The sequence below is a fragment of the Natator depressus genome, chromosome 1 (assembly GCF_965152275.1).
Source record: "Natator depressus isolate rNatDep1 chromosome 1, rNatDep2.hap1, whole genome shotgun sequence".
Taxonomy (NCBI): Eukaryota; Metazoa; Chordata; order Testudines; family Cheloniidae; genus Natator; species Natator depressus.
In genome coordinates, this window is record NC_134234.1 from 183,986,696 (window position 1) to 184,040,445 (window position 53,750).

The following is a 53,750-nucleotide window of genomic DNA, read 5'->3' on the forward strand; positions in this document are numbered from 1 at the left end:
AGTGTAGCCCCAGTAGCACTGGCAGGGGCAGCAGTGGCACTGGCTAGCCGTCCTGGGCCCTGTTGGTATGTACATGGGGTGGCTAGCCCATGCTGCCACTCGCAGCTGCTCGTGCTACTGCAGATACACTACTGCTTTTAGCACTAGTTTGAGAGCTAGTGAGAGTATGTCTGGGCAAACTTGGAATAACATTTCTAGCTCCAAGTGTAGGTGTAGCCAATGAGTACTAAGTAAGATAGTGAGTTTACAGGTGTAATATACCACCATTAAGAAGTGAATGGTGTCTTTTTCTCCTCCCCCTCCCAAAATACTATTACTTTTTTAAAAAGTGCTGTATATTGGGGGCATAATGCACTTTTCAGGGTTCTGTGTTTCATAACCAAAAAGCCCCCGAGAGTATGAGTAGTTAGGAGCTTAACTTATGTCAGGAGTAGGATGTTTAGTCACAGTGCAGCTGGGGAGGAAGCTACGGATTTGAATTGAAGGTATTTCTGGCTGGTTGAGCTTTGACTTGCTTGAAACAAATCAGTTGAGAAAATATATACTGCCTCTCTCTAAAAACAAGTAATTCCACAATCTTAGTTCTATAAATAAACTTATTGTGAGGAATAATAAACCTAGATTATCTGAGCCTGCAGTGTGCTATCACTTGGTTTATTTCCTAGTGTAAAACTGAGATTACAGTGTCACTGAATGTAAACAGACACAGTCCTAGATTTAGTCCTGTTACAGTTGCTCATGATTCAGGCTATGATTTTGGCACAGGTATTGTATTTTTATTAAAAGTCCTGGAGAGGACGTGGGCAATAAACAGTAAATCATGGAAGCCCAGAGTCCCGCCACCCAGGGCTGGAGCCCAAAGCCCTGCTGCCCAGGGCTAGAGCTGAAGCGCTGCACAGTCCCTGACCGAGATCAAGTTGCGGAGGTCTCATAAAATCATGGAATCCGTGACCTCCATGACTGACTCGTAGCCTTACTCGTGATTCATTTTTTGCTTAGTCATCTGGCAACTAATATGGAATTTATTTTCAGCATCTTGAACAAGTATTGCTGCTTCTGTGAGATCTTGCTTAAAAATATGATCTCAGAACTGTGACCTTAGTTTCTTGTGTGGCTGGTTTCTGCTCACTTCAGGCAAAGCATTGTTAGTGCGGAGCAGAAGCTAAGAGCAAGAACATGGGAAAAGAAATATAGTAAAGTTAAACTATTTTAAAGGCTAAAACTACCTTGTGTCCAAGCAGCCACAAATATACTGCTGGCAACTGTCTTGCTCTTCTGTTGAGTTCTCCAGTTCAGAACCTGCATGAGTGAGTCCACACTAGAGCCGAAGGGCCCTCTTCAGCACAGGGAGAGCAATGGACCTATGTGATAGGTTGGCTGGCCTTTAAGGGGAGTCAGGCTCAGCCTTGCTTGTGATAATCAGCTACCGTACCTGCTGATCCTCCTCAGCTGGGGATCAGATGGACTTTCATAATCATTGGACCCAACCGAGAGAGCGAGGGGTTTGCACAAACAGCTGAGAGAGCATTCGGTGAAAAAAGTTTTGGAAGGGAGTTTACATCCTGGGATGGTTCCTGATGGTAGAGGACAGCAGGGCTGAAGGAGACTCCTAAAAGTGGGACTGAGACAATGCCAACTCCCAGGCAGATTGCCTTGGAGTTGAGGATCCAGACTAGGGGTAAGACTCCAGGGAGACACCCTCTGAGTCAGTGTTCTGCAAAAGAACAGAGAAGTGGGGAAGACCCAGGATGGATTAAAAGTTCAAGCTTGGGGGGGTTGAGGGGAGAAGTTGTTTTTGTTGTGTTTGTGATTTGTTTCATGTTTGAGTTGGTTAACATGTCTACACAGCAACTAGACGCCCGCAGCTGGTCTGTGCTGGCTGACTCGGGTTCGTGGGGCTCCGGCTGTGGGGCTGTTTCATTGCTGTGTAGACTTCTGGGCTTGGGCTGGTACTTGCGCTCCAGGACCCTGTGGAGTGGGAGAGTCCCAGAGCTTGGGCTCCAGCCTGAGCCTGGAACTCTACTCAGCAATGAAACAGCCCCGCAGCCTGAGCCCAAGTTGGCTGGCATAGGCCAGCTGTGGGTTTTGCTTTGCTGTGTAGACATACCCTAAGAGACTCCAGGGAGAAGCTGTAGGGCCAGTGCTCTGACAAGAGAGTGGAGAGGAAGAGGATCCTTGAAGGGGCAGAAGACGTCATATGGCTGTCTAGTGTCACCTGGGACACTGTCCATTTGGGACATTGATACCCCAGAAGGTGGGGAACATGTAAGTGACTTTGGTAGAGGGCCAAGTTATAAGAAGAAGCGGACCATCAATCGGCATGAACGGCTGTTGGCAGGGGGCACTAGACACGGAGAGTCTGTGATGCCCTGCCCAGCCAGGAAGGGGCGCACCAACGGTGAGGGCGCTTTTCTACAGTCTGTCTGAGGGAAATGGAGTGGTGACGAGGTCTGGAGCAGCAATGGGATAGATCGCTTTTCTTCCTCAGGAGGCAATGCCAAAGTACACAGGTAGCTTGTTATATAATTTGCAGTATTCTTTATTGTTGAAAAGGCAGTTGTAAACAGTTATTGCCCATGAACAGAAACATTACAATGGCAAATTCACTTAAAGGAAAACTGCAGTTCAATATAACAGTTCAAACCATTACAGCCAGTCCGTCAGCCTCACAGCTTTGCCTTCAACTCCTTTTTCTCCCTTTGCTTGTGCCTTGCTCCATCCAGACTCACTAGATCCTGTTGCTACTCCCCTCCGCCCAATATCCCTAAAATGTGGCCTCCAGATTCTGCCCTCTACTGCTAAATCATTGCTGCGAGCTTTGGTCATTGTTTGACTACTGTAACTGTATGCAAAATGCTACTGCTGTAGTTTTGCTTCTTTAGTTCCTTCATTGGCTTCCTGTCTCACTGCATCAAATTCAGATACTTTCTCTTGACCTTGTAGGTTCTTTGTAACTCTGCCTCACCTATAGTTCTGCTCCTCTTTCTTCTTAAGCCCCCTCTTCTTTCTACGTGCCTCTGTATCCTAAAACACTTTTGGCATCTCTTCTCAGCTTCATGCCTTTTTATGCACCTTGTGCTTGGAATGGTTTCCCAGTTCCTGTGTGCAACACCCTTTCTGCAATTCTCTCCTTTAAAACCCACTTTTAAGTGAAGCCTTCCTATATTATGCCCATGTCTGATGTCTCTGGCTGTCATGCATCTGTACTGAACATTTCTGAGTTAGACTTTTACTTCTTCAGTGCAAGGAGGTGATTTTGTACATATTTTGAAAACAGCTGTAGTAGGTACACTTACGATCCAATAATTGCAAAGAGTAAATTGTAAATTTCTGCTGAGTATCAGATATAAAATAAATGTCAAAAGAAAGGCCGTATTCTGATTTACATGATTTAGGACCCAGATGCTGTACAATATTCAAATGTTAGAAAAAATTGGGAGACTTTCAGTGTTGTTCTGATGTGCCTTCTCTTATTTTTTAGATGATTGTTCTTTTACCAGTGGCTACGTTTCCTTGAGCAGCTGTTGTGAGTTCTGCAAAGTCACTGAAGGCAGAGGAACAATACAATATTAAAGGGATAACACTGTGTCAATAAAAAAAACATTTGTATCAGATTTTTTTAAAAACAGAATTTAACTAGCTCAATACAAAAATTAATATTGTAAAAGCCTTTTGGAAAATACGAGACTGTCACTTGTGTCATAAGCAGGAGACAGGAGAACAGTGATGGGGAAACGAAGAGCTATCTTTTTGGGACTTGCAAATGCCAGTTTGAGGGTAGTCCCTAACCTGCTGGTGGGAGAGGGAATGTGTGACAGTTTTGAGTATAGTATGGGACACTGATACTCTGTGCTGAGTGCATTGATCTGTACTTTACTTCCTTCAAGCAGCACTAGAATAAAAATTAGAATATTTTTCTTCTAGCCTTCTCTGTGAAAAGATACAACTGCCATGTTAACAACGAGGAGTCCGGTGGCACCTTAAAGACTAACCGATTTATTTGGGCATAAGCTTTCGTGGGTAAAAAACCCATATGCATCTGAAGAAGTGGGTTTTTTACCCACGAAAGCTTATGCCCAAATAAATCTGTTAGCCTTTAAGGTGCCACCGGGCTCCTCGTTGGTTTTGTGGATGCAGACTAACACGGCTACCCCTCTGATACTAACTGCCATGTTTTCTCCCTTCCCCTGACGACTACATGTGTGAAGGGAAGACGGTCCACTGTCTGCCCCTTCTGTTGCTGGGGTGGGGGAGTAAATAGAGGATAGAGGACTCTGGGATGGGACATGTAAATGCACAGTTAGAATCCCTTTGGAAGGGAACAGGTCTGTTCTGTGCAGAGGCAAATGGAGTGAGGTGGTGAAGGATTGGCTGTTAGACCTCCCAGCTGCCAATTATGGATTAGAGTCCAGCTGCTGCAGACAATGCCTATACAGTACCAAAAAGCTTTGCAAGTACAAAAAGTAAGATCAAGTGGTCAGTTCTGCTGTTTTTAGACATCCCATTAGTACCAATGCAATAGCTGTTCCCAGCGGAGGCTCCTGGCGATCAGCTGCAATCATGTTCTATATTTTTGTTACATATTTTTGATTATATACAAAAGCCCCGTTTAGTGAAAGCTTAAGAAGAAACCTGACATTTTCTAAACTAGCCTGCTTCTCAAAATCAAATTAAAGTTAAAACAATCCGATACTGGGTAATGCCACTGTGCTTGTGCCCGGTGGCCTAATACAGTGCATGCTATTGGCTGAAACCTGTGGCATTTACCAGAGTACCCAAGTTAACCAGTCTGCCCTTTCCCAGTGAGCCCCAATTAATGAAGCTGAAATCTTCCATGGATCTAATGATACAGAGTAATTTGCATTGAGGGGATTTACCCCTTGCTCCCCAAATAAACCTGACACGGCCCCTTCTGCAAAAAGGTGGGTTACGGTGGGTGAAGCAGGGGTTCTAGTGCTGGGAAATAAGTTTTGGTTCCACATAGTGTCTTATTTACTTATTTATTTAGAGTGGTGCCTACTGTGCATTAGGCACTTCCCAGGAGGATTTAGAGAAATGGACTCCAGACCCTGGAAGCTCGCAGTCTAAGCTACACCAGAGATCAGAGCAGTCGGGAGTAAACAGTGTTTCTTAAATCAGTCCCCTCTTCCTTGCCTTTCCTATTCTGGGAGTGACTATGCCTCAAATATCTAGCCGGGGTGTGTTGGTGGGTGGCATCTGTGGCCTGCCTCTTATCCGATATTCCTCCTCCTCCTCCTCCTCCACCTCTTCTTCAGCTGGTCCCCGAATCCTGACGGGCTCCTTCTCACTCTCTTCTGGCTCACTAAAACATTATCCAGAGATAGATAGAGATGTTAGCTGGTTTTAATTAACTTACATTCTGAATATTTTTCACCGCTGGGACAGAGGTGGCTCCACAGGTCACCTGGGAATGTTCTCTGGACTTCAGTTTGAGAACCACTGGCCCACACTCCTTCTTGCTGGGGCTGGAGTAGCTGTGAACAGCCTTCTCCCATTTCCTACAGCACTTGTTTAGAGAGGCAAAGACTGGAGTATCTGTGAGCTCTCCACAGCACTCCCTACAGGAGCAGTGACCCTTTCCTCATTTTTGGATTGAAGAGTATGAGCGGCTAGGGTGACTCAGACCCCCAAGAACAGAAATTGCAGAGGCTGGGGAGAAATGAGGTAACGGATCTGAACTTCAGATACCCACAGGTGGTTCCTGATTGGTTCCTTGGGCTTGTTAGCTCAGTCCTGCACCCTGTATGGTGCTTAAGGGACATCATGCACCAACGATCACAAAGGAGCCCATAAGAGCAGACCCAGTATGGTAAAGGAGAACTAAGAGGCAAACTGCAGTGGCAAAGATGGGACTGCACAATGCCTTCTCCTCTCCTGGGTTAAGTCGTTCACCTTTGCAATCAATAAAACCTATGCATCATAAGCTAATTTTCCACCTCATTGTCCCTCTCCACCAGCCGTCGTGCATTGATGCTGCAGAGAGAAGATGAGAGCACATTCTACCTCTCACAGAGTCCCTCACATAGCCCACCTACTCTTCTGGGGAAAGGCACTCACGTCATCTCGTAGTCCTTGTCCTTGCTGCCCCGGCAGCAGCAGCAGTAGGCCAAAATCCCAATGACAATGATTGCAGCAACTATACCACCAATGACTCCAGCATAGAGGGCAATGTTCATGGATGCTATGGAGGGAAAGACCAAACACAGTCTCAGCAGGGTTGACAAAACAAACCTGCATGCATTAAGAATGACTTCAAATCAGGTCAGATTCACACCCATCAGAGACCAAACCCCACCACCCTTCTGGGGGTCCCAGACACTTAATGGTGGATCTGGACATCCTTTTACTTGTAGCAGCTGTTCTTGACTCTGCACTGAACCAATGGGTAGCAGGGACAGGTCCACGGGAGTGATTGATTCAACAGAGATGGAGACAGACCACACCCCCATACTCTGATCAAGTTCAGATCTTAACTTTGTGTCTCAGGCCCATATCTAATTAGATACAGCCTTAGTATTATTCGCTATTACAGACAAGTCTAAATGTGAGCACTTCAAGCAGGGCAGTGGAATTTGTTTTGGAGATATGAAACAGGGCTGTTCTTGGAGGGGTAGGGGTACACTCATCTTCAGTCCCTTGCCTACATTTAGTCTGTGAATACATTTCCCCCCTCCCCATTGCCCCACCCAGCCAAGCAGCCAGCAGCATCTTACGAGGTACAATGGAGACTGTCATGTTGCAGAACTCCTGTCCAACGCTGTTAGTGGCAGTGCAAATGTAAAAGCCAGAGGTGTCTGCAGAGATGTTCTTCAGAGTTACCTGTTGTCCTGGTGCAAAATACAAACCCAAAATATAAAAGAATTTGTAGAGGATTAGGTCAAGGAAGGGACTGGGGAAAGGAGCCCTTCACATCTAAATTGCCCCTTCAAATCCAGCCCAAGTTGGGAATGACCAAAAGTTGTTACAGTTTTTGACTGGTTTTGTGACTTGTGTGAAATTAGTTTGGCCTCCACATGGTTCTTAGTGGGAGACGTAAGGAAGGCTAAATAGAAACGTGCCTTTGGCTACTGGCAATACATTTAATGTTCAGCTGTTTTCAGCCCTGCAATTGTGGGTGGGGCTGTGGGCAAGTGAATGTTCAGCAAAGGTTTGTCTTGCTCTTTTATACATGGCCAGCAGCCTTGTATGCTTTGTCACAAAAGTTATCACTGTCAGGAGGAGTATGGCAGCTGAGAGCAGCTGGCTCAGAGAAATGGCCGTTTGAAGAGCTAACACACTAGTCTTGTAACAGTTTTTCAACCCACCAGCTTTCAGGATGTCACAATGCCATAATTATTTGCCAGTAAAGGGAGCTAGTGGGGAACAATGGCCTGGTAGAGTAAGGCAAAGGTAGATCAGGCTGTATAAACAATCCATGGGGAGAAATCATGTATTTGGCAGGGTGTGCTATGAGGCTGCACATCTCCTCCCTTGAGCTAGTGGAGCTCATTACTATGAATTAGAGCTTATCATTTCCTCTGTATAAACTTAGTTTTATTCAGGTTGTTTCCCTTTTTACACCTAAATGGCAACTCCGTTTTTTTCTCTGATGGCCCCTGTCAACCATCTGTTTTTAAAGTGGGCTTGGTAACTATATTTAAGCACATCATCTGGCACCACAGCTCTCTCACATACATGTTCTTTTCACAGAGCCATAGATTCTAGGGCCAGAAAGGACCATTTACTCTGACCTCCTGTGTAACACAGGCCAGAGAACTTCCCCAACATAATTCCTAGAGCAGATCTTACAGAAAAACATCCAGTCTTAATTTAAAAATTGTCAGTGATGAAGAATCCACCATGACCCTTGGTAAATTATTCCAGTGGTTAATTATTCTAAGCGTTATGTTCAGACTGGAAATAAGATGTATTTTTGATTAGCTTCAACTTCCAGCTTTTGGATCATGTTATATCTTTCTTTGCTAGACTGAAGAGCCCATTATTAAATATTTTTTCCCCATGTAGGTACTTACAGACTGTAATCAAGTCACCCCTTAACCTTCTCTTTGTTAAGCTAAATAGATAGACTCAAAGAGCTCAGGTTTCAGAGTAGCAGCCGTGTTAGTCTGTATTCACAAAAAGAAAAGGAGTACTTGTGGCCCCTTAGAGACTAACCAATTTATTTGAGCATAAGCTTTCGTGAGCTACAGCTCACTTCATCGGATGCATTCAGTGGAATTCAAAGAGTTCAATCGCTATAAGGCATGTTTTCTAATCCTTTAATCATTCTCATGACTTGTCTCTGAACCCTTTCCAGTTTATCAACATTCCTCTTGAATTGAGGGCACCAGAATTGGACTCAGTATTCCAGCAGCAGTCACACCAGTGGGAAATAGAGCAAAATAACCTCTCCACTCCTACCTGAGATTTTCTGTTTATGCATTTAAGGATCGCGTTAGCCCTTTTGGCCCTAGCAGCATACTGGGAGCTCATGTTTAGCTGATTATCCACCACAAACCCCAAAGTTTTTTGAGTTCCTGCTTCCCAGGATAGAGTCCCTCATCCTGAAAGTCTGACTCACACTCTTTGTTCCTAAATGTATCTGTTTACAGTTAGCCATATTAAAATTCATATTGTTTGCTTGCACCCAGTTTACCAAATGATCCAGATCACTCTGAATTAGTGACCTGTCTTCTTCATTATTTACCTCTCCTGTCCAACTTTAGTGTCATCTCCAAACTTTATCAGTGATGACTTAGTTTTCTCCCGGGCCCTTTTCTCAGTGTCCCTGTCTAGGCTGTCATTTTTTTGGCATCACAATGTTTACAGCTTTCAACGCTATAGTGCAGTGCTGCGTTGTAACCCCCAAAATGAATAGAGTAGAGAATAAATGTCCTATGAGTAAGGCCCTTCATTTCCAGTTTTTACCAATCTTTTTTAACCTAAATATTTGTGGGTTTTACAAAATCCATTATTTGTTTTTTACCAAAACAATTTCACACAATTTTAAAAGTGCCAGAACTCCCTGGACTCAGCTTTCTGCTCTAAAAGGAGAGATCACTGCTTGCTTACCTGCCATTTCTCCTTCCAGAGAAGAGCCATAACCCAAGCACTAGTGTCAGAGCAGATAAAAATCTATTTTTTTAAACTTTTTTAAAAATGTATTTTTTTAATTTGGATTTTGTTTAAAAAGTTTTTTTTTAAAGGCTACTTTTCTATTTAAAGAAAGAATAGTAGGAAAACATCTTAGCTTTTGAGGTCAAGTTTTATAAATGTGGCACAGTAGATCATGTACTTTATTAAGAGCTTGTTTTGTTCAATAAAAATACATTTTATATGCAGTTGTGCATTTAAATAAATTCCAGTTACAATCCTAATGCAGCTTGACACAAATCATGAACAAAAAGTTAATTAATAAATTACAGTGGAATATATCATTCACCATTTTCTAACATACTAAAATGTACAATTAATAAGAATCTGAGTTTTAGAATATTTAGAATATTTTAGAATAATTGTTTCTTGAAAGGTTCAGACAAACAAACCAGGAACAGAGAGTCATGTTTACCCCAATATTTACCCGGAAAACTGAACTTAATTTTACTGCACTGATTTTACCTGTTTTTAATTTTTTGTAATAAACACTGATAAATTCCTGGGAAAATTTAAACATCTATAAATAAATAGCCTGCCCTATGAGCCAAGTTGGAAAGATGTAGGGCAGATAAGAAAAACAGGAAGTGTCCCACCATTGTGAGAATGGATGGATTCCAAAGAAATTCCACATACCCTGCAGCATTACCCCAACACACACATTCCAGCAGCTCAGGGCTGCGGCTATCCTGACAGCCCTACTCCTTTTATAGCCTCCCAGCGTCAGCCCTAAATCCCAGAGGGAGAAATTCCATCTGCACCCTTAATGGACAGCATTTCCCTGAAAATTAGTACCAAATGCAAGGAGACTAGAACAAACTCCTGCCCCTGGGGAGGAGAATAATGCAGGCAGAAAAGTTCAGAGTGGTCTGATCTCTTTAAGAAAATACATTGTGGTAGCGAAGACAAAAGCTGCCATGTCTGAGGCAGGGGCACCACCCAGTGGCCAGTCAAGTGAACAAGAGATTTCATAAAAAGAAAAGGAGTACTTGTGGCACCTTAGAGACTAACCAATTTATTTGAGCATAAGCTTTCGTGAGCTACAGCTCAGAAGTGAGCTTAAATTGGTTAGTCTCTAAGGTGCCACAATTACTCCTTTTCTTTTTGCGAATGCAGACTAACACGGCTGTTACTCTGAAATCAAGAGATTTCATGTGGCGTTTCTCCTTGGTATTAGCTCAAGTAATTTTCAGAGAGTAAAATGTGAGTGCCCTACCTAGCTAGGATCATATTCAGCTCATCTGTGCACCCACACCACGGCACTGGATCTGAAACCACGACTGGCAGCTTGAAACACAGAACCACTCTACATGGTGGAGCTGGTCAAGAAACACACGGCAGTTTCTGGCAATAACGCCTAAGGGCCTGTTATACACTGCTATCTCTTGCTGACTGACTGCATGTGAGAGACTACTGCACCCCCATCTCCTTTAGAGACATCCCTCCCTGCTCCCACTTCTCAGGAGCTTAATCAGTCCTTTTGTTCTGACGCTATTTTAAAATAAAGTGACTATCGTGCTAGTGACAGTTACTGTCCTGACAGCCTCCATCCCACCCGCTCTCAGCCCTGAGCTGGGCGGTTACCTCTCGGAGTGGAAAAGTTCGGCCTCTCTGGATGCATCCGATGAAGTGAGCTGTAGCTCACGAAAGCTTATGCTCAAATAAATTTGTTAGTCTCTAAGATGCCACAAGTACTCCTTTTCTTTTTGTGAATACAGACTAACACGGCTGCTACTCTGAAACATGGCCAGTTTGTTCCTTAGCCTCACTCCTGTAAGCATCAATAAGGGGGCTGATTAGTGTCAATTGTGGCAGGGTATAGACGGGTCCACTAAGAGAAATTGCCATGGGCGGGGGGGACTGTGTGAAATGCTTTGCTGGTTACAAATGGTCATTAGGAAATAATTACTTTGGCTGGCTCTCGGCTGGGCTTGAATCGGTGCCCTAGAGGTGAAAGCATCACTGCCCGTCGCTGCTCCAGACAGCCACCCAGATACTCACAGGTGTGTCTCACCCTTGGAGGATAACCTTTTAAAGTCCTGTTTTGTTAAAGGACCTTCTCAGAAGGCCTAAAAGCACTGTGAATCCTCAATCCAAAATGTTTCAACTCCCAAACTGCAGCAAGTACCATGGCCTGGCCTCCTTGCATCTCACGTACCTGATGCTGGCACCAGTGGTCGGGGCTGGTTCAGTACACTGAAGCTTTGCCAGGTATACTCAGGTTTTGGAGACCCCTGTTGAGAGTTGCAGGTCAGGTTGATGGTCTGTCCGTATTCTGGTGTCCCTATGACTTTACACTCCGGCTTGGATGGAGCCACTAGAGGCAAAGAAGGGAGAATGGCCTAAGCAGATGCAGTGTGGCACAGTTATACGGAGAGGTCTGCTGAGATTTCTTTCGATACATCCCTGCAATCCATCTTCTGCAGCTGTGTTTTTTCCTCCCAGGCTGGAACTGGTCTCTCTCATACCATTTTCTTACAAGAATTAGAACAAATTCTGGCCTCTCCCACTGCTTTGTTACTCTTTGTCCTTCCCTCCCACATCCACCCAAGTTCAGGAGTTAATCATAAGATGTTTGGACATATACGTTACTTCCCCTCCACCATCATCAAAGGATAACCTATCCTTGGTGTACAGCATTGTATAGTGATGTGCATGATGGGGATGGCGTATGCTTTCTTCTGAAATATCTGGCATTGGCTCCCTCTCTTATTGCTGTGGAGCATTGGATCAGTGCTAACTGAGGGGGTAGAGTACTCCCACCAACATCACTTCCTGCTTGTTGCATAGTGCTGTCTGTCACTGAGCTGCGGCATTGGATCTGTACAATCTCAGGGTGTAGAGTGGCTTACCAAGGACCAAAAGATCTATCTCTGCAGAGACACTGGGGAGATCTGTGCGCACTTGGACAGCGCATCTGTAAGTTCCATTGTCTGCCATGGTCACCCCCTGGAGGGTGATGCTGACATCCGTGACTGCAGTGCCATGGAATTGCAGACGGCCTTCGTAACCCTGGCCATAGTGCGCAAAGCCATCAAAATACCTTGTGGCAACATTTTCCTGTAATAGAGAAGGAGACACCAAACAGCAAACTTATTTTCTGCTATGTGTGTCCTCAAGCTAACACTACAGACTGGTACATTCTAAGAGGAGCAGGAACTGGAAAAAAGCAGATGGCCTACCCTTCCCTAGTTTCCTAAAGATACCCTCATATCCTGTGCCCCAGAGGCCAAGGAGAATGCCTGGAGACTTTCATCCCCATATCCTGCAGGGGCCTCTTCACCCCTCCTCCCCACCCCCAACATACTGAGGCAAAAAAGAGTCCCATAGTTCCCTGAAGGCCACTTAAATCCATCCCTCCCCCCCAACCCGAGGCTACAAAGATCCCTTCCTGCTCCTTCCCCACAATCCTTCAGCAGTCTGGGAGAACCATGGAGGCCCATTTGCTTGTCTGTGGTCACACAATGAGTGTCTGTGGCAGAGTCAGGATGACAACCAAGACCTCAACTCCTGGTCTCTTGACAAAAAGAGCCCAGAAGGCCTCTTCACCCTCCACCACAGATCAAAAAGAGGCCTGAGGCCCTTTGATATCCGCATTTTCGTCATCCCCAATATGCTCGCATGCATCTTGTGATTTACCAACGGAGATATTTTGCTCCAGGCAGCAAAGTCTGCATCGCTGGTGGCCTCAGAGGTCTGGAATTCACATGGGAGGGTGGCGTTAGTTCCTTGTGCTACCTTTACTTCCTTGACACGTGTGTTCACTGTGAGTGCCTGGGCAGTCACCAGAACTAGAGAGAGAGACACAAAAACCAAACAAATATGGTCAATCTCCCTCATCAGAGAAATGCTTCTCTTGGTACTAAGGAGGGACCTGCACTCAACCAGGGTAGATTGGGCCCTACCATGACTGGGTATCATATAAGTCTGCACTGTACCGTCTCTGTCTGCTTGAGAATGGGTAGAGTGTGTGTCTTCCTCTCTGTCCGCACAGCACGGAGCACACAGGCAACTGTCAATCAATATAATGAATCGTGCTCCAGAGGCTGGGTATTATTTCTATACCTTCTCTTCTGAAGAGTCCTTCTGTGGACTAGGTCTTCTCCCAAGCAGCAGTCCTCAATGACCTGACCCACGTCCAAGTCTCCAAAGCTAGTACTACTGCAAAAACAAATCCCAGACCCACAAGTGGCTGTGCCATGGGGAAACTATCAGACAAAGGGAAAGTGGCTGGCTGATGTTCTGGAGGGGCTGGTCCAGAGTTGCTGTTGTTTGGCTGCCTTACCTTTGCATTTCCGGACCTTGTCGTGTTTGCATTCCTTGTAAACTGAACCTTAGCAGTGAATTTGGGGGGTCTGTATGTTTGGGGGGTCTGTATGTCCCCAGTTTTGGGGACAAAGACCATGTTCTTGTGATATTTCCCCCTCTGAAGTTACTGATAGCAACCTTAACTCCCCTTAAACCCAGCTTTGTGTCTGGGTTAATTCCCAGAGTGGGTTCCACATCATCAGTTTATCAGACCTCAGGCTCTCATTCCCCAGTGGTTGGTTTAGATAATCCCACAGGATTTCCTTGGAAATCCCAGGGGGTGGATCCCTAGGCATACTATTTCCCCAGGGGTTAGTTCAATTAGCTGAAGTATGGATATCCCATGGTATAAGCAACTGGTTGTGCATTCCTGGGAGTTACCCAGTATGGAGAATCTGTGATAGGTAAGGTGAGCAGTTTGAGGCTAGAGAATCTGCTCCAGGATATCAGAGCAGGAGCTTGATTTGCAGTCAGAGCTGTTTCCCCATGTCCTCCCTTCCCCTCAGTCCCCCACCAGACTCGACTTTCCCTGTTAGTGCAATGCTTAAACAAGCAGCAGTAATGTTCAATTGTGCTTATTGTAGGGAGGGGAGAGCAGGTTTGGGTAAATGAGAACCAGTCCAAGCCCTGACATGAAAACCCCTTTTCCAGGTGCAAAAAATAAAAAAAGTCCTTATCCACATCCACCCACCACCACCTCCCCAGTCACTACAATCATGAACCTTAGCTCCCTTACAGAAGCACCAGCAGATCCCTACATGGGATATGGTGGTGGGGCTCAGCATCATCTTGGCTGGGTCACACAGCTACTCCCTTTTACCCAGGGGCTGCTCTGGAGTGACTTCATGCTATGCTTACAGGGGAAGCCTCAGTGCATATCAGATCATTCCTTCTTCTGCAAAAACCACAGGGAAAGATCTCATGTCTCCTGGGGTTACCAGACTCGTAACATGCACTATGATGCCCCGCACAGGGGAAACCCTTGAGTAATAGTGGGGCTCAGACACGAGAGAGGGAGTGCAGACTCAGCAGCAGGCCAGCTGCCTGAGGAGATGGGTGGGGGAACAGTGGCCATCCTCCTGTACTGAAGTACTTACTTCAGACTTTAATGGGGGTCGGGGGGAGGGTAGCTGCAGGTTGCAGAAGGGAGGGGCCTTTCCTGTGGTTTGGTGAAGCAGCCACATGATGGGTTTTTTGTAATGCTGTGTCTGCTGAGCTCAAAACCATGCCACTCTGGTCAAAACTGAGCTCTCTCCAGAGCACAATGCAGGGGTCTTGGATATGGAGGCCTCGTTCTGTTTTACACTCAATTCTCCATGACCTTTGTGTCCCCAGGAAGCTGTGTTTTAAAACACCTGCTTTGTTCTGCATAGTTCTGGGTTGTTTTTTTTTTTTTATGGCACCGCTGAGTCATTAGAGGAGAGAAGGAATGAGATCGAAACCAGAATCTGACTACCTCACCTTAGCCTGCAGGAGGGGCAGAGGCACTCCCAGTGTAGAGGCAGGCTCCCTTCAGGAACAGGATGAAAAGGGACAGTGCCAGAGGCTAGTGAAGGGCTGTGCTGTTGCAGAGCATATGGGGAGGAGGGAGGATAGTGAAGAGCTGTGCCATCCCAAAGTGCCAGGGTGGTCACGTGGTGTGGGGGCAGGGGAGTTGGTGGTTGAGATGCAGTGCGGGAGAGCCAGCTCTGGGTCCTGTCTCAGACCATGACTACACTATGGGCTCTGCAACGGCACAGCTGCAATGCTACAGCTGTGCCACCTTAACACCACAGTGTAGATGCTTCCTACAGTGACAGAAGGGGTTTTTGCATCAATGTAGGTAATCCACGTCGCTGAGTGGTGATAAACTAGGTCTTCCATCAATTTAGCTCCATCCTCACTGGGGATTAGGTCAGATTAACTACAGCACTCAGGGGTGTGAATTTTTCACACCCCTCAGCAACATAGATAGGTTGATCTGTATTTTAAGTGCAGATTAGGGCTGAGTCACATCCCTGCTACTTATGTCAGACCTTCAGATTAGTCCCATGAGTGAATTTAATGCATGGGATAGAGAGACGGCAAGGCAAATTTCTCCTTGTGATGAGCTGTATAGACTCCATCCAGGGGTTGGTGAGTAGAGGGTTAACACGTGCTCCCAAAGGTGAAGAAAGGCCACACCTGCCTGCCCTAAGTGCAGGGATGTCACGAGGAAAGTAAGGCCGGGACCCGTTATGATAAGTTAGGTAAAGGCCTGCAGGATACATGGACATGGTGTGGATAGACAGGAATAGCTAGTTCTGGGAGACATTTCCTCTCTGAGAGGCAGCAGCAATGGCAAAGTCTGGGAAAGCCCTGTCTAATGGACTCCGCCTTTAACTGTACATAGCTCTCCTCTTTGGTTCAGCTCACACCCTCCTCTCTGTCACTCACTCCTGACAGACCTTCTTCTGAAGAAGCCATCCCTCTAGACTCGGACCTTCCCTATGAAATGGCCTGTGTGACTGGAGTCCCAGTGTGTCCTCTCTCCCTAAGGCTCACTGCAGTGGAGAGTTTGACACTGGGTCACCCCTGCTTTGTAAGCACCTTCTCCTGCTGCCTGGCAGGCACCCCCCTACTCAGCACCTTCCGAACCAGCCTGACATATATTTACAAGAAGTGTAAGGATCCCTCCTCTCTGCTCCTGCTCTTCTCACCCCTTTCATCACCTCCCTAATAAAAGCAGAATAAATAGTGAGGAAAGGAGGGCTGATGGCTAGAGTAGAGAACAATCAGGACTCCCAGGCTCTGTTCCCCTCTGTCACTGACTTCTTGTGCGAATTTGGGTAAGTCACTGAGCATTTCTATGCCTGTGTCGCCATCTGTAAAATGGGGGTGATGCTCCCTTCCCACACAGCGGGATTCATTTGTTCATAGCTTTGAAGTGCTCTGAGAGCCTCAGAAGGAAGGTGATCTAGTAGGGCAAAGTATTTTTATTATTACTTTATTGCAGCTACCACCCGCACGTTAGCTGCTATGGGGCACCTAGGATAACAGCACTGTGTACATGACGCCAGAGCTGGCTCTGCCCATCCTTTCCACCTTTCACCCCTCACACATACACACACAGAAAGCCATTGGCTTGCTTTGTGTGGGTAGGCAGAGTCCATCCCTCCTCTCCAGAAGCATGAGCAGTATCTTGACTCTCCCAGGAAGCACCTGCAGTGCCCCCAATGTTTTCTGGTAGAACAGGTTATTCTTACTCCATTGTCACTCCTCAGAAACTGGTTCCACCCGGCTAGGGCTCACCAATAGATCATTCACCCAACCCACAGAGAGAGAGAGAGAGTGACAGCCCAACCCCAGGCACTCACAGCTATTCCTCAGAGTCCAGCCAATGCCAAACCTCTCATTTACTGCAGGTTTTTATTCTTTTCAAAAACACTATCAGTTCAGAGTTGCAAAAGTGCCAAACCAAACCCCACACGTAGCAGAAGCAGCCAGTAATAGGAGAGCTGGATGTCACTGTGAAGGATTGTTCTAATTTGCCTGGCACTGCCATGCAAAGGGCTGATCTCTTTGGTGCCCTCTCGCTTATTTCCTACATCTTTAGTCTGATTGTTTGACTGGCTCGTAATCCAGTTTTTCACTGGAGAATAAAAGACTCCCCACTACATATCCTTCTGGTTCTCTGAATCTCTGTTTAGTTACATCCAGTGATACCACTAACGGTGTTTCCTTCCCCCTCGAGTCACCAGCGCTTTCAGTGGGGTAGTCTGTTCAGCAATGGTTCAGGGCTGGGAGATGCTTTTTGTCACCAAACAGCTTAGCTAGTTAAAAACTGGTGGCATGTCCAAAATCAATTTTTTTGGAGGGGGAACTGAACCCCTTTTAAATCCAGCTGAAGGGAGAAGGGCCTTAAAATCCAATCAAACTCAGGGGGGAAATAGCATATAATATTGATAAAGAGACATTGTCAACAGGCTTTAAACCCTAGATTTAGATTTTGTTCTGACATAGAAATGCTGTTTATCAATTTTTTAAAGAAATCACTGAAAAGACCTCTCCTCCCCTCCAAGATACCCCCTTCTTCCCCCCGCCTGGCAGCAGAAATACCAGAAAGTAAAAGTGACTTGTTTACTTCTACTGACAACATTGAATTAATGGTAAATGGCATAGAAACAGAACAAAGGGTGAAAAGCTAATTAAATTATAAAAGTTCTTTCTGTTTTAATCACTTCAGGTGTCATTAGTGACAGGGTTAAGAACATTTTTGCAAAGAAAATCTGAGTAGAAGGGTGTCAATGTTCCTTTGTTTCCTTACTGAGCACTTGTCTAGCACTCCAGCCCCTGTACATTTTTTTTTTACTAACAACCCTTGGAAACATTCATGTAGACCCATCTACAAAAGTAACTCCCAGCCCAGCAGAAACAAAATTCCCTCCCTCCCCCCAACCATCCATACCCTGTGTGATGATCTCTTTCAAACATCTCACATCAAATGGAACTAACAAATAGGACAAAATGTGAAGCTACTCTAGCTGCATAAATCCAACCAAAGTTTACATAATTGCAAAGAAAACACTGCTCATATCACCTTGAAATAGAATGAGCTGGCAGACTCTTCTAAGAAATACACCTGTACCTCAGAACTCTATTCAGTGTAAATACACTATTTCATACATGACAATTTCCTTGGGCTACCCCTCACCCCTGTCTGTCTGCAGTATCCACCCATTATCTTTACTTAGATTGTCTATTATCTTTATTCAGATTGCAAACTCCCTGGGGCAGGAATTGTCTCTTTGTTATTTGTTTGTATAGTGGAGAGAGATGGAGGCGCAGTGGAGCCTTGGCCTCTAAGTGCTACTGCAGTACAAATAAATAATAAAAAATAAAATGCCAGAGATGAGCCCATCTTGCAAAATCTGAATCTGAACGCTCCCAAAGTTTGGACCTAGCGTTTTCTTTAGAGACTGTCTATACTACTGTGCATGGGCCTGAGTCCTCTCTTGGTTATGCTGCACCATTCTTGGCTTCAACAACCTCTTCCAAAATCTCTCCCACTCCACTGTTTTAATAATGGTGTTAAAAGGTATGGCCTATACTCAGCCCAAACGGCCCTGTTTATTATTAGAGAGACAGATGGGTGAAGCAATATCTTTATTGGACCAACTTCTCTTGGTGAAAGAAACTGCTTACACAGAGCTCTTCTTCGGGTCTGGCCTGAAGAAGACCCGAAGAAGAGTTCCGTGTAAGTTCAAAAACCTGTCTCTTTCACCAACAGAAGTTGGCCCAGTAAAAGATATTCCTATCCACATTGTCTCTCTAATTTCCCGGGACCAACAGGTCTACAACTACACTGCGAACAACCAGCTTATCATTTCACCCCTGGCAAAGGGTGCAAGGTGTGTCACTAAAGAGAGAGACAAAGTTCCTGCTCCAAACAGCTTTAGGTCTCTAGAATCACCCATGACATAAGAGGTGAGGGGGAGACAAATAGAAGGGGAATAGTCTGGGATGGGGTAAAACAGGTTATATCAATAAGATCAGCCAGTGATTCAGTCTGTACCCACTTCTTGAGGAATACAGTTTTTGTAATTCCACTGTACAGTATTAAATACAAATTCCCATCTCTCAGACTTCCCGGAAGAAGTGAGATTTTTCAGAGGGGTTTAAGTAAGGCAGGGGTGGCATCTAGGTGAGTGGTAGAGAGTGTTCTATGCCTAGGCTGGCATGGAAAAAAGGCACAGAGATATTTGTGTGAGGAAACAAAGGCAGGTCAAGACTGGTGTCACTGGCAGAATGGGCTATACAGGGGGAAATGAGAAGGCAGAGGATCAGAGAGTTGGGCCAAGGCTCTTGGAGTTAAAAGCAAGGACGAGCAGTTTAATTTATAGATATTGGCAGATCTGTACCTTGGGTTCGAAACATACAGTGTAGAGAGTAGAAGCTAAGGACTTGCCCCCTTTGAATTCTAGGGACAAAGGATATACAATATCTATGGAAACCATTTTAAATTGGTTTTAAAAATCTTTGCCATCATGATACAAAACTCCATTCTCTTTCTGTCCCTGAAATTGTAGAGAGACTTCTGGAGTTGCCTGTGAGTCTCAACACTGTAGTATGGAGGCATTATCACTGTACCTGCCAGATCATAAACAGGCTAAGATTTGTACTAAACAAAGGACATTGACACACAGAAATGGCTGGGATATTTGCCTGTGTAACATTCACCTCTCTCCAGTCTCCACCCATCCCCTGTAGACACAACCAAAACAGTACTCACCCACACTCAAAATGAACAGTTGAGATCCCTTCGTAGCTCTCATGGTCTCTCCTTATCCTCCGTACAGAATATTTCCCTGTAGGATTGCTCGGTAGCTGAATTATTTTAATTAATGGGGTAAGGCAAACAGGGCAGCCTCAGGGTTGTAGTTTGGACTCACTTCCCCAATCCTTTTTCACTTGCTCTTTCTCACTCTGCCCATCTTCCCCACCCCCTTCAGCTAGATTGACAAACTAATTCACTACTAGAGATAGGAATCTCTTGCTGTTCTCTGCCTGAGGGAAGCTGCTGTATGTTATGAACTTGTCCCACCCTCTCAGGTAAATAAACCACCTTTCCTGGTCTCTGCTAATTGATAGGTACACAAAGGAAATGACGAGTTAATCTAATGGGCCAGGTAAAAGTGCACACAAGAGAGCAGTAAGAGCTATCTGTACAGTGACAAATAACCATGGCAGATAAAAATGGATTAATTTTTAAAAAACCCTTTTTATTGTATTAATTTTTAATTTACATTAGACTTTTATTTAAATCAAATACTTTTCATTTAAATTAAATACATATTTATTTTCAAAAATAAATTATTTAAATTTAAAATTATGGCAGATATGTTCAGGCCTAAATTTACTATAATCTATTAATTTCAATTATGTAAAAATAATATTCAAGTAGGACATACTTGCTGCTGAAATTTTAAAGAAAGTCAAACCATTGAACAGGTGGAAATCACTGGCTAAGCACCTGGAACTATACTTTGTTGAAGTGCTAAGCCAGCTTTTGACAGCAGTAGCCTCTTCTGCAGTTGCAGAGAGAATGTTTTTTTTCTTCGTTTCAGTTTACTCAGCTAGTTCAGTTCAGTTATTAGTCTATTCAAAGTTAAGCTACCAGTTGGAAGCTGAACAAGCTGGGAAGTTTTTTTACTCTTCTAGTTGATTCATAAAATTAAGGTATGAGAGGATGAGGTCTACTGCCTCCAAAATCTGGAAGGACATCATGATCAGAAACAATCAGTTCAATTGACTAACTACAAATAATACTTCCCTTGTTTAATAAATCAGTTAGTTTTAAATGCAAAACTGGTTTTGATTAACTTACTTTTTTCTTATATATTCTAGTTTTATTTAACTAATAAAAAGTTTAAGATGCTGTTTCTGTGCATTTTTCATTGAATTCCAATTTCCAGCCAAATGCAGCTTGACACAAAGCACAAGCAAAAAATGAATCATCATTCAGTAAATAAGAAACATATTCATCATTTTCTAACATCATAAAAAGGTAAAAATTAAGAATCTGAATAAACATATGTTGAGCTCTATAATTGCTTAAATACATGTGTATAAATAGAGTGTCATCCTGGTTAGCCAGAAAAAAGTACCAAATTTAGTGTAAAGGCTGTATTTAGTTGCAAATCAACCTACTACCTGGGGATGTAGAGGTTCCATTGGGGTCAGAGCTGGTTTATGTGCTTCTAGGCAGTGTTTCTCAAATGTGGCCACATGCGGCCACCAGGGGCTTTTCTTGCAGCCACAGCCTCCTGGGCTGTGATTGAGGGGGGATGGGGGCAGCAAAGCAGCGGCTCGTCCCCTGGGGCTGCCTGTCGGGGTTGGTCCCTACCCTATTCTGGAGCGAACACTGTAGGAGCAGGCAACCAGTGTGAGTTCCCCACCTTCCCAGGTGCGGTGAGGCTCAGGCTTCAGGCTTCTGCCCTGGGGTGGTGGGCGGCAGGCTCTGGCCATGTGGCCGTGGGCTCTGTCCTCCAGCTGCAGGGTTTTGGGCTCCATCCCCGGGCTCACCCCGCACCATCACCTCAACCCCCACTGCCTGCTCCAGCCCCCCATTACCCCTGGCCCCCCTGCCTCCTTACCCACCTCCTCATCCAGGGCTTAATTTGTCCCCCAGCTTGCCAGGGCTGAGTAAGTCTGCTGTGAAAAGTGATATTAACAAATATACAAATAACATTTTTCACAGGAGCAGACCTAATAACTAACAATCTAAAAAAAAAATCAAAACACGCAAAGCACCTTATTTTTGTTTCTATTCTGCTTAGGTCCAGACACAGCTGTACATTATTTTTATTATTGAGTCTGCAAAAAAACCCTACATACATAAATTACAATGATCCGGACTTATATATGTGCATATTTATTTGTTTTTCCTAAGGTTAATTAAGTATTTTAGGAAAAATTCTCAGAGCGACCACCAGCAAGAGTTGGTGGCCACACTCTGAGGCCACCAAAAATATGTTGTGAGAACTCATGAAGGGATTGGATATGGAGGTTTTCTTGTTAAGCAAAAAGAGAAGGGAAGCTTCCATTTACCCCCATCTGAGCCCTAATGGAGAGGGGGCCATGCTGATACCACAGAGTTCCCAGTCAGCATGAACAGCTGATCATACACTGCACTGCAGCAAGGCACTAGGGAGTGCACCAGCATTTCAGACTGCCCCTGGTGGGGCCCCAGTTGTCTGGGGGCTCCCTGCCGGTGGAGTTTTGGCTGTTCTCTGGGCCTCTTCTGTGAGAGGAAAATACAAGCAAAAAAATATCAGGAGTTTCAGGCCCCAGCATGGGAAGAGTTAAAAGTTTGATGAACTGCTGTCTATGAGGCACTGAATTCCTTTCCCATGTGACCCAGCAGCCAGTGTGGGGCAGACCCTATATTTAGAAAGCTGCTAAAGGTTTGGTGCTGACAGTTGTCCTGCCCCTTAGAGAAGAAGTCGCAGAGAGAGAGGCAGGGTGGCTGATCTCTTGCTCTAGCTGTGTCCCCTGCCAACTTTCCTGCCCCATCCACTGGGCGCCCTTGCTAAGCCTAAGACAGGGAGTGACCATTCTGCTGTTAGGAGAGCTCCAGACACGGACGGTAAGTGCCATTTCCTCATGTCTTTGCTTCCCATCTCACCGACTCCATGAGCGGCAGCAACGTCAGCCCTTGTTTATGGGACATGGCTGCACTGGTATCTGAGACCAGCTGCCAAGGGATATCTGAGCCCTTGGGAATGGGATGGGACAGACACTCCCTGAGCGAGAGCCAGAAGTCACTCTGTGAGGCTTGAGGAACTGGCTGCTGCTTCTCCAGGTTCCCAACCAAATAATATCACCCCCCTCCCCCCCCACCCCGACACACACACTCCACTGCACGCTGGCAGAGGTTGGTGTCGTGGGTTCATGGCAAAGGCCTCCTGAGGATGAGTCCTGGGGTTTAAAGTTGGTCAGAATCAAGGGTTTGGCCTTGATCCTTTGCAGTGTTTGGTTATGAGGAGGGTAGGCCTCATATTCCCCACCCTAATTTTCTTCAGTCTCCATGTCCAGCCCCCCATAGTTAGCTGGATGAGGTTCCTTCTAGTGCAGTAGCCTTCAAACTTTTTACCTCACCCCCCACCCCCCCAGAGCCAGGGCCATGGCTCCGGGGGGGTAGAGGGGGGAGGGAAGACGTGGTGAGGGATAAGGAGGCTGAGCCTGGGGCCACAGCTGGGGGCAGGAGCAGAGCCTCAGCGGGGGGCCAAGGCCAGCAGTCAGAGCACTGGGCGTGGGGCCGGCAGCCAGGAGAGGAGCTGGATGGTGCTCCCTCCCTGCCCCTCTGTGGGGCATGGACCAGGCCCCAGCCGTGCCCCACCCCCGAACATTCCTCCGCACCCCCCTGGGGGGGCACGCCCCACAGTTCAGGTACCTCTGTTCTAGTGTCTATTAACAGGGCTGAGCTGTGTGGAAGGAGATAGAGTTTCTGCACAGCCACCCAAGGCCCTTCCTCCTTCCTGGCTCCCATACCTCTTTGCTCCTTCTCTGCACAGTTCCCAGCCCCTGCCAGCCAGGAAGGTGTTCATGCCACTTCTGTAATAATGGTCTGCAATGCAAAATCATTGTGTTACCACCACAGTGCAGGGCATGGGGAATGCCCTGCCTCCGGCCTGCCCAGCCTAGTGTTGCCACCTCTGAGGTACAAAAAAGCAGGACATCCAGGATGATCCTGAGCCCAAAAAACTGCACAGCTGGAAGTGGGTGCAGAGCACTCTTACAGATTTCCTGGGACAGCTACCTCACAAAAGGATGAACCTGGGAAAATTTGGACAGGTAGGAGCCAATGCCTCGCCTAAAGGGGTTTTCCCAAATGCAGCGCTTATGCTTGTTGTATTCTTATTTCCCTCTCCCTGCCATCTCCCCACCTGCAGCAGATTCTCAGAGCTGGCCATGGCAAGCGGCAAGGACTCGGACAGCGAGCAGGTGGTACCAGACGAAGAGGATAGGCCAGACGTGAAGGCAGTGCAGGCCCGCTACCTCCGCAGCCCCTCCCCCAGCCAGTGAGTGTATTTGCCACAGGGGCTGCCACGGCTTCCTGACTGCATGTAACAAATTGCTTCCCCTTCCTCCCCTACCCCACACGTACCCATCCTACTCAGATCAAGAACGTAGCCTCAGGCTTCCCTTTCCTCTAAGAGGGAAGGATTTAGAATACCAGCATAGCCCGTGGCGGGGGGAGATGCTGTGGGGATGGAGCTCATGAGTTATTTATCCCATTCATTCATCTTAGATCACACACACACACACGCATTAGGAGGAAGCAGTATTGCTTTCCCACTCCTTATACTCTCCCTCCTCCTGTTAATTTGCAAAATTCAGATTGGCTTTCAAAATCCAGGTATGTTGGGACCCAGGCTTTTGATTCATCCCATTTTTTGGACTGGCAAACCCCATGTGTGGATTTTAACCCCCCAGAGATTGAGGCTATTTGGATTTTGGGTTTTGGTTCAGGCCTATCTCTCTCAGGAAGGCTGGGAACAAGGCAGGAGGATGCCACTTACAGGGCAGCAAAAGTTGGGCTTCTGCTAGTTTTGTGGTGTCTTTTAGTCAAAATAAGTGTGATGAGATTGATTTTTTTTTTTAAAGTGCCTGCTTCCTAATGCAAAATGCCTGACAGGATTTCCCAGAAACTTTCAAATTGCACTTGGGGCAGGAAGTAGGGAGCAATAGAAAGATTCTGTCAAAAAGGAGATATTTTGGGGATTGTGGTTGTATGCAAATGGGGACTACGCAGGTTCCATTAACAGCCTTAACCATGAGGTATGCTACCAACAACAGCTAGAATGTTTGCTTCATTTACTGTATTCATTAAAAAAAATGGCCCATGCAATTTTCTGGGTTCACGTGCAATATAATCATGTAGGAATATCGCCTAATCACCTCGTCTTTCTACTACTCCTCCTCACCTGATCAGCCATTCAGACTGAACAGAACCACCTCCCTCACCTATTACCTTTTCTGCCATCAGTACCAAATACCACAGTTAAAGTTGCAGAGACACTTCCGTTCAAACGGCTACAAGCTGCCCTCCCAGGATCAGGGCTTGTAAACCGCTGGTGCACCTGTAACCCACACACCTCCTGGTTGTGGTGTTCTGTCCCATCTAATGGCACCGAGACCACATGGTGGGGGGGGGGGGCGAGAGAGAGAGAGAGAGAGAGAGACTGGCCAGTCAGGGGAAGGGCAGTAGTTGGAGGAACGGGACGGGGGTTCTCAGGAGGAGGATGTCCAAGGAGCTGTTCAAGTGGTGGCAGCAGTACAGAAACTCCTGCGGCCTACTGGCAGTAGCTCAGGACCATCACAACTCCCCCTTGAAGCCAGCACTAGAAGCAGTACTCACACAAAAGGTGTGCTCATCCCAGCACTTGAGGTACCAGCACACCCCTGTGAGGGACTCCAGTGCAGTCACTTTATGGTTTGGTTTTCTTGAGATGTGTGACGGGGTGGACTAGGCCCAGCAGCTCCCTGTTGGAGGCCTCAGGGCCCTGCCATACCCCATCCCAGAGAGGAGAAGTGGCCTAGAGCTGGCTGTAGGGAAAGAAGACAATCAAAGGGGCTGCAGGAGTGGCCAATCAGGCGCCAGGAGGGCTATATAAAAAGGAGCAGCAGAGATAGAGTTTGTCAGTCAGTTGCTGCCTGGAGCTGGCAGAGAGAGGACAGAGTTCATGGCTGGATGAAAGAGCAGCAGGACCACAGACAACTCAGTGCAGGCAGGGAGCAGCAGAGCTGAGAAGGAGTTCCTGGCTGGCTGCTGGGATTGAGAAAGGGCTGAGCCCAGGGAGGGCTGCAAGAAGACAGTGTCTCCAGGGAGGAAGCCCTGAGGGTATGTCCCTATACCAGGGCCGGGAAAAGGTAAAGACTGTATACCCCAGAAGGGGTTTGTTCTCTTCCACCTACAGACAGCGTGTGTGACTTGCCCAGAGGGCTGAGTCACTGAAGACCGCCTAAGAAACCATTATCCAAGGAGAGGGTGCTTGTGCTACCGTGTTCCACAAACTGAGTGATTGCAGGCATGCACTTGATCAAGGGGGCACTCGCGAGAGGCAGGTAACACTCTGTTACAGCACCATAAACTGAGAGACTGCAAGCACATGCACCCTACCAGGGGGGCGCTCACAAGAGGCGGGTGCCAACCCCATTACAAGATGTTTCAGCAGTGGGTGGTGTTTTGGCAGTGAGTGGAGCTTCACAGTATCACCACTTTTTTTTGTCCAGGCTAACCCCAGCCCAGGACAAACCAGGGGATTCAACTTGTGCCCCAGGCACCATGCAGGTTAACTTGGAACGTTAAAGACTCAACTTGTCCAGCAGCAGCAGGAGGAGTTTGGGTCAGCACAGAGGGAGAAGGGGATATGGTTAGTAATACCAAATGATCCCTCCCCAGCCCTAATTGTAAGGAACCATTCCAAGAGGTGACGGGAATTTAATCTTCTTGGCTATCCACTGGGAAATCTGTTCAGAGTCTGATCTATAATGTAGAGCCATCCCCTCAGCATGGGTCTCTGGGTGCCCCTCTCCCTAGCAGCACAGCTCCCTTTGGAGATGATACTATTGTCTGTGGCTCCAACAGCCATGCCCCATTCCTCCCTTTCAAACAGACTGCAGGCCTGGACATTCCACCACGCACATGGATTTATTTCCTCAGCAAAAGCTGAGGAAAGCAGTGGGGAGCATGCTACATGCAGTGGCTACTACCCTGCTCTTCTCCCTCCCTACTCCCAGAATCACACTTAGATTTGTGGAGCCTCCTGCAAATCCCTCTTCTGCAGATGTTGTGGGGTTTCCCACCCACTTTTGTTCCCCACTGCTCTACGTAGCAAACAGGAGCTAAATTCCCTGTCCGTAGTTGCTCATCAAGATTCTGTCCACAAATACTGGTTTGGGCTGAGACACCACATGCTCAGTGTCAACCTGGAGGAGAATTTGGGGACCAAGCATGTGCAAAATCTGTTCAGACAGTCTTGACAGAGGGGAGAGGAAGGGTAATACACTTTCCCACTGTAAAAATTTGGTGCAGTTGTGGTCCCTGCCCTCCACCACCTCCCGCCTCCATCTAATTGTATCAATTGCGGTCTGAACTCTCCAACTCTTTCTGCACCAACCCATCACACTGCACAGTCCTTTCTGCCTGCCCCAGTCTCCCCAGCTGCTCCTGGGTTTGGAATGATGCTGTCTACCTATTCTCCCATGGCCAGTTGTTATGGGAACCAATTTAATCCATGCAGCTGGCAGCCAGGCTGGTGTGTGCAAAAGCCTGAGACGTCCAGGCCTTCTCATGGAGGAAGAGGAAACAGCCGCAAATTCAAGTTAGAGAGAGAGAGAGAGAGAGAGTGTGTGTGTCTCCACAGTCAGCTGTCTAATCCCAATGCCATGCTGGGCCCTGTGGACCAGAGTGGGGCACAGGGGACAAGCTTCCCTGGGGTTTTATCCTTTACTTGTTCATGGTGAACTCAGCATGTCTTTCTTTAATATATTCTTTGTATATAAATCTATTCCTGGTGAAAGGTGAAGGATTCACAGCTCTGGAGCTTGATGCCCTCTATTTATCCATTCAACAACTACAGCACCGGCAGCAGTAGAATAAGCTTCCTCTATATTAGCCCCTGTGGAAGTAACCCAGAGGGACCTCCTCCAGGGATGAGAGGGAAGCTCAGTATATATGACCTGTTCTGTCCTTGACACCTCTGTTGAGACTATCAACAAGAAGCCCAGTTAGCAGCAGTTTCAATGGAGGCTTTTTTATGTGGCTGCCTCTCCCCTGGGAAGGGAATCGAGACCCCAAACTTATTTCACATAGTTCACAGCACCACTACGATTATATTAACAAACCCTTTAATTCATTTTCCATTGGCAATCAAAGGAGCACATTTTTGTTTGCAAAAATGTTCAGAGGCAGAGAGTGGGTCACATATACTCATATAAATGTGTATTCAATTGAGGGCAGATTTTTAAAGGTATTTAGGTGCCTCGTGAGATTTCCAAAAGCAACTGGGTGCCTAAAACACATTGATTTCAATGGGTGTTAGATACCTAGGTGCTTTTGAAAATCCCACTAGGTGTCTAATTAGCTTTGAAAATCTGGTCCTGAATGTACAAGCAGCCATCATGAAAGCTGTTGGTGGGGTTGGTAATTCTCCAGCCAGAGAACAGAAACAATACCATGTGACTTGATCGACCAAACACACAGTGAATGTCAAATTATGATGCAATCACTATGGTGAGTAGTTTGCAAGAGATCCACAGGCTGCCATATGATCACTTAAATCAAATAATCTGGAAGAACAAACACATCTGTAAAAGTCAAATAGTGTTTGCAGACAATTTGTTAACAGAAAAAGGGCCAAAACTGCAGCATAATTTGTTCTGAATTGTTCACCAAACTCTAGTCAGAAGCCACCCTTCATATAAAAGCAGAGTAGCAGACTTGGAGTAGACAGGTCTGGAATGGCACGCAGATATTAGTGATGAGGGAGGTACAAGAACTTATATGGAATAAAATGGATGTTTATAACTCTCTTTCTACCCCCAGATAGCTCCATCGATCTAGCAGTGGATGTCCAAGCCACTCAGGATACATTACTCCTGGGAGAATTCTGTACAAAAAAATTAAAAAATCTGCTCACAATATTTTAAAATTCTGTAAAATTCTGCATATTTTATTTGTCAAAATAACACAATATAATCACACCAATTTTAATTATTTTGGTAATTTATTTCAAAATACCTGTCAGCAAATATGTCTAACAATATAGACAACAAAAAAGATTCAGGAAATGTTTTTTGACAAATAGATTCCTTACTAGGCATATCAATAGAGAACTCTTGAGTAACAATTCATTTAAACTACAATACAGAACCATATTTTCCGAACCCCTCAAAAGCAGTGCAGAGAGCTAGGGGTAATGGAGGAGCTAAGGAAGAGGGAAATTATTGCTGGGAAGGAGCATGGGTGTGAACTTGGAAGATTGTTGGGTATGGATGGGAAAAGTATGGAACAGGTTTTTTGGGCGTCAGAGAAGGATTGTTAGGGAACTTCCCCCATGCAGACCCTGACTGACCCCTAGCTTCTCCCATTCAGTCAGGCACATCTGCCCCTGTCCCCCTGTGTCCTTTCACCCCCTGTACACATGTGTCCCTCCACCCCCACTCAGACACCCATTCTCCCTGTCCCTCCTCAGCCAGCCCCCTCCCCTGCACCCCTTCCCTCCTGTCCCCATGTGTCTCTGTGCCCCCATTCAACCACCCTCCTTCCCCCATGTGACCCTGCATCCTACTCCCCCTGTGGCCCTGTGCTTCCACTCCCATTCAGCCCCTGCCCCTGTTTGTGACCCTCCAGCAACCCCATGTGCCCCATGCTGTCTGTCTCCTGACCTGGCCCAATGGGCACTGTGAAGAAGACACTGCAGGCTCTTTCTCTTCCCTATCATAGCTGGGGCTAGCCAGGAGCGGCTGCTCTGTTTTAGTGCCACAGTGTTCTCTGGTGGGCAAAAGGCAGAACTCCAGCAACTTTCTGGCAGAAGCTATTCGCTGCTGAAAAAAATAAAAATATGCATGGCACATGAATTATGCATATACACAATGGTGAAAAATCCCCCAGAAGTAATACATCTATAGAGCAAGAGCCTGCAGCAGTGAGTCTCGGAGCCCAAGTCTATAGACTCTGGCTCATGGGGCTTGTGCCACTACGCTAAAATAGCTGTGTAAACATTCGGGTTGGAGCCTGGGCTCAGAAGCTATGATAGTGGGGTCGTCTTTAGTCTATAGAGCCAATCCCTAGCGCCTCCTTCTACTATAACTAATGATAAACAAGAAATGATTTTCAAGCAAGAAAGCTAGCTGTGTGGATGTACCCTTGAATTCTCCTTCACATGAATAACGCATCTAACAATCCCACCCCACCCACTACCTGCAGTCCTCCTTTGCAGGAACTCCCTCTCCAGGTCTGTTCTTTTGGAGTCTCTTTCCACTGACTACAGATCCTCATTGCAGGCCTCACTCTCACCCACTTGCTGCCACATAGCCCCTCATTCCGACCTCCAAATCCTCTCCCACAGGACCCTCCACCACCTCTTGCAGACATCCTTTGGATGCCAGAGATCTCTTCCAAAGGCAGTGTGCAGAGGACACTTGTCACACTCTCCAGGGGGGAGTATCTTTCCCTCCATCCCTCATAAGGTCCTCTGTCTGCCCTCCCTGCTGCTCCCCTCTGAAATGGTTGAGAAGGGAAGCAATACTAGAGGTGCAGAGCAGATGAGGAAGTGTTTGTCTAATACCAATGTAATTGACTGGCAGGTATTCAGTGATATCAGACACAGACACAGAAAGCATCTTCATGGAGCCTATCCACCTGTCGTCTGCAGTAGCTGCTAAACAGATAATCAATGAAGGTAAGCGGATCAAAGGGGCAGGGTAAGTAAGAAAGACTTTGGTTGCACTTGGTTAGCCTCTTTCATCTGGGGATTTTAAAGTTCCAAACAAACTTTCATGAAGCCTCATAACCCCCTCCCCACCCCCGGCATGAGGTAGAGGGGTTATCTTCATTTTACATACCATTACACAGACATGTTTGGAGACTTGCCATAAAGTCACACAGTGAGTCAATGGCAGAGTCATAGAACACAGCGAAGGAGTCCTGATTCATAGCTGCCTGCTCTAACCAGGGGCACTGGAACGATGGTGGAGGGGTAGGGGGCCATGGTCCCCTCACTTTTAAAAGTGGGAGGACTATGCCCTCCCACTTTTTACTGGCCATAAGGGCAAGCAATGGTGGAGAAGTCGCAGAGAGGAGTGAGCAGGGGGCAGGGTCTCGGGGAGAAGGGGCAGTGCAGGAGCGGGGCCTGGAGGAGAAGCAGGGGTGAGGCCCTGGTTTGGGTACTGGTCTCCACCCCCACTGTTAGGGAACTTCTGCTGCTCCTGGCTCTAACCACTGGGCAAGCTCCCTTCCCCATATGCTTGGGATTAGAATGAGACTGCCCCAGACTCCTTTTCACTTGTAACCTTAGCCAATCTAGATCAACAAGGGATGAAAGGAAAGGTTACTGTGCTCAGTCCCCTATTAACTGTCTTGAGGCTACTGCCTGAGCACACACATGCACACATTAGAGACTGGGTGGGTGGAAACTGTTGAACAAAGTTAAGAAGCCCCCAGGATTGTTCCAGGGAGAAAGAATAGTGAATTCTTCACATGCTTTGAGTGACAGTCAGCTCATTCCAGAGCTGAAGACAAAGGAGGTCAAAGTGGATTCAGTTTGTCCAGGGATGTTGGAGTCTGCAGAGCAGCTGCTGGTGGAGGACCTGTACAACCGAGTTAAAGAAAAGATTGATGACACCAGCTTGTTCAACACACCGTGTGTGATGGACTTGCAGAGGGCACTCATGAAGGACAGGCTGGAGTCCCCCTGGGATCCTGTGGATGAAGTCTGGCCCAACGTCTTTATAGCAGAAAAGTGAGTAGGAACTTTTGTCCTTGAGATCGCACAAAATTTCTAGTGAAGGGTTTGATGGAGTCACTAAAGTCACCTCAGCATAATATATATTACATGTAATGCCTTTCATCCCCAGAGATCCAAAGACATTTTACAGTCTTTGTGTACAAAGATTACACTGCACTGAAAAGCAACCACTTCTGTGAAAAATCACAGCTTTTTCACCATGCATACTGACACTTCAGAACAGTTTAGGAAAGGAAGGGAAGAATACCATATCCAATTAAAAGCACCTAGGAAACTGTAAGCAAAATGAAATTACTGCAGTTGGAATTTGGCCCAGACACAGGAACGCCTATTCCTTTAAAAAAGAGGGGGGGAATGCCAGGCAATGTATTGAAGACAAGTGGCCAGGGTCTCTGTTTTATGGCTCTTCCAAAAGACAGCACCTTCAGCAGCCTAGTGCTCCCTAGCACTGTGCTGGGGCATTGGTTCAGCACTGAGAGAGAAGAGTGCTATCTAACGAATCACCAGTAATGTGTCCTGCAGCACGTTGCTTCTCTTTGAGCATCTCTCAAGTAAGTACTGAATATAAACTGCTAGACCATTGAGAGAGTGCTACTCCTCTGGGTAATCTTAGAGTAGAGGGAGGGAGGTTACTGTGTCTACAGACACCTCAGTCTCTTGGGCTGGACATATCTGAATTTCAGCTTGTCTTCTGTTCACCTAAATGGGATAGAAACCCTACTCTAAGATGCTGAGTTGGCCCTATCTCCTGCTCCCATCTCACTTTCACCATTCACAGACCTTGACAGCCTGTGTTGCTACTCACAGTTCTGAAGTCTGCATCAGCCATTTGAGAGACAGAGCAGTCAGATTGTTGAGTGGAAAGGGTAAACTTGGGTGTCCGTATCAGTGTCTATGAAGCAGAGACAGCCCAACAGATAGAATATTCCTTTAAGCAGAGATCAGGTTGGGAAGGGTTGCACCAAGTTGGTGACTAAGAACTTCTCCCTGGCAGCCACTGATTTGTGCTCCAGAATCTCAGGTTTTATTTAAGAGTCTCTGGCTCTTATGATTGCAAAGGAAGCTTCAAAATGTGAAAAGAGTCTAAGTAATCCCCTGCTGTCTGCCTGAGTCTGCAGAGAGCCTGAAACAATAGATCTAAGAGATGTGAACTCTCTCATGTATCTCAATGGGAGTCAGCTTTGAAGACTAACTATGGCAACTTACATGTGAATATCGTTAATTATTATATTACTAATCAAAGCTTCCAAGAAGGGAGAGGCACTATCATATGATGAGCATTTGCATAGTCTACTGAGAGTGTAATCTCATTTTGGAGTCATGATTGGGTGGTGGAGTCCTGAGTGCGTGGACATTAAGTTGTGGCAGGAGCTTTGGAGAGTATCCTCACATAATGTTTTTTCCAGTCTGTCCCTGAGTTTAAGGATGAAGGGAAAGTCCCGGCATGGGAATCTATCTAAGCTGCTGCTTCTAGGTCAATCTGAGTGCACAAATCATACATGTTAAAGATCTTGTCTTTCAATATCATGCACCTTTTCTTGCCCTTAGATTGTTCAGGGCTCTGGTACACATTCCTGAGCCAAAAACCTGTTCCTTGTCTAACCCCTCAGATTGCACAGGACCTTTATAAATATCCTTCCACAGCATTCACTGGGCTGGCAAAGAGTTATATTCAGCTTGGCTTGCCGCTCTCCATTCCCCATTGTGTTCATTCTGTTCTGTTGTTTTTCCATTTTAATCAAGCTATGGTTACCCTCTTACTGACATTTCCCCTTCTAACACCACCTCTGCTGGCCCCCTGGACAATGGACTGACTCTCTCCAGCCTCAGAACAGGAACCAACTTCTAATATTGCTTTCTCTTCTTTGGAGGAGTGTTGCAGTGAACAAAGGCCGTCTGAAGAGGCTTGGGATCTCTCATATCCTGAATGCAGCTCATGGAACCGGGGTGTACACAGGGCCAGATTTCTACAATGGTTTGAATATCCAGTACTTGGGCATTGAGGTGGATGATTTCCCAGAGATGGACATTTCCAAACACTTTCACCAGGCTGCTGAGTTCCTTGATGAAGCACTGCTGACATACAGAGGTAAGATAAGGAGATTGGGCTAGTTCCTGGACACTTGGAAATCCAGTGATGCAGGAGGCATCAAAGAGAACATTTTGGACCAGATTTCTATTTTCCCTTTGGCTCCATTGTGTACGGCAGATTAAAGGGTTCCTGGTGAATACCCCAGGCCTAGTTCTGCACTGCCTCCACAGAAGGCCTATACACAGTGGGCATTCCAAGGTGGGGGTATGTCAAGAATGGACTGGAGATGGAAGGGGTGGATCAGGGATAGGAAGAGACATAGCTGATGTAGTTCTGCACCCCAGAGATCCCCTGCTGCAAGCCCTGCAACTGAATCTGCGGGTCTCCTGCCTGAGCCCTGACGCTCATGAATATGCTTTTTCGAGCCTATCAAGTGCTACTGTTGCAATAATATCCAGCTATTGGTCAAGGTTATCTGCTGCTATGTCCTGTACACTGAGTCCTCACCTTTGCTAGATTATCTACTACAGAACAGTAGGGGTCACTGTGCTACTGAAAGACAAAACAGGTAATGCGTTTCTAGGTGGTGTGACAAAGCTCTGTCCTTGCCTCCGTGGGTCCCGCGTTTCCTGGCAGATTTTGCTAGCCTCAGAGGCTCACTGTGACCCTCCACGTAATCCTTCTCTCTCTAGAGACAAGGGTCACAGTCTACTGAGCCATTTGCATCATAAGCCAGTGAGGGAGGTGAGGAGAAGTTATCCTTCCTTGCACAGTCTCTGTTGTCTCCCAGTCTCAGTGATTAATCAGGGGGCAAAGATGGGGGGGGACCCCGGTCCCATCCTCTACTCCGGGCCCCAGCCCAGGGGCCCTATTAATATCAGCTATGGTAGCTGACCTTTTAGAAACATGACATGTACAATTCCCTGGGCTACTTCCCCCACACAGCAGCCCTCACTTCCTCAAGCTCCACTTCACTCTTACCTCAGGGCCTCCTTCCTTGTGCCTGATATGGTGTGTACTACTCAGCCTCTCCAACAGTGCAACTTCCTCCCACACCCACCTGACTAACTGGGAGGCTTTTAACTAGTTTCAGTCAGCCACTGATTGGCTTCAGGTGTCCCAATCAACCTAGCATTCTCCCTGCCTTCTGGAAAGCTCTTAATTGGCTCCAGGTGTCTTAATTGACCTGGAGCAGCTTCCATTTCACTTATCCTGGTACCAGGGATTTGTTTAGCCTGGAGCTAATATATCTATCTCCCACTACTTTTCTATAGCCATCTGGCCTTGCCCCATCACATATCTCCCCCCCTCTGCTCAACACCATAGAGTTGTGCAACTTGGGATGCCAGGCAGTATGCTCGTGACAGACCATCAGTGTTGCCATGGTGGCATCCAGCCCTGTGCTATATGCGGAACTGGAATGATTGGAGGGATAAGAACTACCTGGTGACCCTTGCATTCTTTTCCTTATTCCGCTGCATCCACTGGAGGGGTGCATGGTCCATCACAAGAGTAAATCGCCAGCCTAAGAGGTAATAACACAGTGTCTCCATAGCCCATTTGACAGCAAGGCATTCTCTCTCGACTACTGCGTATTTCTGTTCTCTTGGGAGAAGCTTTCTGCTTAGTTAGAGGATCGGGTATTCCTCTTCTCCCACCATTTGCGACAGAACTGCCCCCAACCCCACCTCGGAAGCGTCTGTTTGTAAAATAAATTCCCTGTTAAAGTCCGGGGCTGTGAGTACGGGGTCATTACAGAGGGCCGTCCGAAGGTCTGTAAATGCCCCCTCTGCTGCGTCGGTCCACTTTACCATGTCTGGACCTCGGGCCTTCACCAGGTCCGTTAGGGGACTTGCCCTAGTGGCGAAGTGGGGAATAAAATGTCGGTAGTAGCCTACCACACCTAGGAATGCACGGACCTTCTTCTTTCTGGTCGGCCGGGGCCAGTTTTGAGTTGCCTCTAGCTTATTCATTTGGGGCTTCACTATGCCCCTTCCCACAATAGTATCCCAGGTACCTAGCCTCTGCTAGCCCTATGGCGCATTTAGCGGGATTAGCAGTGAGGCCAGCCCGCCTTAAGGTGTGCAGTACTGCCTCAACTTTCTCCAAGTGGGTTCCCCAGTCTGGCGTATGGATGATGACATCATCTAGGTATGCAGCTGCATAACTAGTATGGGGACGCAGCAGCTTATCCATGAGGCGCTGGAATGTGGCTGGGGTCCCATGTAGCCCAAAAGGGAGGACGGTGTACTGGAATAGCCCATCCGGGGTGGAGAATGCTGTCTTTTCTTTAGCTTCTTTGGTCAGAGGAATCTGCCAGTACCCTTTCGTCAGATCCAGTGTAGTCAAGAATCAGGCACTACCAGTCAGTCAACCAGTTCGTTGATGCGTGGTATGGGGTATGCATCAAAGTGGGATATTTCATTCAGTCGGCGAAAGTCATTACAGAATCTTATGGTACCATTAGGTTTAGGCACTAAAACAATTGGACTGGACCACTGACTGTAAGATTCTTCAATAACCTCTAATTCTGACATTTTCTTTACTTCAGCCTTGATTTCTTCTCTTTTGGCTGCTGGGATTCGGTAGGGTCTCAATGTTACCTTGGCTCCGGGGATCGTGCGGATATGGTGATAGGTCTCAGTCGTCCACCCTGGTTTTGTAGAGAACACATCTTGGTTGCGATTAATCATGTTGGCTGCCTCGATCTTTTGGATCGGCGTCAAGTCGGATGATATCCTCACTTGCTCGTGTAAGTTATCCTCCTGGGGAAGGGTCTCCTGCATGACTAAGCATGCCTCTCGATCGTGCCAAGGTTTTAGAAGATTGGTGTGGTAAATTTGCTCCGATTTCCGGCGGCCTGGCTGCCACACCTTATAGTTCACCTCTCCCAAGGCTTCGATTATTTCGTAGGGTCCCTCCCACTGGGCCAACCGTTTACTTTCTGCTGTGGGCACCAGTACCATCACCCGATCCCCTGGTTAGAACCGTCGAAGCTTCGCTTGGTGGTTATAATGGGTTCGTTGGGTCTCCTGTGCTCTCTCCAAGTGTTCCCGTACAATGGGCGTAACTTGGGCTATCCGATCTCTCATCTGCAGTACATGCTCAACTATGTTCCTTCTGGGATTTGGCTCCTCTTCCCAGGCTTCTCTGGCTATATCCAATATGCCCCGAGGGTGGCGCCCATATAGTAGTTCGAATGGAGAGAAACCTGTGGAGGCTTGCAGAACCTCCCGGATGGCGAACATGAGGTAAGGCAATAGGGTATCCCAATCTTTCCTATCCCGGCTCACCACTTTCCTGATCATGGCCTTGAGGGTCCTATTGAATCTTTCCACAAGGCCATCTGTTTGCGGGTGGTATACAGAGATCCGTAGGGCTTGTACATGGAGCAATGAACAAAGATCTTTCATCAATTGGATACGAAAGGTGTCCCTTGACCAGTCAATATCTCCTTGGGTAGCCCAACCCGGGCAAAGATCTGTACTAGCTCCTTAGCTATTGTCTTGGAAGCTGTGTTGCGTAGGGGAACATCTTCTGGGTACCGGCTTGCATAGTCCAGTACAACAAGCACATGTTGGTGGCCCCGAGATGTCTTCTCTAGGGGCTCTACCAGATCCATGGCTATCCGTTCGAAAGGAACCTCTATTATTGGAAGAGGTATCAAAGGAGCCCGCAAGTGTGGGCGAGGGCTATGTAACTGACACTCCGGACAAGAGGTGCAGTATATTGGACATCTTCATGTACTCCTGGCCAGAAGAACCTCCGCAGGATCCGTGCCTGGGTTTTCTCTATCCCTAGGTGTCCTCCAAACAGGTGACTGTGGGCAAAACTCAATATGGCTTTTTGATGTTTTTGTGGCACCAGAAGTTGTATCTCTTGCTCCTGCATTTGCACCACGCGGTACAGGAGATCTTTCTTCACTATAAAGTAAGGTCCGGGACCCCGGACCTTCCCATCCACGGGTATCCCATCGATCTCGGCCACCTCTTTCCTGGCGTTATCATATCTGGGGTCCTCCGCCTGGTCCCGCCCAAAAGTCTCTCTCCGAGGACTCACCTGCCCAAGCTCCCAGGGACTGGTTTCTGCTTCTTCCAACGGCTCGCCACTGTCATGGCTGGGGGCAGCCTCTGGCTCACCTTCTGTGGTGGAAGTTTCTCTGTTGGCTGCTCGCATCCATCTGCCTAATAGGGAGGTCTTCTGGCCCTGGGTCAGGATCCGGGTTCCCAAGGCCTTCGCAGCCTTCCTCTCTTTTTTTGTCTTCCAGGGGGCTGAGAACAGTTCCTGAGAAATCTCAGCGAACATCGGGGGTTGACATTCCCCCGGTGACAAGTCTCTGTCCTCAGGGTCCCCACCTCCCTCCAGCCTCTCCGGGGGGAGTAAATTATCAAACCCTGGATAGTCCCTCCCAATGACTACAGGATATGGGAGTTTAGGAACTACGCCCACGGTCACCTCAATGGGATTTCCCTGAACCTCTATCTCCACTGGGATGGTGGGGTAATGGCTCACGGCCCAATGCACGCACGTCACTGCTATGCGTTTAGATTGTAACAGCTGACTACTTTTTACCAGCTTACCCGATATGAGGGTGATAGCACTCCCAGAGTCCACAAGCGCTGTCATCTCTGCTCCATTTATCCTCACTGGCCTGGTGTAATTACGCTGGGCTAATGCGACCCCCGCGAGGTGGATAAGGGAGCATGGGACCTCCCAATCCACCAAGTTACATTGCATAGGCTCCTCGGTGCTGGGACACTGTGCTGCTATATGTCCCCACTCCCCACATGCATAACATCTATAATTGCTTTTAATCACTCCCCTATCCCTGGGGCTAAGGGTTTAGTCCCGGGGTTCCCCCCACTCAGGCCAATCCCTTCCTTCTGGGGTCCCCGCTGGTTTTCGGCCCCCCCTTTCTTCCACCTAGGACTCCCCGGGGGTTTGGCTGCCCAACCTTCCAGGGTTGGGGTCGGGTGCTTGCTTCGAAAGGGGCCTTCCTTGGGTAGTCGGGTCAGTTCCCTGGCTGTCATCCGTCTTTCTACCAGTGTGATCATCTCGTCATACGTGGACGGATTGTTCTGGCCTACCCATTTGCGGAGATCTGGCGGCAGTCCCCACATGTAATGGTCTATGATCAGGATCTCCAAAATCTCCTCCAGCCTGCACACCTCGGGCTGTAACCACTTCCGCGCGAGGTGTATGAGGTCGAATAGCTGGGACCTCGGGGGTTTGTTCTCCTGGTATTTCCACTCATGGAACCTCTGGGCCCTTACCGCTGCCGTTACCCCTGATCGTGCTAGGATCTCTGCCTTCAGATGGGTATAGTCAGTGGCATCCGTGGCAGGCAAGTCAAAGTAGGCCTTCTGGGCCTCTCCACACAAAAAAGGGGCGAGAATGCTGGCCCACTGCTCCTGGGGCCACGCCTCATGCTGAGCAGTCCTTTCGAATGAGAGGAGATATGCCTCTACACCATCTCCTGACGTCATCTTTGGCAGACAACCAGTGGCCCTCAGGGTTCACGTCCCGTCGGACCCCCGGGCCTGGGTGGTGAGGATCTTCAGCTGGTCCACCACCTCTCTCAAGAGGACACGATCTTGGGTCGCCTAGCTCATCAATAATTGATTGGTTTCCTGCTGTAGCCGCATAGACTCCTGTTGTGCCATTGCCTGAACCCAGATGGCCTCCTGCTGGGCTGCCGTGGCTTGTACCAGAGCTCTTACCACCTCCTCCATTGTGGTACAAAGCAAAGAAACAAACCAAACCAAAAAAAAAATCCAAAACCCCAGTGCACTTTTTTTTTTTAAAACCTCTTTCTTCCGCCACGCTGTGAACGAAATCCCACTTCTCACACCAATTGAAGCTCTGTCCTTGCCTCCGTGGGTCCCGCATTTCCTGGCGGATTTCTCTAGCCTCAGAGGCTCACTGTGACCCTCCACGTAACCCTTTTCTCTCTAGAGACAAGGGTCACAGTCTACTGAGCCATTTTCATCATAAGCCAGTGAGGAGAAGTTATCCTTCCTTGCACAGTCTCTGTTGTCTCCCAGTCTCAGTGATTAATCAGGAGGGAAAGGTTGGGGGGGAGCCCGGGCCCACCCTCTACTCCGGGCTCCAGCCCAGGGACCCTATTAGTATCAGCTGTGGTAGCTGACCTTTTAGAAACATGACATGTACAATTCCCTGGGCTACTTCCCCCACACAGCAGCCCTCACTTCCTCAAGCTCCACTTCACTCTTACCTCAGGGCCTCCTTCCTTGTGCCTGATATGGTGTGTACTACTCAGCCTCTCCAACAGTGCAACTTCCTCCCACACCCACCTGACTAACTGGGAGGCTTTTAACTAGTTTCAGCCAGCCCCTGATTGGCTTCAGGTGTCCCAATCAACCTAGCATTCTCCCTGCCTTCTGGAAAGCTCTTAATTGGCTCCAGGTGTCTTAATTGACCTGGAGCAGCTTCCATTTCACTTATCCTGGTACCAGGGATTTGTTTAGCCTGGAGCTAATATATCTATCTCCCACTACTTTTCTATAGCCATCTGGCCTTGTCCCGTCACAGTGGTTATAGCCAAAGTCCTGCATGCTCTGTTGGACCTAAATTTTATACACATCCCATGGCCTGGTTATTTCTATGGAACTCTGGTATAGCATTCTGGAAATTCTGTAGCAATATCAGCTAAAATTAAAAATAGAGATCTTAACTGAATTAAATATGAAAATGAATACTACAGTCAGTCTTCAGTATCCCTTGTGTTATTTATTTTCATACTAAATTCACTTAATTTTATTCTGCCCTTACATTTTGAATGTGCTGCTAATTTTTAATTTGACAACGTAACTACATTGCACAAGGTCTCAATAGGAAAAGCTGGTTAGCTAATAGGAGGCAGCTGGGGCTTCTGGCACATAGGAATTTGTGAGAGGCAGTGTGAGGTAGCTGGGGAAGTTGAATGTTTCTGGTAAAATATCTATAGTGAAATAGCTGACACTTTAGATTTGCTTTGCTGGGTTTCAGAGTGAATAGCACATTGATATACATGGGATAAATGGGAGAAGTTCAAACATCTGAGACGTATTGTTCCAGGTTATCTGTGGATTCAGGCAGATGCCAGTGCATCAGTTATACTCATGTCCTGTTTGGAAGGGTTTTTGATTTGGTTCTCTCTTTTTATTTTTTTATTTTTTTTGGTAACTGTAAAGAGTTAGAAAAGTCATTTAAAAAGAAAGAAATCTTCCATTCTGAAGCACAATTTTTCAGCAACAGGTAGGTTCTGTGCAGGGCTGGCTCCAGCTTTTTTGCTGCCCCAAGTGGTGAAGGAGAAAAAAAAACACAAGCCTGGTTGAGCTGCCGCCGAAGTGTTGCGAAAGAGGAAGAGAGGGACTGCAGGGCCCGCAGCCGAAGACCCGGACATGCCGCCCCTTTCTATTGGTTGCCCCAGGCACCGGCTTCCTTCGCTGGTGCCTGGAGCCGGCCCTGGTTCTGTGGCAAATGCTATGGAACATGGAATATACAGTGCCTTGATTATAACATGTCTTTGGTGGTATTATAAGGCAGTGGAGCAGCTGTGTCAGTTTATCAGATTGCAGGCTCAGCTATATCAGTCTGCCACCTGGCTATTCCAGTTCTAAGACCCAATATAACTCTGCATGCTCATCAGTTCTGACCTATAGCAATCTAGATTTAAGTGCACCCCAACGTGGCAGATCTGAGCCCTGGCAAAAATACAATTAATAATTTAATATTTATCTAAGGCTCTCAAAATGCTTTACAGACATTAACTAATGAATTAATTTGTCCTTCCAATGGCTTTCTTGAGCTTAGTATTAATATTCCCATTTTATACCTGGGGAGACTGAGGCACGGAGCAGATAAGTAACTTAGACAAGGTCACACAGCAAGTCAAGAGTATTGTAAGGCTTGACTCACTAATGTTTGTAAAGTGCTTTGAGATTCTTTGATTAAATGCACTATATAAGTACAAACTATTAATACAATTTCTGTAGTTAGCTTATTTTAAAATGTGCCCATCCATAGCTCATAGCACATGTACACATGTTACTTGGTATTATTTTGATTGTCTCAAATTTTAATTAGGTAAATCAAAAAATAAAACAAAGAAAAAAATACTTAACATTGGTCTGATCTAAACCCCAGTGAAATCAAGAAATCCATTGACATCAATGGATTTTGGAGCAGGTCCTATGGGATGCATTGCAGTTTAAACCTTGTAGGTTATTGAAAGCATCTGACACTTTTATATTTCATACCTGTAGGTAAAATCCTGGTAAGCAGTGAAATGGGAATCAGTCGCTCGGCTGTGCTGGTGGCTGCTTACCTGATGATCTTCCACCACATGACCATCTTAGAGGCCCTGATGACTATAAGGAAGAAGCGTGCCATTTATCCCAATGACAGCTTCCTGAAACAGCTCAGGGAGCTCAATGAGAAGCTGCTGGAGGAACGAGAGCAGGAAGACGCTGGGGATGATGATGACACAGCCAGCCAGAATTCTGTCATCGAAGCAGGGACCCATTCCCTGCTGTCTGGAGTGGAGGTCTCTGGGAGTGTCATGGGAGCCAAAGTGCACTCCATCACGGTAGAGGAAGAGGATACCAACAGCATTCTGGGAAGTGTCATGAGTTCTTCATCCATGGGAAAAGTTAGCTTGGTTTCCAAACAGCCCACTCTGATCAGTGAGGAGGAGGAGGAACAGCTGTATGAGGAATGGAGGCAGAAGCAAGGCCTGCCAACAAGGGAACCACCAAATCAGGATGTGGAAAGCACGCCTCCAAAACTTCCGGATCAGGGAGGAGAGGAATCTGAAGAGAATGTGGAACAGATGATTCAAGAGTGGCAGAGTCGAAATGCAAAATATGAAAAGGAAGGTTATTGGCTACCCAGGGAGGAGGATGGAGTCTCCAACATGGGAGAAAGGCCGTATCCTTCAAGTGAACTGGGTGACTTGGAGAGTGTGAGTAGCCTTGACATCCGAATCCTGAAGCAACAACTGGAAGCCAGCAGCATCAACAGGCTGAGGAGGGGCCGCACAGACTCTATGTCTACGGAAAGCACCTGGGATATGTGGAACCAGAGGCTGCTGGAGATTGAGAAGGAAGCTGCTCAGAGATACCGTTCCAGGAATAAAAGTGGTGATGATAGTCCAGAACCAGAACCAGAACCAGGAAGAAAGGGAAGAGATGTGGATGTGGAGAGTGTTGTCTCGGACACCAGCTCCTTTCATAACTTCTGCAAAAAGAACAAAGACAAGCTGACCCCTCTTGAAAGGTGGAAGATCAAGAGAATCCAGTTTGGCTTTCACAAGAAGGATTTAGAATCCTCTGTGTCCCCCAAGATGGAAGATGGCAGCCAGCCAGTCGAGGAGACAGCAGAAGAAGAGAAGGATCTATCTGATGTCAACCTGACAGCTTACCAGGCCTGGAAAATAAAACACCAGAAGAGGGTGGGCAATGAGAACAAGGATGATATTGTGGAGCTTGCCAAGTGCGAAGATTCTGCTTCAGCCAAAAGGAAGCAGAGGAGAATGGAGTTACTTGAACATTCAAAAAAGATCCTGGAAGAAAGCCAGTCCCTGTGCAGCTCGGAGACAGAGAGCGCAATGAGTGGGAGCATCCCACTGTCATCTCTTTGGTCCTCAGCACCTTCCATAAGCGGTGCTGAGGATTCAGCTTCTTCACTGAGCATACAGAGCAACCGGTCATCTTTACCTCAGAACAGAAGCAGTGCTGGGGTTATGCAACCCCAAATGCCAGCTATACCTCTGCCCAACATCCCAGTTGGCCAGGGTGATGCAATATCCATGGCCAGCATTCAGAACTGGATTGCCAGTGTGGTTAGTGAAACCATTGTTCAGAAACAAAATGAGATAATGATGTTGTCCCACCCGCCCTCCACATTGGCCTCCAGCATGAAGTCAGGTGACTTTGGCAGATGCCTCGACGATGACAAGGCCTCCCTTCTCAGTGCACAGAGTGGCTTGTCTGTAGCTAGCTCTCTGCTCCGCCAGAGGGACATGAATGGTACTGACACCCAGTCCATTCTGTCTTCCAATGCCTCAATGAGCATGAGGACAGGAGGGTCTAGCTCAAGCATGAGGGGGACTCAAACAAGCAAGCCACTGTACAGCCTCTTTGCAGATGACATTGACCTGAAAAAACTCAGCCGGAAGGAGAAGGAGATGCAAATGGAGATGAGAGAAAAAATGTCAGATTATCAAATTGAGAAGCTTGTCAGAGACAACAAGCGCAGCACTTTATTTAAGAAGAAGAAGGCCCAGGGAGAAGATGAAGAAGAGAAAGTCGAAGACAACACAGAGAACACAATAGGTGGCATTCGGTACCCCTTCCAAACAGATCTTGACAGAACTGATACAGCTTCTGCTTTCTCCGGTCAGTTTGCAAATACTGGTGCCAGGAATTCAGAGGTGGACACCAATGTTAATAAGTGGCTGAGTGGCCTGAAAGCAGAAGGAAAGACATCATATCATGACCATGCTGAAAAGGCTAGAGAGAAATACAATAGATCATCCACTCTCAGAGAGGTGGACTCTGAAGCATGCAAGTATAGCTTCTCCAGATCCCAAAGTGAAGAGGTGGATAGTTCTTCTTCTTATCAGTGTAAAGGTGATTCACTGAGAACCACATCAAGGTTTTCCTCTACCTCTGCAAAAGAGGACAAGGAAATGTACAAGTTCACACGAACAAAGGTCAGAGAGACAAGTTCTAGGGAAGAAAGCCCAGAGCCATCCTATGATTCTGAATCCCCAGGACCATCAACGCAGAGTCGAGTCAGATCCCGTCACTTGGAAAAATCTGAAGAGGAGACTAGTTCCAACATGTCAGAATTTGGAGCAAAGAGAAAGTTCATTCAGAGTTTTTCAAAGTCTGAAGAGGACGGAGACAGAGAAGAGAAGGTGGAAGAAAGAGAAGAGAGGTTTGCATCAAGGCAATTCTCACAGTACAGACGAAGCACCCACAAGGAAGAAGAAATGGATGATGATGCCATTATTGCTGCCTGGAGAAGCCGGCAAGAAGAAACTAAGGCAAAGCTCCGGCGAAGAAGAGAGGAATGACTGAGGACAAGGTTGTTAAGGCACCATCAGGACTGAAGTGGGGTCCCAGCCTCAGCAGGCGTCCCATACACAGATGTCTCACCTGAATCACTCATCATTATATTTCAGATCATCTTTCATGATTTCCAGGGCACTGCTGATGTCCTGCAGAAGCTTTCTTCACCTTAATCAACAGACTTGGAGGAAGAAGGTTAATCACTTAAAGTGTTTGTGGTTTGTCAAAAAGAAGAAGCTTGTGCTAAATGGTTAGCATAGGTGTGAATAAATCTTTAGGAGACACTTGTAGCCGGAGAATATTTTAGTAACAATAGCAGGTAAAGCTATTCTGCCCCCTGGGACAGCACCCACAAGTCAAGAGTTTGGTCAGGTCTTGTTTCGATTATTTCACTTTTCTAGAGTCATTAAAGAGTCACTAGCATTATTTCTAGCTTTGTTTTGATTATAAATGGGGGGATAGGGAACTAACAACCTTCTCTAGATGCTTGACAGTGTGGTTTCATCTCTTATCAGCATTGCTTTTTTGATGTGGAAAATATTGAGGGTTTTTTTTTAGTACAGTACTCCTTTTCTTATTAAGCACAAGCCAATTTGGCTTTTTTATATGTACTTCATCAGTGTCATGAATATCATGTTCATAATATCATATATTAACGTTTGCTCCACTGAGTAGCTGCAGCAGGACAAAATATCCATTAAATGTAGCTATTGTGGGGATTTATATTTTAGGGTTTCTTAATTTATTTGCTGTCAATTGGTTGAGACTACAGGGAGGAAAGCGACTTTGAAACTCAAGAATAGTCCCATACTGTATATAGCATAAGGCCAAACTCTGAAATTACTACTTGACAGTGTCTGACCCTTTTAAAAATGATTATATTTAGGGTGGTGGATCTTGACATGTATATAGTAGAGCTAACATAACCTATATAGCAACAGGAAAAGAACTAGATAAGTTCATGGAGGATATGTCCATCAGTGGCTATTAGCCAGAATGGACAAGGATGGTGTCCCTAGCCTCTGTTTGCCAGAAGCTGGGAATGGGTGATGGGGATGGATCACTTGATGATTACCTGTTCTGGTCATTCCCTCTGGGGCATCTGGCATTGGCCACTGTCGGAAGACAGGATACTGGGCTAGTTGGACCTTTGGTCTGACCCAGTATGGCTGCTCTTATATTCTTATGTTCTAAGAATGCATCCTCCTTGTTAGAAGTTTAATACACTAATGGATCTGTCTGTGTAATACCACTGCCCACAACTGGATGGAATTAGACCCAGCCCAATGTGATTATGTCTCCTACTAGTTGCTTGAGGTCTACAAGAGGGAAAAATACTTAATACTATTGACTGCTTAGTAATCTTAATAATGGATATTCTGATCTCGTTCAAAAGGTAGAGGTCTGTTTTGAAGGATAGGTCTTGAGTTCAATTTGACTCATGCATGTATGCAGTTCAGCTGGTGCCTGTCTGTTATGTCTGTAGTCCGATTGTGTCTTTTATTATTTTTCAGCATTATTGCCTTAAATAAAAGGGTGGTACTCATACCAATCTCTGGTAATAAACAAATGGGTGACTAATATATGCTGAAATACAACATGCAAAGACTACAGCCCAAAGAGAAAATCTTGTTTCTGTTGAATGATAACTCTGTGGTAATTTCACAATTATTTTCAAGAGATGGCAGTTGTAATTGGCCTCTGGGTTGAAGTCAGCATGCTCCATGTTCATTTACTTCAGAGACCCTGGTTCTAATCCTTGCCATGGTGTGCTGAATCCTATGAAGTTCCATGTGACAAGACAACGCGTCTAGACACCACTGTAGGAGTTATTTATGTGGACTGTACATCACTTTAAGTCTCTGACACATGAAGACACTTACTATTTGGCTGAATAATAATAATATGTTACCAGCCAAATTTCCCATTTTTCCCTCAAATCTTATCTCAAAATACCTTTAGACAGCTTCCATCACTGATCTCCACTCTGGAATTATCTGCTCCCTCTCCTGTTTAGATTATATTTTGAAACACCAGACACCTCCGCAACAGCATTCCTAAAACTAAATACAAGCAGAAACCCAGGTAGAGACCTGTCATTGGTGTAATAGTCTTCCCTCAAAAATAGTTTTCTCTTTCTGTGTCTTTTCATCTCATCTCCCTTTCTCCATGATTTTGAGAGATAGATATTGTTATGATTTTATCACTTCTCAGTGTGGTAACTCCCTAATATGGATTAGAAGCAACACAAGGCATGGACTTTATCTTCCTACTTGTCTGTGTGGTGCCATGCACATCAGCAGCGTTATCTACATAATAATTAATGTTAAAATGTGTCTGTCTTTTTAAAAATTCAGTAGAAGCTTAGAACCATTTCACTCAACTATCCCTCATTGACTGGACTTCTGGATCTGTTCGATGTAAGGATCCAAGATGAGGTTAACCACTAGAGGGTCAGTGATCTATGAGTGAAGGGGCTTCTCAAAATCACATGATTAAACAATAACAGAAGGAGAGAAATAAGAGAAGGAACAGATTTTACTTATTTTGTTTCTTTGCAGTAAATTCAGATTACATTTTTCATTTAAACTGGATCCCAGGGCTGCTGCAGAATTAAATTATTCAAGACAGAGGACAGTACATGATCATATAACAAGCCTGAAATGCTCCACCCTGTTAGCAAGTTTTGACCCTTCTGGGAAAGGATTAAGTGGGTTTTGCTGACTCACTGAGGTAGGTGGCTTATTACTGCACTTGTATAAAAGGGGAATGGAAATGGCTGTCTGGGGAGACAACCTAGGATGTGGGCTCAGGAGTCATGAGAGAAACCTGAGAAACAGCTGAACTTTCTTTTCTTATTGCTGCTATCTTTGTTAATAAAGCCAAACCCCCAAAGCAGGAAGGGGGTGATTTTGGACTCTACACATTTTGTGGACTGTGTCTGAAAGCATATTGGGAAAGGCTCCAGCTCACAGGTATAAATTACATGAAACAGTGACATAAAGGCCTTGCATGGTGAAAATATTAAAGCATTCAGTCATAAGGCCAATAACCAAGAGGGAGAGAAATGAAGAGGTCTGGAGGCAGGGTAGAAAAGTCAGGTTTTAAGATGAGAATTTAAACAGAGATAAAGAGGAGAGATACACAAAGATTGTTTCAGGCAACCAGAGTTGCTGAGGGATTGGCTTTTATACTAACTGCAATGGTCTGGTGCTAGATTAGTGGCGTAGATAGGTATCCAAAATGTATCCAGGCAGACTACCTTTCTGTGACCCTCCGATAATGCCTCAGCTTCCTCCTCCCCACAATCCTTCAGTGAAAGTGAGCAAGAAGCCACTTGGACTGGGATTGATGTTTTTGTACAGCTTCACATACCTGCTGCATGCAGGAGGGTTTGACTTTTGTCATTTTGGAATGCGGGGAAGGGCAGGGAGGTTCACATGGCCAGTTTTACCCTAAAGTACCCTCAGTACTCTAGAACTGAATGCACCCAAAGCTGCATTAGTCCCAAAGTATTTCAAAATCACAAACTCAGGAGGCTTTTATTATTACACTGTATCTGGGGTGCTCCAAAATCTCAGGGCCTAGGGGCATCTTACTGCTGCACCATGGCTAGTAGTAGTCACCCAGGACAGAGCTGCACATGAGGCCTAGTGCTTCACAATGCTGCAGCCCATACCTTGAGCAATTTGGTATCTCACATTTTACAATCATAATTTGGGAAGAGAAAGCTTGTGAAACTAAAGTAAAATCCAAATATCTTTTTCATTTGAGAAACACCTGCTTTGGACATTTTTATGATCCTGTATTCCGCATATGTAACGCCGACAGACCCCGGTCATCGACAGGCGGGATCAAACCGGGAACCTCTGGAGCTTAGTGCATGAGCCTCTACAGCATGAGTTAAAAGCCAACTGGCTGTTAGCTAATGCTGTACAGCAGACTCATATAACTCTCTAAGTGGTATTGGTGCCACTAGATGGTACAGAACACCACACCCAGAAGGTGTGTGGGTTACACATGCCCTTAGGAACGTGAAGAAACTGAGGAGTGTCTGGGAGACAAAGAGGTTAGGGGGAAAGTGTATAGGAGATCAGGATGTTTGATGGTGGTTTGTGCAAGGTAGATAAATTGCGGGATTGTAATCCAGGAGCATCCATGGAAGATAAAAGGATTCAAGGGAAGTCTGTGGGAAGTGAACAAATTAATGAGAGGACCTATGATAGACAAAGAATGTGAGAGTAGTCTGTAGGAGATGGAGTGATCAAGAGGGGTATGGAAGATGAAGAGGGTAATTGTGATGGAGTATACAAGCCCATACTGGACAACAAGGGGTTAAGAAACTACTCTGGGCTCTGCCAGCCCTGCCCTGGCCACACCCGCCAGGCATGCACTGGTTGGTGGAGGAATCAAAAGGGAAGCAGAACAGCTCACTTGTGGGCAGACATGAGAAGAAAACAGATCTTCAACCCTCAGCTCCTGAGAAAAGGGCCAAGGGAAGGCAGGATCTTCCCTGACAACAACTGCCTGAGGGCTCCTCCTTGAGAGCAGGAAGAGCTTCATCCAGATATACCCTGAAAGGGAGGCATTCCCCTCCGTCTCTTGTTAACACAGTTTGTTTGTGTTAATTCCCCTTTTTGTTTATGGACCAAAGGGAGAGACTTGGAAGTGACCTGGTTGGAGGGCCAAGTCACAGGAAGAGGCAGGCTACTGCAGACCCAAAGCAGCGAGTGGCAGCAGACCCCCATGGAGAGAGAGCTGCAATGCCTGACCATGAGGCAGTGCCAGCGGGGAGCTGACCCCTTCACAACTGATGGAGAATGTGGGCATCCTTCCCAGCCCTGGAGAGGAGGGAGAACTGACTGACCTGACCCAGACAGTCAAACATCCTCAACCTAGATATGTGGGTTGGTAGATCAGACAACATAGACCTAGAGTGTCTTCTCAAATGGATGATCAAGAACTAGAAGCAGCAACAGTAGCAACACCTCCTGCAGCAAATGAGTGCCCAGCAGCAACAGCTGGTCCAGGAGTTAGAGGCAAAATAGCAAGAACAGCAGTAAAGACTGATCCAACAGAGAGTGGTCTTGATGCAGCCTCAAGGTATCCCTGGGGCTTCCTCTCTGGGAGCTGTAGGCCTGGGTCTAGTGGCCCCACCTGTGCCAGCGAAACTCAAAGATGGGTCTTAAGGACAACCTGGAGGCCTTTCTGATAACATTTAAGCAAGTGGTGACAGCAGCTCAATAGCCACCTGACCAATGGGCCACTCTGTTGATACCTTTCCTGATGGGACCAATGCAGGCTGCATATTGGGGGCTGGATACAGTATCTGCCCAAGACTATGCACAGGTGAAACTGTCCTTACTTGACTACTTTGACATCACAGAGGAGACCTTCCAACAGAGGTTCTGTGGAGAGAAATACCCCTGGGGATCCCGGCCTTGTGTGGTTGCCCAGAAATTAAGAGGCCTATGTTGGAGGTTGATAAAACTGGAGACTCAGACTGGAGTTGAGGTGGCTAAGCTTACTGTGGTGAAGCAGTTTGCCCACATACTTCCAGCTAGTTGTAGGGCAGGGGTGGGCAAACGTTTTGGCCTGAGGGCCACATCTGGGTATGGAAATTGTATGGTGGGCCATGAAAGCTCACGAAATTGGGGCTTGGGGTGCAGGAGGGGTTGAGGGCTCTGGCTGGGGGAGTGGGCTCTGGGGTGGGGACAGCAATGAGGAGTTCAGGGACTTAGAGGGGGCTCCGGGCTGGGGCAGGGTGTTGGGGCACAGGGGTGGGTGGGTGAGGGCTCTGTCTGGGTGTGTTGGCTCTGGGGTGGGGCTGGGGATGAGGGGTTTGGCATGCAGGAGGGTGCTCTGAACAGGGATGGAGGGGTTCAGAGGGCGGGAGGAGGATCAGGGCTGGGGCAGGAGGTTGGGGCATGGGGGAGGAGTAGGGAGCTCAGGGGTGCAGGCTCTGGGCAGCGCTTACCTCAAGCAGGTCCCGGAAGTGGTGGCATGTCCCCCCTCTGGCTGCTACGCGGAGGCATGGCCAGGCAGCTCTGAGCACTGCCCTGTCCACAGGTGCCACCCCTGCAGCTCCCATTGGCCATGGTTCCTGGGCAATGGGAGCTGCGGGGGCAGCACTTGGGATGGGGACAGCGTGTGGAGCCCCCTGGATGCCCCTACACGTAGGAGCTGGAGTAGGGGACATGCCACTGCTTCTAGGAGCCACACGGAGCCACGGAACACGTGGAGCGGGGAAAGCCCCCAACCCCGCTCCCCAGCTGAAGCACCAGAGCATGACAATCCCCGGACCCTGCTCCCCGGCGGGAGCTCAAGGGCCAGATTAAAACATCTGAAGGGCCGGATGCGGCCTCCAGGCCAGAGTTTGCCCACCCCTGTTGTAGGGACTGGGTGCTCAAAAACTGGCCAGAGTCCCTTGCCGACACAGACTAGCTGATGGAGAATTATTTAGCAGAGGAGATAGCTCTGACTGTCTCACATGAGAACTACCTGAGGCCAGAGGGGCCCCTCAACTGAACGGAAAGCCCACCAGGGAGCAAGCAATCAGACAGGGTGGTCTCAGAAGTACCCGCCTCTAAGGGGACCAACAAGCTGCTGAGCCCTGGACTGGGCTGTTGTGGGAAATCCCAGTATCTCAGGCCCCAACCTGGACAAAGGCCCTGGGAACTCCTGTGAGCTCCTCCACTGGGAAGCCAGGAAGGGAGAGCAGACAAGTCAGATAGGGAAGGCTCAGGGCCAGCAGCCATTCAGCTGGCAGCAGGGGCTTGTTTTTCATGTGGGCACTAGGGTGACCAGATGTCCTGATTTTATAGGGACAGTCCCGATATTTGGGGATTTTTCTTATATAAGTGCCTATTACCCCCGCACCCCTGTCCTGATTTTTCACTATTGCTATCTGGTCATCCTAGTGTGCACCCAGCTCACAGGTAACATGAGTGCCTCTATTTGGAGTGTGTGGACAGGGGTGGATAGCAGAAAGCCATGCCTGTAAGTGAACTCCAGCTAAAGTAATGGTCCCTGTGCAAATAAATGAAACTGAGGTAATGGGGCTGGGGAATTCTGGGCGTGGGAAGACCCTAGTCCAGGACATCTTCATCCCAAACCCTGAGATCCCCTGGAGAGACTCTTCACAGAATCACAGAATATCAGGGTTGGAAGGAACCTCATGAGGTCATCTAGTCCAACCTCCTGCTCAAAGCAGGACCAATCCCCAATTTTTGCCCCAGATCCCTAAATGGCCCCCTCAAGGATTGAACTCACAACCCTGGGTTTAGCAGGCCAATGCTCAAACCACGGAGATGTTAAAAGCTATCCCAGTGCACATGTGCAGTTGACTCTAGGGGAAACACAAAGTCCCTTGCAGAGGGGCTGGCTCTGAAACTAACCTACCCCATTATCTTGGGCCAGGATTGAGAGTATTTCTCTGAGGTACTGATAGGGTTTAAACCCTAACTCCAGACACCCCAGAGGGAGTAGCTGAGGGGATCCTTGGTAATGGGAGCCCAAAACCTGAAATGCTAGCAGGTGTAGATGTGGAGCTGAACCCTGGAAAGGGGGACCTGGACCAAGGGAAGCTCCTTCAGAAGGACCTCCTAACAACAAAGCAATATTGTCCCCCCTACAGGAGAGGGACATCCTAACCAGAGAGACAGACTTCATAAAGGACCAGAGGGAGGACGAAATCTTGAGCCAGACTTAATGATAAACTGTCTGTGGTTAACAGGGAAGTGATAGACCCACAGCGAGCAGAGCGGTACCCCCAGTTTGAGCTCCAGGCAGAGTGACTGTACCAGTTGGAGAAAGACCAACTGACAGTGGAAGTTCAGTTGCAGCTCCTCATTCCATAGCGTCGTAGGCATGAAGTCACGCAACTGGCTCATGCTGTCCCCTCTGTGGGCCACGTCAGTCCTGGAAAGATCCTGGCCAGGATTTTGGATCGCTTCTTTGGCCAATAATTCACCAAGAAGCTAGATTTTTACAGCTCCTGTCCCAAGTGACAACTCTTAGGACCTGAAGCAGGGACAAAAGTCACTCTGGTCCCACTCCCCATAGTCACTGTTTCATTCGAAAGGATCAGAATGGACCTCATTGGATCCTTGGGAAAAAGTGCAGGTGGGCACAAATACACATTAGTGAAAGTTGATTATGCTACCCTCTATCCTGAGGCAACCTCTTTGTGCAACACCAATGCAAAAACTATTGCCACAGAACTGCTAAAAGTCTTTGCCAGAGTAGCAGTATCTAAGGAGATCCTCACTGATCAAAGCACCAACTTCACATCTTGGCTATTGAAAAGATATGCAATCTTCAAAAAAAAAAAAGACGTTACATAGATCTATCTGTCATCCACAAAGGGATGGTCTGGTTAAACAGTTCAACAAGACCCTGAAAAGAATGTTTAAAAGATTTGTTGCTGAGTACCTCTGTCATTTCAGTCAGCTGATCCCTCCCCTGTTGTTTGCTATTTGAGAAGTCCCCCAATCATCTATTGCAGGGGTCAGCAACCTGTGGCACGCGTGCCAAAGGTGGCATGCAAGCTGATTTTTAGTGGCACTCTGCTGCCAGTCAGGGTCCCGGTCACTGGCCCCGCTCATCCCACTGCTGGCCTGGATGGACGGAACCCCAGGCCGGCAGCGGGCTGAGCGGGGTTGGCGGCCAGGACCCCAGGCCGGCAGTGCGGGCGGCAGACGGAACCCCAGATCAGCAGCGTGCTGAGTCGCTCAGCCTGCTGCCGGTATGGGATTCTGTCTGCCAGCCCCTGCCAGCCGGGGTCCTGGCCACCGGCCATGCTCAGCCTGCTGCCAGCCCAGGGTTCCGTCCATCCAGGCCAGCAGCAGGATGAGCGGGGCTGGCAGCCAGGACCCCAGACTGGCAGCAGGCTGAGCCGCTACCGGTCTGGGGTTCCGTCTGCTGCCCGCGCTGCTAGTCTGGGGTTCCGGCCACCAGCCCCTGCCAGCCAGAGTCCCGGCTGCCGGCACCGCTTAGCCCGCTGCCAGTCTGGGGTTCCGTCAGGGGTCCCCTGTAAATGTAAAATTTATTACTGGCACCTGAAACCTTAAATTAATGAAGACTTTACACGCCACTTCTCAAAGGTTTCCGACCCCTGATCTATTGGATTCTCCTTGTTTGAACTCTTATATGGGAGACAACCCCAGGGAATTCTTGATCTGATCC

At 47.1% G+C, this 53,750-nt stretch overlaps 2 protein-coding genes across 3 annotated transcripts; one reads left to right on the forward strand and one right to left on the reverse strand.

The window, feature by feature from the left end:
* Positions 1-4,124: 4,124 nt before the first annotated feature.
* GPA33 (glycoprotein A33) lies at positions 4,125-19,978 on the reverse strand. Its single transcript, XM_074946909.1, has 7 exons — positions 19,712-19,978; positions 12,793-12,944; positions 12,006-12,213; positions 11,312-11,470; positions 6,735-6,848; positions 6,079-6,202; positions 4,125-5,323 (listed from the first exon to the last, which is right to left on the reverse strand). The coding sequence occupies exons 1-7, from the start codon at positions 19,752-19,754 to the stop codon at positions 5,182-5,184; spliced, it is 942 nt and encodes a 313-aa protein (XP_074803010.1). The 5' UTR covers positions 19,755-19,978; the 3' UTR covers positions 4,125-5,181.
* A 2,420-nt stretch (positions 19,979-22,398) lies between these two features.
* On the forward strand, positions 22,399-45,970 carry STYXL2 (serine/threonine/tyrosine interacting like 2). 2 transcript variants are annotated; one of them, XM_074972199.1, is made up of 6 exons: positions 22,399-22,567; positions 23,874-24,002; positions 30,295-30,389; positions 31,217-31,448; positions 33,326-33,543; positions 41,754-45,970. In XM_074972199.1, exons 2-6 carry the CDS (start codon positions 23,893-23,895, stop codon positions 44,567-44,569), a joined length of 3,471 nt encoding a protein of 1,156 aa, XP_074828300.1. In that variant the 5' UTR covers positions 22,399-22,567; positions 23,874-23,892; the 3' UTR covers positions 44,570-45,970. The 2 variants fall into 2 exon arrangements, with proteins under 2 accessions (XP_074828300.1, XP_074828310.1); XM_074972209.1 differs by lacking the exons at positions 22,399-22,567; positions 23,874-24,002 and adding an exon at positions 25,892-26,045.
* Positions 45,971-53,750: the final 7,780 nt, after the last annotated feature.

Coding starts and splice junctions, on each gene's coding strand:
- GPA33 (XM_074946909.1), bottom strand. CDS start 19,754: ATGAGAGCTACGAAGGGATCTCAACTGTTCATTTTGAGTGTGG. Junction 6,849..11,311: donor ACCACTGGTGCCAGCATCAG/GTACGTGAGATG, acceptor ATTTTGCACCAG/GACAACAGGTAACTCTGAAG. Junction 6,203..6,734: donor GACAGTCTCCATTGTACCTC/GTAAGATGCTGC, acceptor TTCCCTCCATAG/CATCCATGAACATTGCCCTC.
- STYXL2 (XM_074972199.1), top strand. CDS start 23,893: ATGGCAAGCGGCAAGGACTCGGACAGCGAGCAGGTGGTACCAGACGAA. Junction 24,003..30,294: donor CGCAGCCCCTCCCCCAGCCA/GTGAGTGTATTT, acceptor ATTGACTGGCAG/GTATTCAGTGATATCAGACA. Junction 31,449..33,325: donor AACGTCTTTATAGCAGAAAA/GTGAGTAGGAAC, acceptor TCTTCTTTGGAG/GAGTGTTGCAGTGAACAAAG.